Source organism: Akebia trifoliata, chromosome 3 (genome assembly GCF_017979445.1).
Source record: "Akebia trifoliata isolate Shusen 1 chromosome 3, ASM1797944v1, whole genome shotgun sequence".
Classification (NCBI taxonomy): domain Eukaryota; kingdom Viridiplantae; phylum Streptophyta; class Magnoliopsida; order Ranunculales; family Lardizabalaceae; genus Akebia; species Akebia trifoliata.
The window spans coordinates 39,221,635-39,288,069 of record NC_141377.1 but is presented as its reverse complement, the minus strand read 5'-3'; the positions used below and the strand labels follow the sequence as shown (position 1 = coordinate 39,288,069).

General features: G+C 35.6%; 5 protein-coding genes across 7 annotated transcripts; 3 read left to right on the top strand and 2 right to left on the bottom strand.

The window, feature by feature from the left end:
- Window positions 1-4,239: 4,239 nt before the first annotated feature.
- Window positions 4,240-5,710, bottom strand: LOC147406859 (RING-H2 finger protein ATL54-like). Its single transcript, XM_086435160.1, has one exon. It carries the CDS (start codon window positions 5,569-5,571, stop codon window positions 4,447-4,449), a length of 1,125 nt encoding a protein of 374 aa, XP_086291286.1. The 5' UTR covers window positions 5,572-5,710; the 3' UTR covers window positions 4,240-4,446.
- A 10,505-nt stretch (window positions 5,711-16,215) lies between these two features.
- LOC147406858 (uncharacterized) lies at window positions 16,216-19,646 on the top strand. Its single transcript, XM_086435156.1, has 5 exons — window positions 16,216-16,527; window positions 17,886-17,945; window positions 18,066-18,148; window positions 18,538-18,740; window positions 19,156-19,646. The coding sequence occupies exons 1-5, from the start codon at window positions 16,334-16,336 to the stop codon at window positions 19,261-19,263; spliced, it is 648 nt and encodes a 215-aa protein (XP_086291282.1). The 5' UTR covers window positions 16,216-16,333; the 3' UTR covers window positions 19,264-19,646.
- A 3,637-nt stretch (window positions 19,647-23,283) lies between these two features.
- LOC147406857 (uncharacterized) lies at window positions 23,284-34,129 on the top strand. 3 transcript variants are annotated; one of them, XM_086435158.1, is made up of 5 exons: window positions 23,284-23,605; window positions 25,056-25,115; window positions 25,238-25,320; window positions 33,247-33,449; window positions 33,833-34,129. In XM_086435158.1, exons 1-5 carry the CDS (start codon window positions 23,418-23,420, stop codon window positions 33,932-33,934), a joined length of 636 nt encoding a protein of 211 aa, XP_086291284.1. In that variant the 5' UTR covers window positions 23,284-23,417; the 3' UTR covers window positions 33,935-34,129. The 3 variants fall into 3 exon arrangements, with proteins under 3 accessions (XP_086291284.1, XP_086291283.1, XP_086291285.1); XM_086435157.1 differs by lacking the exon at window positions 33,247-33,449 and adding an exon at window positions 26,419-26,621 and having other exon boundaries at window positions 23,285-23,605; XM_086435159.1 differs by lacking the exons at window positions 23,284-23,605; window positions 25,056-25,115; window positions 25,238-25,320 and adding exons at window positions 30,874-31,177; window positions 32,644-32,703; window positions 32,828-32,910.
- Window positions 34,130-37,310: 3,181 nt separating this feature from the next.
- LOC147406856 (RNA-binding (RRM/RBD/RNP motifs) family protein) lies at window positions 37,311-40,083 on the top strand. The gene is made up of 5 exons (XM_086435155.1): window positions 37,311-37,717; window positions 37,802-37,900; window positions 38,002-38,289; window positions 38,392-38,596; window positions 39,719-40,083. Exons 1-4 carry the CDS (start codon window positions 37,355-37,357, stop codon window positions 38,533-38,535), a joined length of 894 nt encoding a protein of 297 aa, XP_086291281.1. The 5' UTR covers window positions 37,311-37,354; the 3' UTR covers window positions 38,536-38,596; window positions 39,719-40,083.
- A 2,360-nt stretch (window positions 40,084-42,443) lies between these two features.
- Window positions 42,444-66,143, bottom strand: LOC147406855 (ATP-dependent RNA helicase DEAH11, chloroplastic-like). Its single transcript, XM_086435154.1, has 5 exons — window positions 65,993-66,143; window positions 65,808-65,895; window positions 64,076-65,316; window positions 60,113-63,266; window positions 42,444-43,880 (listed from the first exon to the last, which is right to left on the bottom strand). Exons 3-5 carry the CDS (start codon window positions 64,964-64,966, stop codon window positions 42,661-42,663), a joined length of 5,265 nt encoding a protein of 1,754 aa, XP_086291280.1. The 5' UTR covers window positions 64,967-65,316; window positions 65,808-65,895; window positions 65,993-66,143; the 3' UTR covers window positions 42,444-42,660.
- Between the last annotated feature and the right edge of the window lie 292 nt (window positions 66,144-66,435).

Sequence of the window (66,435 nt, the reverse complement as noted above, 5' to 3'; positions counted from 1 at the left end):
ATCACGGTTTTTTTCGATGAAACAAAAGGAATTGTTTGGATAAATTGTTGGGAGGTAGCCTTGATTGGAAAGATGAGAAAGGTAAAGGAAAAAAAATGTAGTGGGCTTTACTTCCTATGAAAGAAGGTCCGATACTTCCTCCACCTTTACTTCCCAATTTTTCATCATTAACTCTTTAGTGTGGATCCACTCCCTATTTTTTAAATGCAAATCCTTGCTCAACTTTTAAGTCTTCTTCAAATCAAATGAAAGAGTCTTGCTAGAGTGACACGAAGTAGAGCTATGTTGTGCAAAGAACCATCGATTTTCCTCAAATATCTAACTATCAAATCTCAAGGAAAAACATCAATGATTTTCTGTCCACCACAGTGCTACTGCAGGTATTGTTTCAAATCATTCTAACCTTTTTTTTTCTTTTTTTCTTGTTCTTGTTTTTTGGAAAGTGAGGTATTTCGGACCTCTTAGATTACCCAACTACTAGGGCATGAGCGATACCCTCCCCCACCCACCCAACATGCATTGGGTAATTTCAGAAATAAATCTCCCGGGGTCCTAAGGGGTGATGCAAACTCAAGACCTCTGCTTCCAACGACATATTAAATGAAATGTCAAATCTTTTCATCCATTTGAACTCTTAGAAATAAATTTCAAGTGTTTATTTCTCAGGAAACATATTAAATGATTAACTGCACAATACTTAATGAGACGTGGACATCATATTCAAATCTAGATCCAAAAGAAACTTGAGAATTAAAGCACTTTTGAGAAAGGATTTAGGCATCTAGTAGACCACTTGACTCCATCTCCATGTTGACTCCCTCCCCATATGCCAAGCCACTTACCATATTTGGATTGAAATTCTATCTTTCTGTTTGTAAAAGGATGTATATTCTTCGTAACAGAGTTGTCCAATGATTTGAACATATAAAAGAGGAAAAAAAAATATATTTTCTAGCAAAAAAGTATGTCATAACCAAGGTATTAAATTTCGATTTCGACCAATATTTCGGTCAACTCGAAGATGGAAATACTTCAACCTGTGTGAAAATAATTACGAATCCATGGAAATATTGTGAAAATGATAGAAATGTTAAATAATTTCTTTTTTTTTTTTTTTATAACTTCATAAGATGATAAATCATAAATGAGAGGTAGAGGTAAATAAAATTTTATAAAAGATTTTTTATTACAAGTTGAAGATGAGGGCATTTATGTTATTTCATACTAATCTATTAGAGAAGGTCCAAGTCAAGAGAGTATCTCAAATATTTAATAAAAGGTGGAGGGCACATTCTTAATAATTTTAAGAAATTTATTTTAACAAATGAGGTAGAAAACATCCACATGTTCTTAAAAGATAAAAGTGGGCACATGACCACTTACTTTAAGAGCATCTACCAACTCTCCATGTGGCATGCTTTTGATCCTATAAAACATAATACCTAACACCACAGATTTTTTACTCTAGGCTTTTGTTCTTTTACCTAATAATACTCAAGGCAACAAATTTTTACTCTAGAAATCTATTCTTCTTCAGTGTTTCTTGATTTCAGGGAATGATGGCAACCTTTTCACATTCCTAAAAATATTTGCATTTTCGTACTATTTTATATTATTATCGTCAAAATTTATTGTTGGCCAAAATTTTGGTTGAAGTAAATAGTAGTTTCTAGGGGTACAACTTGGTTCGAGTTGATTCGATTTAGAGTAAAATCAGAATTGAATTGACTAAGATCGATTATATTATATGAGAACCAGAACGGAATTGAATTGATCTAGAACCGAACCAACCCAAACCGACCTTAATTCGGTTTGGTTTGATGGGTTGTCAAAAAAGATAAAACATTCGAATTCTACACAAAATTGATCCCCAATTCTTCGATTCAAAGTTTGAATTTCAAACCCTATAATCACTAAAGATCAACACAATATAAAGAATGAATAAAAAATAAAAAATAAAAAAAGAGAAAAAAACCCAAACTCAAACCTGTCACAGATCGTATATCACTGGCCGCAGGTTGCAAATCGAAGGTTGCAACCACAGTGAGAGAGAGAGAGAGATGTGCCGATGGCAGTCGATGACAGCCGCAGGTTGCAAGTCGTACCGTCGCAACTGCAGAGACAACGAGAGAGAGAGAGAGAGAGATGATTGTAGCCGGTGGCAGCACAAGTTGTAGTTGCAACCGCAAGTGCGAAGATGAGAAACGAGAGACAAAGAGGGTTTGTATTTAAAAAAAAATTTACATTTTTATTTTTATATATAGTATCGATTTTCAGGTTGGTTCAGTTATTTATCAATCCTGAATCAAAAATCGAATCGAACTCATCGGTTCTTATTTTCTTTAATTCGAAATCGAATCACATTTAATTAAAATCGTTCAACCCAATTTGAAATTCATAGATTGATTCGATTTTTGGTTTGAACCGAATTAAGTTGCACTCCTAATAACATATTTCGATCAAATATACGAACATATGTTGATTTTTAATATAACGGTCATAACCCTACAAATTGCATTTAAGTTTTCCACATACTCCCCGTACGCCCACCTCCTCTACAGCATAAGATGCACTTTACCTAAAGTCAACCTTTATGCTAAGAACAATTGATTACCTCACATTGTTTGGTGAGCTGGAGTCATTACATGCGGACAAAAAGGTCAAGAGAAATATTCCAATTTCTATAATCTTCTCAATTTCTTCAATATTAGAGAGTAAAAAATTATGATTGTTCAATATGAGCTCAATTAACCTTAAAAAGGGAGATTTTATTTGACAATTTATCAATATTAGATATACCAACACTTTCAAAATATAAAAAGTCGCGGAAGAGATGAGGGTAATTGTAAATAAATTCTTTAATGGAAGTAACTAGGTGAGATTTTTATTTTTATTTTTTATTTTGTTTTTAAAAAAGTCTTTTGTTGATTTTTATTTATTGGGGTCTTTAATTCCTTTCCAATGGTACCATATTTATAAAAGATAATTGATATACATTCTCTTCGTTTTGTTACCATAAAGAAAAATTATTGACATTATTGGTTAATTATAATTTGCAACCTTAGAATACAATAATGGCTCACCTACTTTGTAATAAGATTTTATAAGCTTTACAAATTATAGTTAAAATGAACCATCTCTTTCGAACCCACATTATCTTGTCATATGGTATAGGCTTTGGAATCAGTTCTCACCATCCTTTCCACTTTCTTAATTCTTTTAGAACTTTTGACCTATTATCAGTGGGGTCCTAAATAGTTCGTATGGTACATGATCAAACCATCTCATTCCACTCTCACTTGTATTACAACCTATGAGATTCACTCTCATAGAAGCTCCCTAGGATGCACTCTCAAGTCTCAACCATGAAAATTGAATATCAGCTCCACTATAGCCCTAAGTTTTGAGCAAAACAAGGTACATTTGACCTATTTTTCGTACAATTTGCAAAACAAGGTACACATGACCTAACTTTTGTACAATTTGTCAACCTTCTAATATAGAATTTGAAGCATTAGCTGGTATTTTTTATAGCCCATTTGGTTGGAATTGGAGAACATTAGTAGAGCCCAACTCATCAGGATGATCAGCCAGAGAAAAATTTAAATATCTACTCGGCTGGGTTGGCCTGGTTCGGGCATAATGTATATCATCGTGTATAGGCGACAAAGTAGTTAAGCACAAAATATAAATAAACAAGAGAATGTTTCACATAATACAATGCATTCAAAGAATATTTCGAAGGAGGAAAAGTTGAACAAGGAACCAATCTCCATGGATATCCACATACACCCTATCCTATTTAAGTTACCATCATCGCCATGAAAAGTTCGTTGGTTTCATCTTTGGGACCTATCGACGAGGACAAGCAAAGCAAAGCTACTGGTAAGTAATTAAATGGTGAAGGTAGATTTTCAACTGAAGTCGTGGTGTCAACACTCACGGACTTTATGTTATACAAATGGCCTTATGCATTAAGTAACAAAAGTAATATATTCCAATCATAAAACAAAGTTAATAATGAGATCCCAAAAACATTCAGAAAATCAAAGTTATGGGGCACTTGATCGATACTACATAAAGGTTATATGCAACACATGGATTTCTTAGAGGGTATCATCTGAATAAAGAGAAATTAAATGTGTAGGAAATTGCCAGGCACACTTTGATCTGTTTATTTGGCAATAAATGTTTCAAACAAAATCAGCAAAAAAAATAAAATATTACAAAGTTTAACTCTGTAATTTGAACTTTGAATTATTATTTATACAAGACAAGATCACAAGTTCAATTGTAAAACATAGAAACAGTACAAGAATTTAAGGTTTTTAAGTTACTTAGCTCTTGAAGAAGTTGAAACAGCAATTAACAATCCAAAATTATGTCTTCCAAGTTTTGAAAGATATCTCATCGTAGAACAAAGAGAGAAATAACATAGAAACCTCTTCACAAGGGAAGAATTGAGCTCCGGTGGTTTCGACTACATTGGCTTGAGAAAGATCTCTTCAAGGATATAGGCTCCTTCTCGAGCAATCTCCCTTTAGAAGAACTACCAATCAATCTGAAATCGATTGGACTTAAACCGAGATTCTTCGGCATGGTTTCTAAATTGGTTTTCTTCTCTCCTACTACTTGGACAGGTGCATTCTCTTCGGCCACAGAGAAACAAAACATCGAAAAATCCAACGAAACAGACCGTCTCACCGGCACCGATTGTATCCCATTCTCCACCAACCGATGATTATCGCCCAAATCACTCAAAACCCGAATCTCACAATTCATTGGAGAAGAAGACACACCTTCATTTTCGATCTCAGCATCCCTTCTTCCATTCTGTAATTCCCCATCACTTCCCAAGCCACCATCATTCTCAGAATTCTCTACTTGGGTTTCCTCCCCAAGACCCGAATCGTTTAAATTTTGCACCAGTTCATTAGAATTAGAACGAACGTGATTGGATGATATGATAGGGGCACGACATAGAGGGCAATTGGTATGGGATCTTAACCAAGTATCAATACAAGGGATGTGAAAGGCATGGCTACATTTGGGAAGAAAGCGAAGAGATTCGTTTTCTTGAAACTCGTTGAGGCAAACGGAGCATTCGGTCCCTTCAACTAGGCCATCTCCCTTGTTATACTTACAAACAGCAATGGAATTGATGATGGATTGTTCGAGACCAACAGTAGTGATGAACCATATAGGGTGGTCCATCACTGGGCTTTGATCCTCATCAAGAAATTCTTGATGGGTATTTTGAGATTGGGATGCACGTCTTCTTGAATTGTTCCAACTTGAACAATATTTAACAATAATGGCATAATAGCTTACTACAAGAAAACAACTACCAAGTACGGAGACTATTATTATCACAAGGGGTGAGATTTTCTGGATTTGGTTTGATTGATCAATAAAGGGAGGAGGAGGAGGAGGAAGAGGAGGAGGAGGAGGAGGAGAGAAGAGAGGAGGACAGCCAGGAGAACAACTGAAGGGACATTGTGGTGGACAAATTTGACTGATATTTGATTCAGTTGGTGTGGGAACCAATCTTCGATGATTAAAAAAAGCCATTAAAGAAACAAAGAGAAAGAAAGATCAAAGTGAGAATGATGAGATGATGTTTGGGTTTTGAGAAAGAGAGAAGAAAACCAGGTGAGAAGTTGGTTCCATCTCTCACCTTCTCTGGTTGGACCATCTCCTTAAGTGACGATGATGGTGAGAATGTCCTTTTTGGATGATTTACACCTACCCCTCTGTATTTTAAAAATTAAAGATAAACCTTATGTTTTTTATGATTTAGACATAACCCTTGACCTAGTAAATTTAACGTAAAATAACCTAAATACCCTTATCTTCGACGTGTCATCTCAAAGTAAGTTTCAAAGGAATACTATTTTTAACTCATTCCATCTTGCCTTCAATTCAATATGTCTTGTAGAAAATCATTAATTTTCGTACACAAAAATTTCTCTTTGTTTTTTTTTTTTTCTTTTAATTTTGGAGCAGAGGTATTCGGGTTTTTAGAACACTTGACTAATCCTTAAGCTACGTGCAATCCCCTCCCCCAAACGCACCAAATAAATTCTAAGAGAAATCTCAAAGGTTGGCCCTCAAGGTGGGATTCAAATTTGAGACCATCATTTCATGAGACGTGGTCTTGGCCATCTCACAATTCCTTAAGATATAAAAAATCTTTCCTTTTTTTAAGTAGAAGGAGGCTTAAGCGGACTCCCTTATCTTACCTTCTAAATTTGAAGATTGAGAAGGAGATAGAATTTCTAGGTTGAAGAGGAGTTTATCTTAAGAATTCATCATATTCAAATTGTTAGTCTATAGGATAAATTATTTTTAACTTATTCAATCTCCCTTCAATGTCTTGTAAAATTTGTCATTTTTTATTAAAAAAAAACTCATTATTCTATTTATCTAAAAATTGTATCTTGTTCTTGAAATTTAAAGGTTAAAGAAGGTAACATCTTAAGATTCAAAATAAGGAAAAAAAATAAGTTAGAGATTATTAGATTTTCGAAGAAAATCATTGATTTCTTGGCTAAGGGGTCGGAGCCATGTCATCAATGAGTCCAAAATTTTGGAGGAACTCCCCCTATAACATGAAACGTTAGCTTTTATGTTTATATCAGATCCTTACTTTTTCGTTAATATTTGGGATACCTCCTCAACGACATCCCATGTCATCTAAAAGAGGGGTTCCACCGAAATTTTGAAGCAGGGTGAGAAGCATGGTTTTAAAACTCGATTTCGCATCTCATCTCGTCCAAGTCCAATATTGAGTCGTCTCAGACTAGTTTTTCGATACGTTTGAAATGTCTCATTCAAAAAATAAAAAAAAATTGAACGTGGGTCCTAAATCTCGGTCAAAAAAGTGACTTTGTGAGTTGGTCTAGTTCAACTCCAATACCGAGTTAACTCAGACGATACGTCTCGGTCCCGGACGAGTTTTAAAATCATGGTGAGAAGACCTAGGTAAGGGGCCATGTCATCAATTTTAGAACTTAAGGGTATCTCTAATATTTACCAAAAGTAGGAGGTGCATGTCTCAACAGCCGTTGTTTTTTCTAACTTGTTTTTTTTTTGTTTCCATTTCCCTGTCAGCTAAGACTAGGACTACTGGATTGGTTTTATCTTCTTCAAGTCAAAGAACGGTGTAGTACCATACAGACCTTCGTCTGTATAAACTTAATTGATACCGGTGAATCCAAACCGTTTATTTTAGTGTCCATAAGTATGATCCAGATGCTGTGATCATGGAGTTTAGTATCTATATGACTCCCTCCAGCGAATGCGTATGAAACTCCTTGATGGGCCTACAAATCAATTCATCATTGAGTGGATCTCAGTAGGGCTTAAGTAAACCAACTCCCTGAAGTACAAGATCGAACTTAATTGTGTATAGTCGGTGAGTGTGTGCCACCAAACGCACAATATTAAAAGCTTCACCAGCTAGTTATTTGAAAATCTTATCTTGTTAGACCGAGTTCTTATGGTGATTTAAATGTCGCAAGGCTCTTACATTTCATCTATTAAACCTCGTCTTACCTCTCTTCAAAGATCCTAAATTTTTCTATCCAAAATTTTATTATTTGTATTTCTTCAAAAATCTTATATTATTATTATTATTATTATTGAGATTTGAAGACTGAATTAGATAAAACTTAAGATTCAAATAAAAGTTGAAAAAATTTTATAGTCTTTTTTTCATTAGCCTATTAGAATAGACCAAGGTCAAAGGGGTATCTCAATACATTCACCATCGAAACACAATGATATATGTCTAGATTTTATTTATTTTTGTTTAAAGACATGTTTAAATCACCCAAAAAATTATTTAGGCGAAGCCTTCAACGATAAATATTCAAAGGGTATCTTAAATATACACTAAAACGGAGAATGACATGTGTTTACATTTTTTTTTAAGGGTAATTTTTACATAGTCCCCTATGTTTTGGTGAATGTTAGAGACCCTTATGTTTTCGATAAATTGATTTACACCCTTTGACTTCCTTACACGTGTAAAGATAAATGATGGAGTTAACTAGTGATTTAACTTATTTTTAAAATGACAAAAATACCCTCTAATGTTTCTCGCATGTGAATTGATGGCAGAATATCTCTCCAAGATATCAACCTTAAAAAGATGAATTAACCCTTTCTCAATTCAGAAATTACTAAAATGATTATTTATACAAGAAAACTAGTATTGACACCCTAACTTCTAATTATTACACACTAATTTCTAAATTATTTATTACACCCAAATGAAAGATTAAAACACACTCTTCAAACATTACAAAGGTTGAACTCAAATTATAATTTTAATATTACTGTAGACACGTGATTTCGTCATTACGACGGCCACATCTACTATGATTTGGAGTCGCCACCATTCATATTGTAAGTGGGTGTGAATGGTCACCCAATGTGCATTTTTGAAAAAGTGACATTTTGGCATTTTAGTGACTCACGTGGATAAGGTACGGATCAAACCTTAAGATCCGGGGTAAGCGGCTCGGTTGGAGAAAATGGAAGGTGTTAGGCACCCTTTTCTTCCCACTAAATAGCGGTAACCTCAACTCAACTCGGTCATTTAATTAAAAAAATACGAAAAATGATGTGCCACGTGTTGTGCATTTGTACCCTAGATAGGGGTTCATTTTCAGCTTGATCATAGGGTCATTCCATTGATGGAAATAACCCTTATAGACCTTTAGCCTTGGGGTCCATTCATCCTAAAAAATAAAATGAAGGGGAGAGGGGTGATAGAAGAGGGAGGAGGAGAGGATGTAGAAGAGAGGGGGGGTTGCCTTGAACCCACCTTGTATCTTGTTTCTTCTTTTCTTCTTCTTGCTTGAGTCTTCTTGAGTCCTTAGTATTTTAAACAAATACAACTCTTTTTTTTTATTGAAGGAATAGAGAAGAGATGATAATGGAGATGAGTGTAGTGTGTGATTTTTTTTTATGAGACTTGAGGAGGGTTAGTGTGAGGGAATTGATGAGATTTTTCTTAGTGAGAGGGGTGATAGTTGTTAGTAGAGAGAGTTGGAGAGAATTTTGTAGTAAAGGTTGGGGGTCATTTTTGGGAAGAGGATGAGGGTATTTATAGATGTTTAGGAGTTATTTTAGGGATATAATGGGGTGAAGTGAAGAAAATGGGTAGAATGGTTATGAGTTTGAGAGAGAAGTGGGTGTAATTTAGAGGAGATTGGAGGGTATTTAGGGAAGGGGGGTTGAATGGGTGAGTTTTGACTCAAATGGTTTGGATCCTACCCAACCCATTTGGGTGGAGTGTTTGGTGAGGTAAGTTTAAGATGGTGGTTGAGATTAAATGGTGTTTGGTTTAAGAGAATGGAGGATTTAAAGAGGTGGTTGATGATATTTTGGGAGGATGAAGGAGATGATGCCATGTGTTAAAGTGGGTGGAAATGAAGGGTTGGGATAGGTTGATGGGAGAGGTTGAGTGTTTGACTTGAGAGGATGGTGTAGGTTTAGGTTGTAGATGTAGGTTTTGTAGGGAATGATGAGGGTAGATTAGGGGAGGTATAGGTTAGGGGTGTGGGTAGATGTGTTTGATTTGAGAGAAAAGGTGATGGGTTGATGTGTGGGTAGATGGGATTTAAAGCAAATTAATGGGGTAGGTAGTTGGGTGAGGGAGGTGAGATGGGGTGATGACATGTGTCATCTTTTGATGATAAAAGAGTGATTGGTTGATGTGGGTTGTGGTTTATGGGTTAGGGTTGTGGGTTGGATAATGAATTGGATATGGTTAATGATTTGTGGGCTTTGTAGTGTTGGACTTGGGTTTTTACGGATACGGAGGCGGAGCGGTGATAGTAGAGGAGGGGTAGGCATCTCAAGTCTCATTAATTTGATCAAAAATGCCACGTGTTGGCGAATCGGGCTTTTTAGGCCCGTTGGTAAAATTTATCGAAAATTTGACGTTTTTTATTTTGGAAGCGGAGCGGTGAAGGTTGGGAAAGCGTAAGGTTGGCCGAGTCCTTTTGGTGGCCTCCTAAACCATTGAGAGGTCTTAGGGGCCTCGGTTTGGTCAAAATGTTATTTTTCAACGACTTGGGCCCTTAAGGCCCGTTGACACATTTATTTGGAAAATCTGTATTTTTGGGCCTTTTCGAGAAGTGGCCCGTTCAAATTGAGGTGTCTACAATTACAAAAAATTATAACACTCAATTTAAATAGTTCTAATTGCTATCTACAATTATGATTAGGTTCATTTAAAATCCTAGACACAAAAAATCAAAATCTAGGAAAATAATTTTGAGCGCTCCCAATGGCACCCTAACTTTTATTTATTCTCAATCATATATTTAGATTTTTTTTTTTTTTTTTTAATTGGGGTGTAGTAAGTAAATGTTGGGGTGCCAAATTGCCAATCTCTCTTATACAATGTTGTATCATTGTCACCAATGGAATGAATGGTCTAAATATTAAGTAATAGAAAGTGTGTAAATATATAATACCTATAAAAATATATTTAAATTAATAAAATAATAGATATTACATTAGGATTACACGGTCAAGATCTTCTTCTTTTTTTCTTAAAAAGTATGAATTAAATTTTGATTAGTTAGAAATATAAATTGAGTCGACTTGATCAAGCCATATTTCCTTAGACGAGTCAATAAAACATTGTCGAATCAACTGATTTTTTTTTATTTTTTGAAAAAATTGTCAATTTTGAGTAACTTATATATATTTTAAAAAAAAATTGATGTAGTGACTAAATATCTTCTAATCCTCCTATAAAAAAGAAAATTAATTGATAAATTGTTGGTTATAAGAATAAAGAATTATAAACCAAGTTAAATGGATTTTTTAAAATTAACTCGGTTGAATCAACCAATTTTTTGTATTTTTTTATAATTATATATATAAACAAAAGAAATTGATCTCATGACCAAACATCTTCTAATCTACCTATAAAAAATTTATAATTATTTGATAAAATATCGGTTAAAATTTACTCAAAATTATCTATTTTATAAAAAAAAGACACAAAATTGGTTGAATCGACCGAGTTTTATTGACTTGTTGAAGAAAAGATGATTTGATAAGTCAACTCAATTTATGACCATGTAATCCTAATCTAATATCCACTATTTTATTAATTTAAATATGCTTTTATAGGTATAATATATTTATATATTTTCTATAACTTAATGTTTAGACGATTCATTCTATAGGTAATAATGGTACAACATTATATAAGAGAGCTTCTATTGGCACCCCAACATTTACTTTTTACACTCAATTTAAACAAAGAATATTACTGTATGGTTCAAAATAAGTAAAAGTTGGGATGCCAATAGAAGTTCTCACATTTTTTTTTCTTAGATTTCATTTTTTTTGTCTTTAGGAATTTAGATGAACCTAATCATAATTGTAGGCAATGACTAGAATTGTTTGAACGAGTATTATAAATTTTTATAATGTTGAAATTATAATTTGAGTCAAGCCTATCTAATGTTTGAAGAGTGTGTTTTAATTTTGCATTAGAGTATGATAAATAATTTTAAAAATTAATGTGTAATAACTAAAAGTTGGGGTGTCAATAATAATTTTCTTGTATAAATGATCACTTTAATAATTTTGGAGTTAAGAGAGGGTAGTTTCATCATTTTAAGATTAATATAACATAGAGATATTTGTCCATTAAATCACATTCATGGCAATGACGATTAGAGGGTATTTTTGTCACATCCAAAGTATACATTTAAGGAAATCAAAGGGTATATGTCAATTTATTGAAAATATAGGGGGTATCTCTAATATTCATCAAAACATAAAGGGTATGTCAAAATTACCCTTTTTTTCGAAGATAGATGTCTAAATCACCAAAAATATTTTGGGTGAAGCCTTCAACGGTAAATTGTTCTAATTTTGATTGGATGATAAGTCTTCTTAATCCCCTCCTTGGCCTATATTTGTTAGATGTTTCGTGCAAGACTACTACAAGAGTTAGAAGGCTAAAGGAAGACTTTATATGAGATGACCCAGATTTAGACCTTGGTTCCACCTCCAAGGGTCCATTTGGAAGTACTACTTCTCTAACGGGTTATTCTGTTAAAATACGTTAATGAGAAAACCGTTAATCTATAAAAACCTCTGTTGGTTGCAACTTTCAAGAGCATGAAAACAGTGGTGCACATTAATTGCGTTTATTTACTTCGTTCACAGTTACTTTCAAGGTCCGTATCCCAAACGCGAGCCACAAATCATTGCAATTCGTGTCCAAACAGATCCTTATTAATTGGATAAGTAGTGGTATCCAATGTTGACTAACGACATAACGTAAAAGACGATAATTGACAAATAATATTTATTTATTTTTTTCTTAAAACGTGTCAATATTTCATTGGTTAGATTCAAAAGTTAGGCGTAATTAAATAAAGGCCTATCGAAGGTGAGTTAGTTGTATGGTCGTAGCCGCCATAAGTGACGACCAGTTGACAGCTTTGATGACAAATGAAGTGAACATCACTCCTTACGTAATTTAATTTCTTCTAAATCATTTGGGGTACCGTTCGTGAGTTTTCAGTCAACAAAAACTTCGAACGATGTTTTATGGGAGGTAGGTACACCTTTCACAAGAACCATTTAATTTGGGAATCCCAAGGAAACATCTTGTCGTTTAATCCTCAGATTCAGCCACAATTATGTTTTGTCTTATAAAGCAGAACCTTTGATGTTACCCATAAAAATAGTTTTATATTTGTATTATTTAAAGGGTCTTGTTTAAGGCACATGTTAAAGGGTACTAAATACACTTTGAAAATGGGAATCGGAGGGTATTTTGATAAAAAAAATATATTTGTAAGGGTATTTTTGGTATAAAATTCAATTTTCATAGTGTATCACTACCCTTTAATTAACATAATCCTTCATTTAAAAAAAAAGATTTTGTTAATATGTGATTTAGAGGGTATTTTAGTAAAAATTAATTTTTTTAAGGGTATTTTCGATACAAAATTCAATTTTTAAAGTGTATTCATTGCCCTTTAATTAACATAATCCTTGATTAAAAAAAGATTTTGTTAATTAATGCTCTAAGGGCACATAATTAAAGTGCAATAAATACGTTTTGAAAATTGGGATTTGAGAGTAGTTTGGTAAAAATAAAAAATAAAAATTTAAGAGATTTTTTTTAACAAAATCCAATTTTCAATGTGTATTAATTGCACTTTAACGTATGCCCTTGGGCAAAACGTTAACAAGGCCCTTAAAAAAGAGTATTAGTGATAATAGATCTCATTTACACTCCCTAAGGGAAATAATTTTATTTTGATCAACAGATCCAACTTAATGGTAGAGGAAAATATGGATTTATGGATTTTTTTTTCCCTTTCTAGGGTTCACATTACATCAGCTAAGAATAATTTTATTAGAGATTTGTTTGACTTTTCTTCTCTTTGGAATATGTACTTCAAATGAGAATATGATTTTAATTTCTGCGAAGGAGATGTGATTCTTGACCATCCATAAAAATTTTATGCAAATATTATATTTTTTTTCCAACTTCACACTTTATCATTGAAAGGGATTTTTAAGTATTATAAAATGATTTACGATATTTGATTTTCTTTGGAACTTTTCTTTTTCTTAGACTTGTAAGTTTTATTTACTCAAAACGACGCTTTCTTTATTTGGAGAAAAATGATTTGTGATTTTGATCTTCTTTAAAGTTTAAGTTTAAATGTTGTGTTAGGTTTTTTTTTTTTTTTTTGTCCTTTCTTTAATCTAAAAGAGAGTTTTTGAATTTTTTTTTCTCTTTCATAATATCTCAAATTACTTATGTTGAAATTGACTTTCAATTAATTAATCTTTATTTAGATAAAGATATTAATTGAAAAATGTATAGGAAAATGCTTTTATTGTCTGTGTTAAATACTTGGTCCAACACTGAGTTGACCTGACAGAGCACAGAGAATCATTAATTTTCTAACTTGTATCTCGAGAAAATAAATCTATGATTATTTATGCACTGACATGTCAACTCAATGTTGGACCTGGTGCCCAACGCATGTAATGTAGCACAACTTAAATGTATATTTCAACTTCAATTAAATGAAATACGTCAAAGATCCTGAGAATAAATCTCATGTTGAAATAAATTAATAAATCTCCACCATTAGATTTTGTATTTTGATGGTTAGGATTTCATGTTTTTTCACAAGTCAACCGAATCTTTATATCCTTTGTTGCACAGTGAGAACATATTAAATTTTATGAATGATTTTAATAAGAAAGGTGAGGCATTCCTTGATAAACATTTATCACACTTTAGTTGGATTCCATTGAATCATGTTAGATCCCAGGTTGGATTGGGTTTGCGTTAAATCCCAACTTGACCCAATCCGCCCAAGTTACATCTTTCCTATTGTCACATCACAATCTTATACTGTCACACAAATTTAAAGTTTTGTGCAAATTCAGAATATTTAAGTTTTAATAAGGATAACAATAAAATATAAAATGTTTTTAAAATATTTTAAATTATATAAATATATTTCAATCAAGATCATCTTAATTTTTTATCTATAAACACCATATCAAAATCAGATTTTCAAACCAGTTTTAAAAAGAAACGTGTTGTGATCATTCAACCACATGTTTCTCTGAAAAGCTGACTTATCAAGCAAGTTGATGACCTAATAAAAATTATTTAAAGAAGAAAGCAAATATAAATCATGGAGGAGTTACGACTTACGAGGTGTTGGGCTCGACTCAATTCTGATATGTTGCTTCGTGTTCATGCGAAGCAACGGATCATTTCTCACAAATTTAAATAATTCATTAAATCTCATCACATTAACCTAGGCGTCAAAGGATAACAACTACTCTAAAATGAGATTAAAAAATAGGAAAAATTAACTATTGGAGAACAACAGCTTAGTTAGTGACGTCAGAAAAGACTTTGTGGGTTGTTTGGATATAGGAATAGTACTAATCATTCATATATTCCATCCAAATTATTAAAAGAAAATCGCAAAAATATCCTTATAACCTTCTAGAAATTGCTCTTACACCATGACACCTGTTTGCTCAGTTGCCGGGTTTGAAGTCGAGTTTCCTATTCTAGAACAAACCGAATTGGTAAAGGTAGTTCTATAGAGGGCATTTAGGTCATTTAAAGTAGTATTAGGAAAGAAGACCTTGTCAAAGTTCCATGTCATTAATTACTTAAAAAACACAAAATATCCTTAACGTTAACCAAAATGTGGACGTATTAGTTGTTTGAAAGAAGTCTCTGGCATTAACAAAAATGTGGCGAGCATCTAAAATATTGATCAAAATTTAGGTTTCAATGTTTTCCACAAACCCATGTAAACCAAGTCACGAGCTAGTTCGCTTCGAACAATTTTGTGGTTTAGCATAGATGGGAACAACCCTCCTACTACTCTAAAGTAGATTTTAAATAATAAAATCATGGTTCGAATATGTTTTAAGTGATTTATGTTAGGTATAGATACATGCATCAAATAAAATGTGTGATAGTCAATAATTAAGTCTAAAAATCCATTAAAAATAGGTTGGACCAATAATTAAAATAGTTTGGGTACTTATCATGTAGTTGAGGAGACATGTGAGATCTTCCAAAAACCACTAAATTGAAATGGAGCTAATTTTAACTTAAACCAATTAGTAGAGCTCATCAAATAATACAATTGATTCTTTGGGAGAGAAAGAAAACCTCTCCAACAACATTTGGATTCCAATCTTTCGAAGAAGCAACCTTACAAATTGTTTCTTGTCTCCAAAAGAAAATGTAGCTATAAGTCCTCCGTAACAAAAGTATCTTTTTCAGTTGATCAAAGATGAATCAAAGTCAAAATCTTTTGGAAAAGTAAAACCTTTTTTTTTCTCAACTGATCATAAAAGGTGAAGACCTGATTTCTAAGATGATCAAATATCATTTGACCCTGATTCGACTGATATATTATGTTCAAATATCTCATCATCAATTAATTCAAGCATGATTATTTGGTGTTTGGTGCTCAGTGCTCTTGCTACGTAAGGGAGCATTCCTCGAAACCCTCTAATTTCCCCCACCCCCCACATGTTGCATACTTCCATTTTATATATTATTGTCAACACGTTAACACGAACGTCAAAATACAACTACTACAATAAACTAAGGATATAAAAATCAATAGTGGACATAGACTGCTTATATAAACAAATACACTCGCTCCCATCCAAGCATCAATCCTCTAATTAACAAAAACTCATTCAATCTTAGAGAACTTCGCCATCTCCAACACTAAAGAGGATCCCTTCAAGGTGTTTAATCAGCTAAATTATGTCGACGAGCTCCTTCCCTTCTTACAACTTTCATCTTCGTAATCGTCACAGATCTTATGGTCATGATGTTAATGCATCTTGCCTTTCATGGACCTCGATACTTTCGGTGAATCAAGGGTTGTTCTCACTCAATATCAATCAACTTCGAGGAGGAAGAGGAGGAGGAGGACAACGACGACAGACCATAAAGATGTAAGCTTCTTTAATTAAACATGTCTTTTGTTATTGCTTCTATACTTATGGGTCATTAAGTTGTGATCACAGTTTCATTAATATGAGTTTCTTTCATAAGCTTTAATTTCTAAAGTACTTATTTGAGATAAATTTCTTAACTTATATTTGTTTTGAATTTTACTTATAAAACACCAATTATTGTTACAACACATGGATCTCCCTCTCTTCAAAATCCTAATATATAAGCCATCTTCTCTGTACTTCTCCAGCAAGATCCTAAACAAACCAAACCCCAATCCTATTCTTGTCTTTCATCTCTCCTCTAAAATAAATTTTGGTTTTAGAACTTTAGTAGATAGATTTGGATTTAACATGAACCAATGCTTTAAAAACCGGACTGCTCGTTGACCTGTATGACTGACCGGTTCGGTCCAAAGTGGTTCGAACAGTGGGTCAAATCGGTTGGACCCAAAAATAAAATATTAGTAAGTATTTTTCGTTTCTTCCTAAATCACGTAACTTCAACTTCAAAAAAAAAAATTATCAAATGTCATAAGATGTGGATTATAAGATTTTAACTACTTTTACAAAAGAAAAATTGCCATTAGATTTGGATTTGAATTTGAAATTTAAAAGTTTAGTGGTCATTTGTGTTCGAAGCATGGATCAAACCAAAAAAATATTATATTTTTAGTTTATTTTAAATCCAATCTAGGCATGAATCTTAGGGATACATGAAAATCCATTTGGACCCAACAGTTAAAACATTATTAAGTTTGATCATTTTTCATTAATCTATAGGAGGAAGACCTTAGATGAAGGGCATGTCCTAAATTTTAAAACATAGGGCATCTCAAATATTTACCAAATTCTGGAGGGGTGTGTGAAAAATCACCTAAAAGATGGACTGGTCCATTCACAAACCCAGCCGAGTCACTGGTCAAACCGGTTAAATCGAACGGACCCCTTGGATTTTTTTGGGTTGACAAAGCTAATGGGTCTGATCCAACCCGGTCCAGTCCAATTTTTAAGAACACTAATATGAACAAACACACATGTTTTAGGATTATTACTTGGATAGCTTTTCTCTTTCCTATTTCTACTTCCCCTTTTACCATCACCTCTTCTTAACATTGAAATTTAAAAAGGGGGAAAAAAAACTGGTGTGGCACTAGAAGTCTTTTTATTTTTATTTTTTATGGGAATAAATAAAAAATTAAAACTCATGTAAGATAAGATTTAGATCATTATTATTTAATCAGATCATCGATAAAATTAGAATGAGAAGAATACATGATCATTTCATATCTATCAAATTACATTATGAGTGCACTTATAAAATTTGTGACTTATATTTTATTTTATTTTGGATACAGGGATTTAAATGCAGTTCCACCTGGAGCTCCACTCCCTTCAGGATCACCTTTCCCTGGATGGTAATATTGATTTACTGGATTCATGCTTCAATTATTTCTTATTTGCCTTCTTGATTAGTATACTAAAACTATATTTTTTTCATTAATAATTTTTTTTTTCTTTTTTTTGGTATCAAATAGGTCACATTGGTTCTTGTTGACGGTAATACCGATGATTTTACCTTTCTTTAAGAGCAAATGGGGACCGTTGCTCGCACTTAAGCGTAAGAATCTCGTTAAGGCAATCTTGAAACATAGTACACATTATTGGTGCATGCAATATATATTCTGTCGTGCTTTTGATATTTAGAATAAATTCCTTCAATTGATCCCATATATTTTAGAAAAAATTTTGATTATTATAATTTGAAAATTATATATAACTTGATCTAAGGCTTTGAAAATGGATAGCCACCGAACTTCAAATTTTATAATTAGAATTCAACGGTGAAAAATAACTTTCTTTTGTTTTACATTTCAATCATGTTTTTAGATGTCACATGAATGCGGTTAGAAAAGTTACCTTACTAACTTAGTACAGAAAGTGTTTATCATTACATAACCAAATTTTTGACATAAAACTTTGATGATTTATCGTCTGTTGGATATTCAGAACGGGTGGACACAACATTAGAGACAATAGAACATTTAGCAGAGGCTGTGGAAGATGTGGCAGTGAAGATAGACGAAGTAGCTGATGAGATGGTAGAAAAGCTCCCCGAAGGGTCAAAGCTTAAGGAGGCAATTCGTTTGGTTGATAAAGTGGCCGAGGGAGTAATTAAGAGTGCCGATTTAGCAGAAGATCTCATTGACAAGGTTGGTGACACAAATAACACATCCTTATTATTAAGAAAATTCTATTTCAAATTTGGTTAATATATTATTGCATGACCAAGTCTTTAAACCATAGCCTTAAAACTTATCTACTACTCCAATTGACTCGATTAAATTTTCGAGGCAAGGCGAATTATTCTTCAACCGAGAAGTTTTGATCTCTCTAGTTCAACAACCAACAATTATATTTCAACCTTTACAAATTACTGGAAATATTATAGTATTCTTACTATTTTTAATCTAGTTTTCATATGCTTTTTATTAACTTTTAATATATTATTTTGACTTTCGAAATAGACTCATGAATTGTTTAGTTAACTCAACTTCATGGATATCCAAATAAAGTCGAGGTTTAGTCAAACTAGTTATTTAATTAAATTTTCTCATGAAAATGCAGGTGGAGGTGTTAGAGAAAAAGGTGGAGGATTTGATGGAGGAGGAGAAGATGAACAAAGAAGAAGAGGTGGCACCTAAGAGCAACTCCAACCAAGCTGCAAAACTCTGATGTTTAGAGATGAAGCCCCCGAAGCAAGTTCCAATCGGGTTTATTTTTGAAGCCTTGGGGCTTCAAATCACTATTCACAGCTTTATATTTAGAGCCCTCTAGATTTTTGAAGCCTCGGACTCCATCATTGTTCATCCTTTATTTAAATACCACTTGCATTCTTTTTTTTTTTTAAACAAATATCATTTTTATCTTTATTTTTTCATGTAATATATTTTAAATACAACTTCTGTCCTTTAGTAATTTTAAATTCTTCTCCTTCATTATTTTAACAATCAAACACCTTAAAAAATCAGCAAAACAATATGCTTTTTATTTCAATTGGACTGTAAAATAAGTAAAACTTGGAGTGCCAATAACAACTCTCTTTCCTTTTTTTTTTCTTTATTTATATATATATATATATATATAGGGTCGGGTTCCGTAGACCCCCATTACGACCCCCATTGCGACACACCATTTTGTCTTATATGGGCAAAAATGTTTGGAATGGGCTGATTTTTTGTGAGGATGATCACTATGGTGAGGAGATCATCTTTGCCAAAAATCAGCTCATTATGAAACTTCTAGCCCCATGTTTACAAGTTGAAAATTTTTAAACTGTCCAATTTTTGTAAATCAATTTTGATGGGGTTAGAAGTTTTGGAATGGGATGATTTTTTGCCAGGATGATCCCCTCACCACAGAGATCATCCTCATAAAAAATCAGCCCATTCCAAACATTTTTGCCCATATAAGACAAACGGTGAGTCATAATGGGGGTCGTAATAACGCCATCCATATATATATATATATATATATATATATAGTGAATAGTGTTGTAAAGCCTTGACTAGTGATTTGAAGCCCAGGATGGTTAGAGTTCAATAGGGCCCATGGAAAAAACGAACCTAGGTGTTGGGTCAACAAAAGACGTGACTAATAATCGTACCCACATAAGATAGTCTAAATTCTTTGTATAATTAATTGTACCCACGTATGATGGTCCAGATTCTTTGTAAAGAGATCAACATGATTACTCATGATTTAAGCAATTATTATTATTATTATTTTTTATCTAGAAGAGAGTTTTTGAATTTTTTTCTTCTCATTCATAATCTCTCAAATTACTTACGATGGGGGTGACTTACAATTATACGCTTGACTCGATGAGTTTTTGTTAAGATCTACATATTAGTTGAAAATGTATAGGAAATTGCTTTACTCCTTGCGTTGGACACAGGGTCCAATACTGAATTGACATGGCATTGCATGAGAATCGTTGATTTCTAAGTTGTATCTCATGCGTGCATTGTCAAGTCAATTCAATGTTGGATCTAGTGGACCACAACTCAAATGTATATTTCAACTTCAATTAAATGAAATATGTCATAGATCTAAAGGATAAATCTCATTTTGAAATATATTAAAATAATCTCCACTGTTAGGTTTCGTATTTTAATGGTTGGAATTTCGAATATGTTTAATTGCATGGAAAGTGACTTTCCATGAAATTTGAAATCCATAAAAAAATAATGGTGGAAAATAGGTAGGGTTGGAAAATCAAATTATATTATTTGATTTTACTTGGATAAATCATGAAAAAAATAAGAGAAAAAAGAAGAGGAGGAAGGAGAGGAGGAGAAGAAGGAGGAAGAAGATGAGAGGAGGGAGAAAGGAAGAAGAAGATGAGGAGGAAGAGGGAGGGGGGAGGATGTGGCGGTGGTGACTGTGGCGGCAACAATAACGACGGAGGTAAGTGAGGAAGTATAAGGGGGAACATGGTGACGACGGCGACGACAAAGGTAAATGAGGAAGATGAGGAGAAAACGTTGTGGTGGTGGCGACGAAGGTAAGGGATGGAGAAGGAGAAGAAGAAGAAGAGAGAGAGAGAGAGAGAGAGAGAGAAAAGGTGATAGAAGATGGTGATGACGGAGACAGCAACGACAATAGACGACGGCAATGGCGATGGCGATGGCGATGGCGATGGTGATGACGACGATGTTAGTGTGATGATGGTAATGGTGGTGGTGGTAGGGAAGAAGAAGATATGAGTGAGAAAGAATTGGGTGGAAAAGTGAAATCCATGTTTTGGTAGAATTTTTAATTGGGGTAGAAAATGAATTTTCATTTTCATGTGCAATCAAACACTTGAAAAATGTCATTTTCTATGAAAATTGATTTTTTATCATATTTTTCATTTTTTCAGGAGTCAATCAAAATTCTTATCCTTTTAATAAATCATGAAAACATATTAAATTTATGAATAATTTTAATAAGAGGGGTGAGGGCATTCCTTTATAAACAATTATCATACTAACCTCTCTTTGGCTTGGGTTGACTTGTGAGTATCTTTAGTTGGATTCCTTTGACCCAATTGGCCCAAGTTACATTTTTCCCATTGTCACGTCACAATCTTATACTTTCACATACAACTTAAAGTTTCGTGCTACTTTAGAATATTTAAGTGAATATTTTTTTTTTGATAACGAAGGGTATCTAGGCCAGCTTGCGCGCACCAGACTAGTCCCTACACCCCGCAATCAGGCTATACCCCACTACGTGGAGCGGTGCGTGACCACCAAGGTTTTTTATGGGTAGTGGGATTTGAACTTGAAACCATAGAAAGAGTAAATTCCTTGATCCCAAGTTACTACCATTCAGCCACCCCCTTGGTAGATATTTAAGTGAATATTTCAATTTCAATAAAGACAAGAATGAAATATTAAATGTTTTTAAAATATTTTAATTTATATAAATACATTTTGATCAGGATCTTCTTAATTTTTTCTATAAACACCGTATCAAAATCAGATTTTAAACCTGTCTCAAAAAGAAACGTGTTGTGTTAATTCAACCACATGTTTCAATGAAAATCTGACTTATCAATGCCCAAAAATTATTTAAAGAAGACTATGTGGGTTGTTTGGATATGAGTATATTACTAATCATACATATCCAAATTATAATATAAAAAAACTCACAAAAATATCATTATAACCTTCTAGAAACGGCTCTTACACCATGGTACCTGCGTACCCAATTGCTAGGTTTGAATTCAAGTTTCCTATTTTAGAATGAACCCAATTCGTAAATGTAGCTAGCTTCATAGAAGACAAGTATTAGAAAAAAATACCGAGGTGAAAGGGTCATGTCATTAGTTTAAAAACACAGAATATCCATAATATTGACTAAAACATGGAGGTATGGTTGTTTGAACCAAATCATGAACTAGGTCGTTTCGAACAATTTTGTGGTTCAGCATAAACAAGAACAACCCTCTTACTACTTTAAAGTAGGTTTTAACAAATAAAATCATGATTTGAATATGTTTAAGTGATTTAGGCTAGATATTAATACATGCATCAAATAGAATGTGTGATAGCCAATAATTAAGCCCCACAAATCCATTAAAATTTGGTTGGATCAATAACAAAATAGTCTGGCTATGGCTATGTGTCACATAGTCGAGGAGACATGTGAGATCCACCAAAATTCCAAAAATCACTAAACTGAAATGGAGCCAATTTTAACCTAAGCCAATTAGTAGAACTCAGCAAATAATACAATCCACTCTTTGAGGAAGAAAAAAAGCCTCTTCAACATCATTTGGATTCCAATCTTTCGAAGAAGCAACCTCACAAATTGTTTCTTGTCTGGTAAGGAAAATGTAGTTACAAGTCCCCAATAACAAAAGTATCATTTTCAGTCGGTCAAAGTTGATATCCCAACGAAGAAAAATCAAACAAAACTTCCGTTGAAAAATCAAACTCAAAATCTGTTAAAAGTAAAACATTTTTTCTCAATTGCTCATAAAATGTGAAGACCTTACTTGGATGATATACAAGCATGATTATTTGGTGTTTGGTGCTCGGTGCTCTTGCTAAATAAGGGATCATTCCTCGAAACCCTCTAGTTTTTTCCCCCACATGTTACGCACTTCCATCTTATATTATATTGTCAAACACGTTAACACGAATGTCAAAATACAACTGCTACCTTAAACTAAGGATATAAAAATCAATAGTGGACATAGACAGCTTATATAAACAAATACACTCCTTCACATCCAAGCATCAAAATCCCCTAGTTAACAAAAACGCATTTAATCCTAGAGAACTTCTCCATCTCCAACACTACATAGGATCCCTTCAAGGTGTTTTATCAGCTAAATTATGTCGACGAGTTCCTTCACTTTTTACCACTTTCATCTTCCTAGTCGCCCCAGATCTTATGGTCGTGATGTTAGTCCGTCTTGCTTGTCATGGGCCTCAATAGTTTCCGTGAATCCAGGGTTGTTCTCGCTCAATAGCAATCGACTTCGAGGAGGAGGAGGAGGACAACGACGACAGACCATAAAGATGTAAGCTTCTTTAACTAAACATATCTTTTGACATTTCTTCTTTACTTATGGGTCATTTAGTTGTGATCACAGTTTCAATAATATGAGTTCCTTTCATAAGTTTCAATTTTTTTTAGACCTAAATCATACCTCTAAAGTACCTATTTTTCTGTTTTTATTAGAGATAAATTTCTTGACTTATATTTGTTTTTTTTGTTTTTTTTGTTTTTTTGAGAATTTCTATTAATAGTCCAAATTTTACTTATAAGACACCAATTATTATTACCACACATAGACATAGTTGTCCCTCGCTCCTTCTCTTCACAATCCTAATAAGCTATCTTCTCTGTACTTCTCCAGCAAGATTCTAAACTAACCAAACCAAACCCCAATCCTATTCTTGTCTTTCAATTCATCTCTCCTGTAAAATTAATTTTGATCTGTAAGACTTCAGTGGATAGATTTTGATTTACCATGAACCAAGGCTTTAAAAACCAGACAACTCAATGACGACTGATCGGGTTGGTCCAAAGTGGTCCGACCGGTGTGTCAAATCGGTTGAACCTAAAAATAAAATATTAGCAATTATTTTTTGGTTTCTTCGCAAAATCAAGGAACTTCAACTTTAAAAAAAATGATCAAATGTCCTGTGATGTAGATTACAAGATTTTAAGAACTTTTACGACAAAAACAATAGCCATAAGATTCGGATTTGAAATTGAAATTTAAAAGTTTAGTGGTTGTTGATATTCAAAGCATGGATCAAGCCAAAATAAATATTATTTTTTTTAAATCCAGTCTAGGTATCAAACAATTAAAATATTATTAAATCATTTTTCATTAATATATAAAAGAAGACCTCAGATCAAAAGGGCTTGTCATTAATTTCAAAACATAGAGCATCTCAAATATTTACCAATTGTGGAGGGATGTGTGAAAAATCACCCAAAAGACGGATCGGTCCATTCACAAACCCAGCCGAGTCACTGGTCAAACCGCTTAAATCAAGTGGGCCCATTGGATTTTTTTTTCGTTTTGACAAATTAGCGGATCTGATCCAACCCGGTCCGGTCCAATTTTGAAAAACACTGCTATGAACGGAGAGAGAAGATTAGAACAACAAGCACACATGTTTAAGGATTATTACTTGGATGGCCTTTCTCTTTCCTATCTCCATTTCCCCCTTTATCTCCACCTCTTCTTAACTTTGAAATTTAAAAAAGAAAAAAAAAGTTGGTGTGGCACTAGAATTCTTTTTTTTTTCCATGGGAATAAATAAAAAATTAAAACTCATGTAAGATAAGATTTAGATCATTATTGTGTAATTGGATATCGATAAAATTAGAATGAGAAGAATACATGATCATTTCATATCTATCAATTGGAAAAAAACAATTGCCATTGACATCTAATTACATTATGAGTGCACACTTATAAAATATGTGACTTATATTTATTTTTTTGGATACAGGGATTTAAACGCAGTTCCACCCGGAGCTCCACCCCCTTCAGGATCACTTTTCCCTGGATGGTAATATTGATTTACTGGATTCATACTTCAATTATTTCTTATTGCCTTCTTGTTTAGTATACTAAAATTATATTTTTTTCATTAATAATTTTTTTTCTTCTTTTTTTTTTGGTATCAAATAGGTCAAATTGGTTCTTGTTGACGATAATACCGATGATTTTACCTTTCTTTAAAAGCAAATGGGGACCGTTGCTCGCACTTAAACGTAAGAATCTCGTTGAGGCAATTAGTGCATACAATATATCTTTTGTAGTGCTTTTGATATTTAGAACAAATTCGTTCAATTCACCCCAAATATTTTAGATAAAATATTGATTATGATCATTTTTTGTAAGGGGCGGTTCATGGGACATATGTAAAAAATAATGATTTTTCAAAATATATGTTTAGAGGTTTCGGATTGAGCTGATTTTTTTGCAAGGGTGGTCACTATGATGAGAAGATCATCCTCACAAAAAATCAGCTCAATCTGAAACTTCTAAATCCATCAAAAGTTATTTACAAATTATTGACAAAAAATCAACGATCCACATTCTAAATCATTTTTAATGGGGTTACAAGTTTCAGATTGGACTGATTTTTTTTTTCTTTTCTTTTCTTTCGGATGATCTTCCCATCATAGAGATCATCCTCACGAAAAATCAGCTCAATCCAAAACTTCTAACTCATATTTTGAAAATTTATTAATGTTACATTGTTTTTACATATGTCCCTTGATTCGTTCCCTTTTTTGTATCTATACATAGATATATCTTATTTATAAGAAAAATCAAGAAAACTATATATAGCTTGATCTAATTTATAATTTTCTTGTGCCCTATATCCATGTGCCTCTACCTTACTAACTCAGTATGGGAAAGTGTTTATGATTATAGGGAAATGTTCAGCAACAAACATTTTGGCAAATATTTTGACAAAACATTTTTCAAAACATGGGTTAGAGGTTTTAGAATGGACTGATTTTTGGTGAGGATGATCTCTACGGTGAGGAGATCATCATCACCAAAATTCAGCCCATTCCAAAACTTCTAACCCCGTCAAAAATGATTTACAAAAAATGGACGGTCCACCATTTTTCAACTTGTAAATCGGGGTTAGAAGTTTTGGAATTGGCTGATTTTTGGTGAGGATGATCTCCTCACCGTAGAGATCATCCTCACTAAAAATCAGCCCATTCCAAAACCTCTAACCTATGTTTTGAAAAATGTTTTACCAAAATGTTTGTTGCTGAACGGGACCCATGATTATATAACCAACTTTTTGACATAAAAATTTGATCATTTGTCGTATGTTGGATATTCAGAACGGTTGGACACAACATTAGGGACAATAGAACATATAGCTGAGGCAGCGGAAGATGTGGCGGAGAAGATTGACGAAGTAGCCGATGAGATAGTAGAAAAGCTTCCCGAAGGATCAAAGCTTAAGGAGGCGATTCGTTTCGTTGATAAAGCGGCCGAGGGAGTAATTAAGAGTGCCGATTTAGCAGAAGATCTCATTGACAAGGTTAGTCATACACATAACATCTCCTAATCTGGGGATTTCTTATTATCAAGAAATTTTTATTTCAAATTGGTTAGTGCATTATTGCATGACCAAGTCTTTAAACCATAGCCTTAAAACTTGTCCAATACTCTAGTTGACTCAATTGAATTTTTGAGGCGGATTATTCTTCAACCGATGATAAGTTTTGATCTCTCTTATTCAACAATCAACAATTCTATTTCATTATAGTATTCTAATTTTCATATGCTTTTAATTTACTTTTAATATATTATTTTGACTTCTGAAAATGGACTCGTGAGTCGTTGAGTTAACTCAACTCAATGGATATCCAAATAAAGTCAAGGTTTAGTCAAACTAGCGATTTAATTAAATTTTTCTCATGAAAATGCAGGTGGAGGTGTTAGAGAAACAGGTGGAGGATTTGATAGAGGAGGAAAAGGAGACTAAGAAAGAAGAGTTGGCACCTAAGACTAATAGCCCATGAAGAAAAATGAACCTAGTTGTTGACTAATAATCGTACTAACCCACATAAGGTGGTCTAAATTCTTTGTATAATTAATCGTACCCATATGTTATGGCCTAGATTCTTTGTAAGGAGATAAACTAGTTAGATATATTTGTTTCTATGATTTTCACTTCATATTCATATTCATTTTCATAATTAAATTGGTTTCTTGTGTTTGTGAGTCTACCACTAAGCATCGATGTTGAAAAATAAACTAGAGAAGCAATAATAACAAAATAGCGTGAACGTTAAATAGTTGATTGAATCACATAGGTACTCCTCTAAATTAAATCTCACAAAACAGTGCAATTAATTACACATATTTTTAAGAATTTTAATGTTGATGGGTGCTTGATTGGAAAGTTTGTATAAGGGTTGATTGGTCCAATGTAAATCATAGTAAAGTTTGTATAAGGGCAGGGAAAATGTACAATTTTTTGCTGGCAAAAAAGTCTTCAGTAGAAGTTGTCAAATGATTCTATTAATAATATTTAAAAAAATGTAATCTTTGTCGATTTCAATAATTGAAACATTGATGTCAAAGTTTGGATAATCAAGGTAGGGGTACGAATCGTCAATCCAAGACTACAAATCTTCAAGGTCGATTCATTTCTAATCCAAAATGACTAGATATTGCTCTTTTAGGCTAACCTCATCGTTGAATCATTATCTTAAAGAAAAATTCACAAAAAATATCATAAAATAAAGATACCTGAAATTGTAGAAGAATCAGTTGGATCATGGAGAGATTAGATAGAGAGAGAGTGGTCAGTGCTTGAAAAATCTGCTGAGCAAATTTCAATCTTAAAAGTTGGGAGTAAATGAATCCTAAACTTTTGACCTTGATTTGACATACCAATAATGGTATTTTATATATTTAAAAATATATTATAAGGTGGAAATGAGGGTGTGGGGGCATTAAGAAAGAAAAAATTTACTTATTGGACTATTAAGTTACTATCCAAAAATTAACCATAGGGTGCTTCCAAAAAAATTTCTTAAATATTTGATCAAATCGCGAAGGCAAGTTCGTTTAATTTTTCTTAAAGACTTCTCTCTTTTTTTTTTCTTCTAAATGGAAAGCTCCATGAGTACCTGGTAGCTGTATTGTATTAAACGATCGGAACTTTTATTTTTTCTCAATATTGGTTCTAGTTCTCAAATCAATGGAAGTAGTATTAAAAAGTTATAGAAATCACAAAAGATATTGATAATAGAAGCAATTATAAATAAATAACAAATAAAGTTTAAAAAACAATTAAAAAGAAATGAAGAATGAGAATTGGTATGAATTTTAAAGAGAACTTCAATAGCCACATCAACTTTTGCTATAGCCACCCCAACATGTGTGTTAATTCTTTTGATTTAAATATGAATTGATGTGGCATTAGCAAAAGTAGGTGTGGCAATATAATATCTCATTTAAAACTTAGTAATTTTGAGAAAATACTATATGTATTCAGTTTGAACCATGAACCATATACCAAAGGGTATCCGACTTGTAGAATGATCAATTTTGATTTTCGATCAGTTCAATTTTTTTGTGGATTTGACACTAATTATTCCAATAAAAAGAAATACAAAATTGAGATTTTCTTTCCAATTAAATGGTTTACCATTGAAACCCTTATGAAATTCACTCGTTTGACGTGGCATGTGCACACAACCATAGATAGCACGTCATGCAAGTAAAGTTGGAGTGGCTATTTACGAGTCAAGTTTATCATTAATAAATGGGACCAAAACCCTCATTTACGATTTTGAGGAAGGCAAAACACTAATTAGCACATGTAATTGATACTTTAGAATCGGCCAATGCAAGCCTTCTATTGACTATTGATCATGTTAGACACGAATGATTTGACTTGAGTTCAGACCATCCTTCTCTATCTAATTAAAATAGTTGAGATCAAGATTGAAAAAATTATTGATTATCCAAGACATTCCTTCAGTCATCTCAATTGAATTTTCAATCATATTTATAGAAAATTAATTTTATTGATAATTCTTGAATGTTGATTACATATCTCATTGAATTTATATAAATTTAAAATATTCATGAATATGAAAAGATAATCAATCAATCTAATAGAATATATATATATCTAATTAATCTTAATTAATGCAAATTTAAGATTTATAAGATATGTAATGAGATACACCATGTATCTCGTGAGCTCATCCCGTAAGTCAAAAATCTTAACTGAATTTATGAATACTCGTAGAGTAAACTAAGTTTTATATTTTGTAATAAATATTAATATTTTATAATATAATGTTTGTGATAGGCATAAAATAAAACTTTTTGACTGAACGTCTATTAGTCCATTTCTTTCATGATAGAAAAAAGAAGTGTGGGGCCAGAAAATTCACCAGATAGCGAGCGCCATGAGTTTGAGCAAGAGAGACAGTTAGGCACAACTCCAGCAAGGCATGATTGTTCATTTGGCCACACATGTATACGGAAAAAGATGGTAGACCTAACAAGCTAACACCACTCAACTAAAATGATTACACTGACAAGTAAATAACATAGGGAGTGGATCCTCAGTAACTTTTCGTACAGCTAACACTTTTTGAAAAGTTCACATTGAAAAGATGGTTAGTGTGACGAAGAACCACGCGAAACTAGTGCTACAGAGGATCTATTCCCAACAACCTAAGCCAGACGAGTAAATCAACAAGAATGTGTTCACATACATCATGAATGTGGGGGATGGACAAACTCAGTGGGATGCTAACACGAGTCTATCCAGCCAATTGTTGGCTCCCAAGAAAAAGATATGACAGGAAATTAACGATACACTCAAGCATGCGAAACTCTGAAAGGGATCATGGAAAGAATAAGGTATGCAACTTCTACATCTTGAACTTGAAACAAAAAATTTGCCCAAATCAAAGTACTTTTGCAAATCCTAATCAATAAGACAAGTCATAGGAGTCAAATTTAAGTGAGCTTCCATTCACACCCCGACCTAGATGTAGACAACCACATAATTTCAAAAGAATTAATGTGTTGCAAGTAAAAGTTTGTGTGTAAATAGAAACTCTCAAATTTAATCAGATTTCCCATTTAAGTGAACTTTACAAAGATTAAAGGCATGATTGAATTTTGAGTTCACAATAATAATTATTCAAGAGATCTGTTATTGGCACCCCAACGTTTACTTATTACATCCAAATTTCTTCAATTATTTATCACATCTAAATCAAATATTAAAACACACAATTTAATGGGACAAAGATTTAGATTCAAACATAATGAAGGTTTGGCCTAGTGGCAAGCCAAGTGTTGATAAGCTCCCCAAAAAGAGTAGATCAAGCGTTTGAAACTCCACAAAGCATTGAATTCCTTGGGGCAACCCTCCAAATTTGGTTGACCCTCGACTCAATCAGATGCACGTAAGACTTTTCAAGAGGGTAATGCATTTGACCAAGGATTAATCTCACTCGAAGGCTGGCGATACCCATAATTAACTTATATAAAGAGAATTGCTATTGCCACACCAATTTTTGCTAATTCCACCCTAACTATGTGCTATTCTTTAGTGATTTACATGATTATTTGGTGTTTGGTGCTCAATGCTCTTGCTCAATAAGGGATCATTTCTCCAAACCCTCTAGTTTTTTCCCCCACATGTCAAATACTTCCATTTTATATTATATTGTCAAACACGTTAAAAACGAACGTCAACTACCACAATAAGCTTAGGACATAAAAGTCATTGGTGGACAAATACACTCGCTCCCAAGTCCCATCCAAGCATCAATCCCCTAATTAACAAAAACTCATTTAATCCTTGAGAACTTCTCCATCTCCAACACTAAAGAGGATCCCTTCAAGGTGTTTTATCAGCTAAATTATGTCGACGAGTTCCTTCACTTCTTACCACTTTCATCTTCCTAGTCGCCCCAGATCTTATGGTCGTGATGTTAGTCCGTCTTGCCTTTCATGGGCCTCCATAGTTTCCGAGAATCAAGGGTTGTTCTCGCTCAATAGCAATCGACTTCGAGGAGGAGGAGGAGGACAACGACAACAGACCATAAAGATGTAATCTTCTTTAATTAAACATATCTTTTGACATTGCTTCTATACTTATGGGTCATTAAGTTGTGATCACAGTTTCATTAATATGAGTTCCTTTCATAAGCTTTAATTTCTTTTAGAGATAAATCTTACCTCCGAAGTACCTATTTTTCTGTTTTTATTTGAGATATATGTCTTTGACTTATATTTGTTTTGAATTTAATTTTTTTTTTGTTTGTTTGTTGAGAATTTCTATTAATAGTCCAAATTTTACTTATAAAACACCAATTATTATTTAAACACATAGTTGTCCCTCTCTCCCTCTCGTCACAATCCTTATAAGCTATTTTCTCTGTACTTCTCCAGCAAGATCTTAAACAAACCAAACCAAACCCCAATCCTATTCTTGTCCTTCAATTCATCTCTCCGCTAAAATAAATTTTGATTTGTAGGACTTCAGTAGATAGATTTTGATTTACTATGAACCAATGCTTTAAAAACCAGACCGCTCAATAACGACTGACCGGATCGGTACAAAGTGATCCGACCGGTGGGTCAAACCCGTTGAACCTGAAAATAAAATATTAGTAATTATTTTTTGTTTCTTCCCAAAATGAAAAAACTTCAAATTTTTAAAAAAAATTATCAAATGTCATATGATGTAAATTTCAAGATTTTAAGAACTTTTACAACAAAAACAATCGCCATAAGATTTGGATTTGAAATTGAAATTTAGAAGTTTAGTGGTTGATCATGTTCAAAGCATGGATCAACCCAAAATAAATATTATTTATTTTAAATCCAGTCTAGGTATCCAACAACTAAAATATTATTAAATCATTTTTCCTTAATATATAAAAGAAGACCTCAGATCAAAGGGCTTTGTCATTAATTTTAAAATATAGGGCATCTCAAATATTTATCAAATTGTGGAGGGGTATGTGAAAATCACCCAAAAGATGGATGGGTCCATTTACAAACCCAGCCGAATCACTGGTCAAACCGGTTAAATCAAGTGGGCCCATTGGATTTTTTTTTTCGTTTTGACGAAGCTAGCCGATCCGATCCAACCCGGTCCAGTCCAATTTTTGAAAACACTGCTATCAACGGAGAGAGAAGATTAGAACAACAAACACACATGTTTAGGGATTACTACTTTGATGGCCTACCTCTTTAATATGTCCATTTCCCCCTTTGTCTCCACCTCTTTTTAACATTGAAATTTAAAAAGGAAAAAAACAAAAAAAGTTCGGTGTGGCACTAGAAGTCTTTTTTTTTTTCCCCATGGGAATAAATTAAAAATTAAAAATCATATAAGATAAGATTTAGATCATTATTATGTAATCGGATCATCGATAAAATTAGAATGAAAAGAATACGTGATCATTTCATATCTATCAATTGGACAAAACAATTGCCATTTACATCAAATTCCATTATGAGTGCACACTTATAAAATATGTGACTTATATTTATTTTTTTGGAAACAGGGATTTAAATGCAGTTCCACCTGGAGCTCCACTCCATTCAGAATCACCATTCCCTGGATGGTAATATTGATTTACTAGATTTATGCTTCAATTATTTGTTATCGCCTTCTTGATTAGTATACTAAAATTATGTTTTTTTCATTAATATTTTTTTTTTCTTTTTTTCTTTTTTGTTATCAAATAGGTCAAATTGGTTCTTGTTGACGATAATACCGATGGTTTTAACTTTCTTTAAGAGCAAATGGGGACCGTTGCTCGCACTTAAACGTAAGAATCTCATTAAGGCAATTAGTGCATACAATATATCTTGTGTCATGCTTTTGATATTTAGAACAAATTTGTTCAATTGACCCCAAATATGTTGGATAAAATATTGATTTTGATCATTTTTTGTATCTATACATAGATATATCTTATTTATAAGAAAAATCAAGAAAACTATATATAGCTTGATCTAATTTATAATTTTCTTTTGTTCTACATCCATGTGCCATTCAATCATGTACTTACCTTACTAACTCAGTATGAGAAAGTGTTTATGATTATATAGCCAAATTTTTGACATAAAACTTTGATGATTTATCTCGTATGTTGGATATTTAGAGCGGGTGGACACAACATTAGGGACAATAGAACATATAGCGGAGGCAGTGGAAGATGTGGCGGAGAAGATAGACGAAGTAGCCGATGAGATAGTAGAAAAGCTTCCCGAAGGATCAAAGCTTAAGGAGGCGATTAATATGGTTGACAAAGCAGCCGAGGGAGTAATTAAGAGTGCCGATTTAGTAGAAGATCTCATTGACAAGGTTGGTCATACACATAACATCTCCTAATCAAGGGATTTCTTATTATCAAGAAATTTTTATTTCAAATTGGTTAATACATTATTGCATGACCAAGTCTTTAAACCATAGCCTTAAAACTTGTCCAATACTCCAGTTGGCTCAATTGAATTTTCAAGGCGAATTATTCTTCAACCGATGATAAGTTTTGATCTCTCTTGTTCAACAATTATATTTCATTATAGTATTCTAGTTTTCATATGCTTTTAATTAACTTTTAATATATTATTTTGACTTCTGGAAATGTACTCATGAATCGTTGAGTTAACTCAACTCAATGGATATCCAAATAAAGTCAAGGTTTAGTCAAAGTAGTGATTTAATTAAATTTTCTCATGAAAATGCAGGTGGAGGTGTTAGAGAAAAAGGTGGAGGATTTGATAGAGGAGGGGGAGGAGACTAAGAAAGAAGAGATGGCACCTAAGACTAATAAAATGAACCTAAGGTGATTCTTTGGTGATTTAAATATGTATTGGGGTGGCGTTAGCAAAAGTAGGTGCAGCAATAGAATCTCTCATTTAAAACTTAGTAATTTTGAGAAAATACTATATGTATTCAGCTCGAACCATGAACCATATACCAAAGAGTATCCGACTTGTAGAATGATCAATTTCGATTTTCAGTCAATTCAATTTTTTTGTCGATCTGACACTAATCATTCCAATAAAAAGGAATACAAAACTGGGATTTTCTTTCCAATTAAATGGGTAGCCATTGAAACCCTTACAAAATTCACTCGTTTGATGTGACATGTGCACACAAACATATATCTTTTTCTATGGTTGTATGCACATGCCACATCAAACGAGTAAAGTTGGAGTGGCTATTTTTGAGTCAAGTTTATCATTAGTCTTCTAAGAAATGGGACCAAAACCCTCATTTACGATTTTGAGGAAGGCAAAACACTGATTGGCACATGCAGCTGATACTTTAGAATCGGCCAAGGCAAGCCCTAATTTTTTTTTCTATTGACTATTGATCATGTTAGACACGAATGATTTGAATTGATCAGACCATCCTTCGCTATCCGACTAAAATGGTTGAGAGCAAGACTGAGAAAATTATTGATTATCCAAGACATCCCTTCAGTCATCTCAATTGAATTGTTGTCACATTTATTGAAAATTAATTTTATTGATAATTCTTGGATGTTGATTACATGTCTCATTGAATTTATATAAATTCGAAATATTTATAAATATGAAAAGATAATCAATCAATCCAATAAAATATATTTAATTGATTCTAATTGATGCAAATCTAAGATTTGCAAGATATATGATGAGATACACTATGTATCTCATGAACATTATTATACTACATATACCTTAACTCTATCTACATTGACTCATGTGAGATTTGAGATGTCTCATCCTGCAAGTTGGAAATCTTAACTGAATTTATGAATACATGTGGGAGGATGGACAAACTCAGTGGGATGCTGACACGAGTCTATCCAGCCAATTGTTGACTCCCAAGAAAAGGATATAACAGTAAAATTAGCGATCCACTCAAGTATGTGAAACTCTGTAAAGGATTCATGGAAATAATAAAGTATGCCTCTTCAACTTTGAAACATAAAATTTGCAAATCCTAATCAATAGGACAAGTCACAAATTTAAGCGAGCTTCCATTCACACACCAACCTAGATGTAGATAACCACATAATTTCAAAAGGAATAATGTGTTGCAAGTAAAAATTGGTGTGCAAATAGAAACTCCCAAATTTAATCAGATTTCCCATCTAAGTGGAATTTACTAAGATTAAAGGCATGATTGAATTTTGAATCTACAATCATAATTATTTAAGAGATCTGTTATTGGCACCCCAACTTTTACTTATTACAACCCTATTTCTTAAATTATTTATCACATCCAAATCAAAGATTAAAACACACAATTCAAGCATGATAAAGATTTAGATTCAAACATAATGAAGGTTTGGCTAGTGGCAAGCCAAGCCTTTATAAGCTCCCTAAGAAGGGTAGATCAAGTGTTCGAAACCCCACGAAGCAATGGGGCAACACTCCAGGTTTGGTTGACCCTCAACTCAACCTGATGCATGTAGGACTTTCCAAAGGGGCACGTTTGACTCAGGATTAGTCTCACTCGAAGGGTGGGGATACTCACGATAAGCCGAAAATATATATATATATATATATATATATAGAGAGAGAGAGAGAGAGAGAGAGAGAGAGAGAGAGAGAGAGAGAGAGAGAGAGAGAGAGAGAGAGAGAGAGCTGCTATTACCACACCAACTTTTGCTAATGCCACCCTAATTGTGTGCAATTCTTTGTGATTTACATAAGAAATGGTGTGGCATTAGTAAAATTTGGTGTGACAATAGCATCTCTCTAAATAAAATCTCAAACGCAAAACATAGAAATCAAGAAAAAAGGAAGAAAAAAAAAAACATAAAGAAAACGCTTCTATTGGTACTCCCAACTTTTACTTATTCTCACGCATTTACTTATTTCTTTATTTTTAATTGAGGTGTAATAAGAAAAAGTTGGGGTGTTTATAGTAGTTCTTTTATTTAAATATAAAATTTATTTATATATTAAAAAAAGGAAAATTTTATAGACACGCCACAAATCTCCAAGGATGGGCCAAAGTTTTTTTTTTTTTTTTGAAATTTTGTTTTTAAGGGCACCTCTTGTCTTCTCCAATGAACCGACACACCAAAAATCGATAATAGATCTAAATCTTCTTCTGTGATCTCTCTCTCTCTCCTTTGATCTCTATCTCCCTTTCCTTCTTTTTTTCCTCTCCTCCTCTTCTTCCTCCTCCTTTGATCTCTCTCTCTTATCTGCTTTTCTTCTTCTCTTCACACTCTTATTTTTTTTCTTCTTTTTCACGTCTTTCTCCCTTGATATCTCTATCCCCCTCTTTGTTATTCTTCTTCTTCTTCTCCCTCTTTCTATTTTTTTTTTCCTCCTTTTTTTCATCTGAGATGAAATGGGTGCCTTTGACATGGAGCGCCCTAAAAAAATTTGATTTTTAGAGGTGCGCTTAAAATTTTGGGGCCCTTAGAGTTTCTAGGTGTTTGAATAAATTTTCCAAAAAAATAAACCAATTTTAAAGGATTTGACTCATCAAAATGACTCACACGAGTCAACTCGATTTCAATCGAGACGAGACTAGATAGAGGTTTTAAAACTAGATCAAGACGTATCGTTTGAGTTAACTCGGTATCAGAGCTCAACGAGATTAAGTCACTTTTTTGACCGAGATTTAATATCTTACGTTTAATTTTTTTTATTTTTTGAACGAGACATCTCAAACGTATAGGAAAACTTGTTTGAGACAACTTGGTATCAGGCCTGGATGAGACAAGACACGAAACCGAGTTTTAAAACACATACTAGATTTGAAAATCGTACTCCTTACATGATTTTTAAACTCATTCAAGATCGAGTAGTATCGTCCAAGTTAACTTAGTATCTTGCCTGGATGAGAAAAATGCACAAACCCATTTGAGACAGTCATATATCGTGAGATAAACGAGACATCTCGAACGAGATTTTGTAAAATCTCGTTCGAGTTAAATGAGACAGTAAGTTTTCAAGCTTGAAACCCTATGCTCTCATCCCCAAATTGATTTTTCTTTATCTTCTTTTTTTGGTTTCATTTTTTTTAATAGGAATCATTTCTGAATTTTTTTTCAGATTTTTTAAATGGTTAAAAACTATTATCTCAATTCCAAACGAGACAAATCGAACGAGACAAGACGTATCGTCCGAGTTAACTCGGTATCTTGGCTGGACGAGACGTGAAACCGAGTTTCAAAACCATGGCTCCTTATCCAAAATCCAAAACCTTCAAAGAAGTAAGCAGCGTAGACTATACATTGGGGAAGCTCTGTGATAATGGCGCTTCGTTTTCTCTGGGTTCCGACTTTCTCGAGAGAACAAAATTACCCAAATCTCACACTGAAAAACCCTTCTCAAACCTCCCCATCTCCTCTCTTTTTCTCCACCTCGTCTCTCTCTTCTCATGTCTCAGAGATTTCAAGAAGAAGAAGGACAAGCCTTCTCGTCTTTCAGGTCTCCTCCGCAACAGAACAAAACTCTTCTTCTTCTTCAACCACCACAATCGTTGAAACCCCAACAACCGAAGAATCAGAAAACGAACCTCGAACGAGATTAATTGCACAGAACGTTCCTTGGACTTCAACTACCGAAGACATCCGAAATATTTTCGAGAAGTACGGTACCGTTACAGATGTGGAGGTTCGATTCGTTTCTAAATAACTATTTTTGATTGTTTCTCGTTTCACTAAAATGGGTTTCTGAAATTTTGTTGTCTTTGTTAAGCTTTCGATGTACAACAAAACTAAAAATAGAGGATTGGCGTTTATAACAATGGGTTGTGAAGAAGAAGCTCTTGCAGCTCTCACTAATCTCGAATCGTATGTAAGGATATTTTGAGCAAAATAATTTGTGGACATCTATTATTTTTCTGTAATTTTGATGGGTTTTCTCGATTTGAAATGGGTTTCATTGTTGATCTGTAGGAATTAGAGGGTCGTGCTATAAAGGTCAATTTTGCAATATCGAAGCAAAAGAAGGAAAATTCGAATGTACCAATTGTGACAATGCCGACGTATAATGTGTTTGTGGGGAATTTGTCTTGGAAGGTTAAGTCTAGCGATCTGAGAGAGTTCTTTGGTTCTATGAATGGTAAAGTTGTCGGGGCTGAAGTAATATACAAGAGCAACCCAAGAAGGCCTACTGGGTATGGGTTTGTTTCTTTTGGTTCTATGGAAGAAGCAAAGGCAGCTATGTATGCTTTTAAGGGAAAGGTAGTTTTGGATTCTTAAATATGATCAATTACATTTATTGTTGATTTTTTAGAAGATTTGGTTGTTATTGGATTCTCTGTTTTAATCTTTGTGATGTTGCAGACATTAATGGGGAGACCAATTCGGTTGTCATTTGGTAGAACAAATTTGAAAAAAGAATCAAAAGATAGTACCCAATTTAAAGAAATATCGACTGAGATGAATTGTGATGGGGGAGAGCAATCAGGCAAAGCTGATGATATGTAACTCTGCGACTTTACGGGAAGTTTGAGGGTTTTTTCGTTGTCCACGCATCATTATTAAATAGGTGAAGCCACTTTTAAGCTTTATCTTGCTTGTGAAAAAAAAAATATAGATTGTTCTGAATGTCTTCTGTGATAGAATTCAATTAAATGTGCACTTTAGAATGTTTAATGGTAAAAAGTATAATTATTTTGTGAAAGTTTTTATTTTAAAACTTCCATGATTGTTTTTGGGAGGAGCATAGGTATGACTTAATATGGATTTTCTGGTCAAACTATAATTATTTGCTTTCTTGCTTGTTTCTCTTTGTTTGTTTGCGGAAGAAAACCGACATTACAGGAATTGAACCTCCTATATGCAACTAAACAAATCTTTAGCTAGAAGTCTGCTTACAAGAGGGAAGAGTCGTTTACATGTTTTAATTGTTGGTTAAGTTATTTGTGATCAAGTTTAGATACTTAAAGGACTGATTGAGTAGTTTTCACCACTAACAACATCCAAGGCAGTTATGCCTAGCAGCCAATTGAATGTAACTGGTTCTTTCGATTTGGTAACCAGTTCACGAGAACCAGAATACGTTCGACATTGCCATGACGAAAAATGCAGTCCTTTCAAGGTGGATTTTTTTTTTTTTTCATATAGTTATAGTTATCTCAAGAACTTTGCATTTTCATCTCATATTATAATCTTCTAAACATATGCTAACAAGTGGTTATGCATGTTACATAGTAGACAAGTATCTCATGCTGCAATATGTGTGTATCATGCACACTTGGCACTAGTACATGCCATGATATTCTACTGCACATCCTTAATCACATTATAATGGAGAGATGTTCTGCTTTCATTTAGATAGAGAGAAGATACATATTTCAATGTGATTGAAACTTTTTCTTTCTCTAACAGAGGTTTTGGCTTTGATAAATTGTTTTTACGAGATTGAAATCTCGTCCTTGCTTGTTTTGGTAGTTTTATAGATTCCTAGTGCAAGGTTGGGATAAAAGTACCTCAGAACCTGCTAGCTGGAAACTTCCTTGCTGTTTTGATTCAGGGTTGAATGCATACAAATTGAAGTAATAGGAGAGATTCCAGATTGAGCTGGGCTTTTAAACAATGATCTTATACTCTTTAGTTGCATCTTTATTGAAGCTAAATTATAACAAAAATCCAAAATTGATGATGGCAGATGAACGCTTTTAGTGAAGTGGCAGAGAACTATGAGGTATATGGATCTGTCAAGGTTGGGAGATATGTTCAAAGGATCGGATGCATCATGAGGGAGACAACAAATGTGCAAAAGCTCCATTGCCGGTCCATGGCCTGGTTTAAAATTTTACACTGCTTTTGTCATCTCTTAACATGAATTCTGATCCTTTGAGAAGGAGGACATTTATCTATGAGAGCTATGTTTTAGCTGGAGCTATCTGTATTGGATATCCAAGAACTTTTACGTGAAACTAGAGTTACATTGCAGCTTTAATTAACAAAACAAAGCTATGTTACAAGTATCAACTCTACTTTTATTTCATAATTATTGATAACTTTGACTTCCATTTGTTTGCCATTATTACTATACACATGACTTACGAACTTGATGATCCACAGATTAAGACGTTGATGGGCCGGGTGTATTGTATGCCATGGATGAATCTTTAATCATTTCTTTTCAAAGTATAGGAGGTATCATATATGACCTTTGCCAAAATATTTTTTATATAATATTTGGTATTAGGTGGATCAAGACTATTCAAAACCTGTTGATATCTGAAGTATCCAATAAATGTTGTGTGCTTGTTCTCTCTGATTTCATATGAACAGAAATGCTGGGATGTTATGGGAATGGGTGTTACGTATGCAAATATAGCAAAATGTGTGTTACGTATTGAGTTCCAATGTTCCAATCTTTTCTTTCCATTTTATGTTCCTGTAATTAGGGAAGTTTGATTTTATGCATGGATCAGATATATCATGATCAATTCCTCAAGAAAAATTATGATGAAAATGGTAAGTGAGATTTCAAGTTTTTGTTTACATAATCTTCTGTCTTGAGAAATAATTGAGTACATATATCTGCCTTTCAGTGTTTGGATTGAGAGAAATAGAGAGAAGAGAAGAGAAAATAAATGAGTTTTTCTCCTGTTCTCTCGCAGTTTGGATTGTTAAGTGGGGAGAGAAAAGAAAAGAATTCGAGAGGAGAAGAGAAAAAATGGTGAGTTTTCAAGTCTGCCCCCACATCTCTTTAAGACATTTAAAATTTCAAAGTTGTCCCAATCTCTCTCCTATCAATGCAAACATGATGGAGAGAAATTGGGTTTCTCTTTTTTTTACTTAATGGATTTTTCCTCTCTCTACTTCTCTCTACCCAAACAAAGTGCAAGTGCAAGTGCAAGTATCCACTTTAGCTTCTGTCTTGTGATTCACATTACGCTGAAGCAAGCCTTTTTATAGCATTCTGTTATATTACACTACAATCAGCAACGCTTTATTTAACTAAATGGGAATTGGAATCACTCCTACTCGTCATTAAACTCTCATCTTTTCTCACTACTATTTGAATCCGCTTCATTTTCAGCCTTTCCTTATAACTTCCAATTTGCACCAAATTATTTTTCATGAATTTCCCTTGTTTTTCTTTGGTACTTGCATATCAAACCTAAACCAATTCAATTGACTTTCCTCCTTTTTTTTCATTATCTTTGGGATCATTCTTCTCAACAATCCCCAACTTTACTTAGATTCAACTGAGTCCAATTCACGTGAAGTAATTAGACACAAGTTTGATGTTGGCTACTAACTTTTCCTCTATTAGAACTTGGTATGACAGTCAAATTAAGAGAGAGAGAGGGTTCTGCAAGGAAATTTACATAATAGATCATTATTCTTACATGCCTAAATTTTAGATATAATAAAAATTAATAAAAAATAGATAATGATCTCATTAGAATCCTCTATCTTAAAATAATTATAAAACTCCCTACAAAATAAAATAACTCCCTCACAAGCCTACCTAATCAAGAAATCTAACTCCCCCCTAATCTACTCACCGACAAATAACTCCTTCCCATTTTCCACATAAACACAATCAGTAATGATCACGTACATCAAATATACTAAAATTACCTTACTCCCATCCCCACACATATAGGTATGTGTCAACTACTCACCAACATTTGTTCCTTGCTCGCTACAACTTGGATTTTGCCATCGACAGAGATTAAATTAAAGTAGTAATCGATCTAAAACCTCACCAATTTTCTTGGTCCTATTATATTTTTCTTCATTTGTATGGATCCGACACCACCATCTCAGGATGGAGTTTAAATTTCGACAAGAAACTTAACTAAGGAGTTACATCAGAAGAAAATGGTGGTGCATTCAATCAAGGGAGTTTTTCTCTCCCGATAGGATAGATTTGAGATGGTACCATGGTCATAAGCATTTAAGCCATCTGACAGAGGAGAAAGAGGCGGTGATGGGTCCAATGCTCTCTTAGTGTCTTGTATCATCGACCTCATGCAAAACTTTGATTTCCATCCACCGCTCATGGTCTTTGCCAGAGCTAATAAAATCGATCTCATCACCATAAGACCTCCCACTTACATGTATGCATGTGCATGTGTACGCATATATGAATGAGGAATGCTAAAATCCAAAACCTCGCACGGAGACATTAACATTCTCCACAACTTTTGTCCTTATCATCGTCTTTTAATACAAAAAGACTAGGGCATGTTAGTACTGTAACTTGATACTTCTATAAATATAGAGAATCTCAATGATATTTTAATACTTCTGTAAATGCTTTTTCAAGAATGCCATAATGTTTTTCTATATTTGCAAAAGTATCATCTTACAAGGACCAAAATGCCTTTACCCTTCTGAGCGTTGTCCAAGGAGGAAAGCACGTGAAATGCACTAAAATCTCAGAAATTCTTACTAAATATTAACACAAGGATAGTCTGATTGAAACTGAGGCTAACAGTGTTTGATAAGAAGTAAGTATAATGATTTGAAATGGAAGGGGAAGCCTAATAAGACAAACCATATAGCCTGCTCAACTACATATATGCAAACATATTTACATTCATTACTTGCATAAAGAGATACCAGTATGAAATGATTTAGACTTCATATAATTGCTTGGTGTACTGACCTCAAGTGTCCATAGCAGTCATCACTATTGCTGAACCACTCCAAACATACCCAGCAAACATGCCTCCCACATTTGCACTCGATGTGATTGCATCCATCTACCTTCTCTATTGTGTATCCACAGACAGGGCAACTCTTCACGTGCTCCTTTCCCTTGCACCACTCTTTCAATGACAAGTCCGGATCCACCTTGAACTCCTTATACCTCTCACATGACACACAGGGATGGTATTCCAAGTGACACTTGGTGCATGTTTCTACGTTGCAAGCCCCACAGGCAAATGGTTCACCTTCCATCCCAGGGTCTGCAACCCGATAAACTGCCGGACAGTCGGGCGATGGGCAAAACCTGTAAATGCCACCACTTGATGCCACAAATGCCCTCAAGGAGGCCCTGAAGAGCTCCTCCTGCTTCTCACAAGACAACAGAGACCTCAAATCTGTAAGTAAAATGGGGGCACCACACCCTTCATGGGTGCAGGACAATGGGAATCCATCACGGTTTTTGATGGCAGATTCGCACTGCTCCATCAAGCATGATCGGCAGAACCCGTGCGAACAGTCTTCAAGCTGATAACAGTCCTCCACTTCACACAAGCAAATGGAACAGGTGGCTTCACTTTCAAGCCGTTCAGCCATCCCATTACCACTAAGAGACTGTGCAATCTCGTAAATTATCTCTTCCACTTTTTGCTTCAACTCTTTGTTCCCATGGACCAAGAGAACATGGTAGCGAGTGTTAAGTACAAACTCAGTTCCAGGTACCATTTCCTTGAGCCCATGCAGGTCTGGCCCAAATTTCTGAACTACTTCTTTCATCAGGTTGTATGGAAGATCTCTGCCTCGAAGACGGATTTCAAGTTCCTTGCTTTCATGGAGGGTCAGGAGGGACTGCACCAACCGATGCTCAGCCACAAGAAGCTTGTCTTGGGGGCCAAAGACCCTGACATTAAGGTTCTGCCTATCATACAGAATAATTGTCCCCGTCTCTCGCTGCAATGACTTCATGAGTATGATACCATCTCTAGAGAAGAGAAGTTGTAGTATACTTGGAGTGAGACAAGCATGACTTATGGTCTTCCCTTTCATTATCTGCTCCAGTGGCTTCCTTAAGTCCGCGACAATCTTTGTAGCATTTGCAGATATCCTTACTCGATAGGATCCATTATGGTTCCTTTCCACATTGTAGGTTACACCTGCAAATAGACCAAGACATGATTTTGTACAGCACAAAGTAATAATGCTTGAGAAGCTATAAGACATGACGATTTCACAGCATAAACTACAGTCGTAAGGGGTATTTTATGCAACATGCAATGCTTGGAATCATAAAGCGGGAAGTGAAAAAGGTGGGAAGTCATTAGGCTAATGGGCACTTGTCTATACAATAAACATGTGCTTGAGGTGCTGGTGTTTTGTGTTTTGCATGACAAGTCAAACTCAATGGTTTTAAACTAAGTGTTACCTATGATATGATGTGGGGGTATTAGTAAGTGCATGCTCTGTAGTCCCATTCGACCAGCACATAGTTTATGATGACAATCAAACCATAAGAATATTTCAAGAGAAGAAACATGCCATGGTAATGATCTTAGGGAAATGTCATACCACACAATTGGTCCAAGAAGCGGATCAAACCATAAATTACATATGAGAAGGGTCGACATGATGAAGATCAGTCAGTATGCTTAGCTCATGTGAAAATTAGATTATACGGATGGCCCATGATAAAGATCAAATCTTATGCTTATTCCAAAATGAAGGTTGGGCCATATAATTTGTCTGTGATAAAAATCACACAGTAAGGCTAGTCCCAGAAGAAGAAAAAAAAACGAACCACACCGCAAAGATTGTCTATAATGAAGATCAGACCATATGAATAGTTTGAGAAAAGGATCAGACCAAGTGGGTGGTCAATGATAAAGATTGGGTAGTATTCTAGTCTACGGTGATAATTGAACCACACCATTGGTTCGTGAGGAAGATTGGAGTAACCGCCCAAAAGAATAAATGGTTAGGAGTTACAACAGTTTGAAGTAATTTAGGGAGAAAAACATGGTGCAGGTTCAGGTAGAACATAAGATATTCGAGATTAAGGAAGTCTGGATTCTTCGGAGAAGAGGGTTTGTAGTTAAGGAAAAGTCCAAAAGATTCGAATCGAGTCTTCATTTGTTGGAGGATGAAGCAAGATGGGTTTCTAGTCAGTTAGATGCAGCGAGAATATCGTCGAATAGGTTCAGATCGAAGTTCTCAAGGGATGGTCGAATATTTCTGATGCAGGAGGAGCAAAATTCAAATGGTAGATTTCTGAAGTTACAACAGTTTGCGGAGAAAGTCCGATCTCGAGGAGTACTATTTCCAGCAGGGTTAGGCGGTAATGGATGGGGGGCAGTCAGCATCGCCTTTAAAACATGGCTCAATCCAGAGGACAAGATGAAGGCTCCTGTGGATGAGGGAGGGAAGACGTTATCATGGGTTGAAATCCTTAATAAACCCTCTACTCATGTAACAGAGTCAAAGGGCATAGATGCTAGGAATGAAGAGGGGAGAATTAGCTCTACGTCTAAGAGAACTCACATTCCGGTGGGTAAACAAAATTACAATAATGGTTTAGTGTTTGCTAGATGGAGATGGTCGTTTATTTGCAGTGCTAGCTCGGTGGAGGCAGATTGGGAGGGATTGTTGGAGGAAATGAAGCTACGCTACTCACAATACACCACGATTAAAATGTTAGATTGGGACCCAATCACTAAGATGTTGATGGTGGAGAACAGAGCAGCTTTCTTAAAGGTGAACACGACAAGAACAGTGTTAGTAGGGAACAGCACATTCGGTCTGAGTCCATGGTTTGCCGGATGCAATTCTCTCAAACAAGATGTGAAGGAAGGGGGAACCTGGGTAGACGTCAATGGGCTTCCATTCCATCTTTGGACCAATCAGGTTTTCAGGGAGTTAGGAGCCCAGTTAGGAGGGCTTTTGGAGGTGGACTTGGTCACCCAACGTCGAGCGAGACTAGATAGAGCGAGGCTCAGGGTGGGCAGCGCACCATGGAAGATGCCTAGAAGATAGTTCGTTTGGATGGGTGGTTTTCGTTATATGGTAGGGATAGAGGTGGCTGGGGATGTAGACGCAAGGGACGATTCGACAGAGGAGTCGAGGAGGGGAGCCGTTAATGCGAACAGCAACACAGGAAGGAATTGTTCACAGGTGGAGGAGGTTGGTGTTCAGTTGGAGTTACCTGCAGATATCGAGTTGGAGAAGAAGATACCTGCAATTATCGAGTTGGACCGGGTATTATCAAACCCAATGGGGAGAGGCATGTGTAATAAGCCATCGATCAGACGTAGATTCAAATTTCGTGTCAGTAGCAAAACACGTGTCAAGAGGGTCCTGAACATTCAGTCACGTAGATGGGTCTTTAAGAATGACAAGTTGAGAAAGCTGTTAGCTAAAGCAGCTAACAACCTAGAGTTCGCTAGCTGGCTGCGCAAGAATGAGATGGTAGAACGAAGCGGACCCAAATTGATTGGGTTGGGTTGTACTAAAGCAGGGGCCCATAATGTGGGTGGTGGGCCTGTTAGAGAGATAGTAAGTGAAGCCCAACTCGAGGCGTTTGAAGAGAGGGGCTGCAAAGGCCCAAGGGACGAAATGTTGGAACCGGCGTCATTTACAGGCCCAGGTGGGAAAGCGGAGTTGAAAAGCCGGGCTATTAAATGTCGGGCCAGCCCAATTACATTACGGAAAAAAGTGGGGCTGAAGTTTACACAGGCCCGAAGGAGTGCGATGAGGGCTTTAAAAACAGCAAGTTCATCAAGTTTGTCTGAGGTAACAAAAGAAAGAGTATCGATTCTCTCTCAGCTGAAGAAAATAGGGAGGAAAGCTTACAAGGGTGAAGCGAAAATCAGGGACTATAAGAGAGATCTGAAGGTTGTGCCGGGGTTTGAGGATGAAGACAGCAGGGGATATCAGAAACATGTGCACGGAATGGGGGGTGAGTCGCTAAAGTTGAGTGGTCCAGGTATCGGGGTGTTTGATGCTTCTGCAACTAATTTGAACAGATTGACAAGATCTCTTCTGACCGGTAGAACAGAGGAGGTTAGAAGGAAGACACAGGGGGATAGATCAGGGGTCGGTTGGAAGCTTCTGAATTCGCTATCAGAGACGGAAGGAAACTCAAAAGAGAGGATGAAGGAAGGATGCGATGACCTGGAACTGGCGAGGAGGAAGGGAAGTCATTCAGATGGGTCCCTTACAATAGACTTAGAGACTTGGGATAGGGTACGGAGTATTCGCTGGGATTATCTTGGATTGTCGTTAGAAACAGGGAGCTCGAGCACGTTGCGGTTGTGGCAGGATAGTCGAGGAATAATTTCTAGTGAAGGTATTTCAAAATTTTCAACCCTTCCTGTTGATTTTATTCTTCTTCCTTCGTTGAACAACTCTTTGTCGGTATTTTGTTTGGGATCCGGTTGGGCTTCTTGTCGTTTCGTTGTTTCTCCTTGGTATTCTGTTAACAGGCCTCAGACTCCTGAAGACTTGATTGATTCCTCTCAAATCAGCGAGTTCTCTCAAGATGAGGAAAATATGAGGGGGAGTAGTGTAGATGGATCTTGTCGTTCCTCGTCTGGGGTTCCCTTAGCTCAGATTTCAGAGGAGGTGACGGTCATGGATCAGACAGAAGTGTATTTAGATGGGCATTGGGATGACAGAGGTCTCGAGGATTCAAACATGGGGCAGGGGGAGGAAATGCTAGTTCAAACTGAGATGGAAACAGTAGAATGGTTAGTTAGCCAAGCCTTGAGTATAGCGGAAGAATTTGGAATAGTTCATGAGACAGAAGACAAGGATTGTTCGCTTATCTTAAGAGTAGTTATAGGAGATTCAAAGGATAGAGCTCTTTTTGAGACAGAGTTGCAGGAGTTAAGTAAGGATAGTGGAGTAGATGTTGATGAGTTGGGTCTAGATGTGTCGGATAGCCAAGAAATTCAAACATTCAGGGATGGTCAATCGAATGAGGTGGTTGTGGTAGCTCCCATGGAATCGGTGAAGAGGTTATGCAGGCCAAAATTGGCCAAGGTGGCGAAACAACAATAGAGTTGGTTTGCGGTTGAGGCTTGGGCTTTTTGCAGGTTACTATGACGATAAAGATTCTATCTTGGAACGTAAGAGGGTTGGGGGATAGAAGGAAGAGGGCGGCTGTGAAGGCGTTTATTAGATCGAAAAGGCCTACCTTAGTCACTCTTCAAGAATCAAAGCTTTCGGTCTGCGAGGATAGGGTGATAAAGGATCTTTGGAGGGGGAATATTGGTTGGGTTGCTCTTCCTGCTATTGGGAGTGCAGGCGGAATTATTTTGATGTGGAATAAGGAGTTCATTCAAGTGACTGACAACATAGTGGGGGCTTTTTCTATTTCGATCTTGTGTAGGTGCGTGAATGAGGATTTTCAATGGGTTTTTTCAAGGGTTTATCGACCCACTATGTGTAGAGAGAGAAAACAATTTTGGAAAGAGTTAGAGGACACCGCGGGTTATTGGGATAAGCCTTGGGTACTGGGGGGGACTTCAATGTCATCAGATTCACTAACGAAAAGAATGGGGGGCAGAGAATCACTAAGGGGATGAGAGAATTTAACGTTTTTGTGAATTGCTTTGCCTTAATGGATTTACCCTTGCTTGGCAGAAGATTTACTTAGTCTAATAATCAAGTTGAACCCAGAATGTCTAGATTAGATAGATTTTTGGTGAGTGGGGAGTGGGAAGAGAAGTTCCATAATGTGGTTCACACGACAGCCCCGAGTTTGGTCTCGGATCACACTCCTATCGTTATTGAGGCGGGGTCTTGCCGATCCAGACCGATTCCTTTTCGATTTGAGAATATGTGGCTTATTCATCCAAATTTTGTAGACCTAGTCAAAGATTGGTGGAGTGAATGTCCAATGGTGGGGTATCCAGGTGTGGTGTTTAAGAATAAGCTCAAATACTTAAGAGAAAAATTGAAAAGATGGAATAAGGAGGAAGTGGGGAAAGTAGAGTTGAGACGGGGGGAGCTCTTGAAGGAGATTGAGGATTTCGATTATAAGGAGGAACGGGGCGAGCTAGCAATAGATGAGAGAGTGAAAAGGACTGAGCTTAAGGTAGAATATCAAAGAGTGGCGTTGATGGAGGAAATAAGTTGGCGTCAGAAGTCAAGGATCCAATGGCTCAAAGAAGGGGATAATAATACGAAGTTTTTCCATAAGGTGGCCAATTACCATAGAAAGAATAATCAAATGGCCAATTTGATGATTAATGGGTCGATGGTGGAAGGGGAAGAGAGCATTAGAGAGGGAGTAGTGAGTTACTACAAAGAGCTTTATAAGGAAAGAGAGGATAGGAGACCTCGCCCGGACAATCTTGATTTTGAATTGTTGACTGATGAAGAAAGGGGGTGGTTGGAAAGGCAGATTAGGGAGGAGGAAGTGAGATTAGTAGTTGACACCATGGGTGGGAACAAAGCTCCGGGACCAGATGGTTTTACAATGGAATTTTTCAAGTTCTGTTGGGAGATTATATCCGAGGATTTCATGAAGGTGGTTTGGGAGTTACAAGAAAAAGGATGCCTAGATTATGGCCTGAATAGTACCTTTGTGGCGTTGATTCCTAAAAGAGTGGGAGCGGCAGACTTGTGTGATTTCAGGCCTATTAGTTTAGTGGGATCTGTGTACAAAATTATATCCAAGGTGTTGGCCAACAGATTGAAAGAAGTCTTGAAGAAATTAATTGGTTCTGAGCAAGGTGCTTTAATTAGGGGAAGACAAAATCTGGATGGTGTGTTAATGGCGAATGAACGTTTAAACTCTAGAATCAAAGACAAGAAGGCGGGGCTAATAGGAAAAATCGATATGCAAAAGGCTTACGACCATGTGAGTTGGGATTTTTTGGAGTATATGTTGGGTAGGATGGGATTTGGTTCTAGGTGGATTGGGTGGGTTATGAAGTGTGTTACGTCAGTGTCCTTTTCTATTTTAGTCAATGGTAGTCCGGCAGGGTACTTTCGAAGCTCCAAGGGGTTAAGACAAGGGGATCCATTATCCCTATTTTTATTTCTGATTGTGACAGAAGCATTGGGAAAACTGTTTAGGAGGGGGGTGGAGTTAGGGAGGTTGTCCGGTTTTAGAGTGTCCAGTGAGGGCCCGTTGATATCACATTTGCAATTCGCAGACGATACCTTAGTATTCTTAGATCCCTCTAGAGAACAAGTGAGAGTGCTTCGGGTTTTATTATGTTACTTTGAAGCAATTTCAGGTTTACACGTCAATCTGCAGAAAAGCAAGTTGTTTGGTGTTGGTGAGGTGCAGGGTATTCAGGTTTTAGCTATTACTTTGGGGTGCAGGAGTGATATGCTTCCATCATCCTATTTAGGCTTACCTCTAAGGGCTCCGTATTGCAGTAAAAACATTTGGGAGGGAGTTATCGAGAAAATGGAAAAGAAATTGAGTACCTGGAAGGCCAAATACCTCTCAAAAGGGGGTAAGGTAACGTTGATTAAGAGTACTTTAACGAGTATTCCGATTTATTTTTTATCCATGTTTTCGATGCCTCAATCAGTGGAGGTTAGGATTGAAAGACTTGTGAAGAATTTTCTGTGGAATGACAATAACGGTGGTAAAAAGTATCATTTGGTGAATTGGAAGATAGTATGCACTCCAAAGAAGAATGGAGGTCTGGGGATTCGGGGGCTAAGACTAACTAATAAAGCTCTCCTGGGCAAGTAGCTATGAAGATTTGGGGAATAAAGAGATAACTTGTGGAGGAAAGTGATTAAGGCAAAATATGGAGAGAAGAGATTTGGGTGGTATAGTGGAGAGCCCACAGGGACTTATGGCTGTAGTGTGTGGAGAGGTATTATGAAGGTTGCCGAGAAGTTTGAAAGGGGAATCAGATACAAAGTTGGGACGGGGGACAAGGTCAGATTTTGGGAGGATCTATGGTGTGGAACTTCAACTCTGTCTACTCAATTCCCATCCTTGTACGCTTGCTCGTTGAAAAAAAATAGTTCAGTAAGACAATGTCTGATTCAAGATGGGAACACGGACTCTTGGGATCTGGGTTTTAGGAGGTACTTTAACGATTGGGAATTGACAAATGTTACATCTCTTCTAGATCTCCTCAATTCGATTCAATTAAAGAGAGAACGAGCCAGATAGAAGGGAATGGCTCAAGGCTAAGGATAAGAAGTTCTCTGTTAAGTCATTCTATTATTGCTTGTTGCCGGAGGGTGAGATTTCCTTCCCTCCATCCATTGTTTGGTCCGTTCCTGTCCCCTCAAAGTTGTCTTTCTTTCTATAGTTGGTCTCGTTAGGAAGAATCCTCACCTTGGATAATTTGATTTATCGAGGGTGGATTACTCCAAATTTTTGTTTTCTTTGTTCTAGGGATGGGGAGTCTATTAACCACATACTTGTTCATTGTCCTTTTACTCGAGGTATTTAGATGTTTTTCTTATCCCGTTTCCAGGTGGATTAGTTACTTCCTTCATCTTTTTTGGCGCTTCTAGAGGGTTGGAGTTTAAATATATTTGATTCTAGAAAGAAGCTTCTATGGGCTATCCTGCCGTCCGCAATTGCTTGGGGTCTTTCGAGAGAACGCAATAACAGGGTTTTTCATAGCAAGGAGAGCTCGTCTCACACTGTGATATTGGAGATCTTGGGTTTGCTCTTCCTTTGGTCAAAGCTGAATAGAGACTTTGAGGGAGTGTGTTTCCAAGACTTTGTTTTTAATTGGGATAACATGTATGGATTGTAGTCCCAAGTAGGGAGTGTTCTTTTGCTTTCTTTCTCTTTTCTTGTTGTTTTCTTGTCTTGTTGTTTGGGGGCTACCTCAGCCTCCCGTTTGCCTTTCAATTTATATAATTTATATTTATCGAAAAAAAAAAAGAATAAATGGTTAGGATCAACAGATCATACTAGTGAGACAGTGTTGGGCCCATTGTCTTTGTGGGTGTATATGTACAAACAATGGAAGATTGTTTTAATAATCATAATCATCAAAGCCTCATCCCAAAACATGATTGTTGTAAAATATGAGTTACTTGGTCTCTAATGGAACAAAATTGAAGTGGCTTCCTGTCCTTCAAGTTAGTTTTGGTAGGTGTCATTGTTCTCCTCACTGTGACATGTATATTTTCCTATGTGAACTTGATGTACATTTGCTTTATTTGGTCTCAATGGATGCGGTGAGAAGTGGTTCTTGTCCATTGATCTAGTTTTGGTAATTCAAATCTGCTACTTTTGTCTCAAAATAGATGTCTCTAGCTTAAATTTACAAATCCTTAATATCATTTACAGACATAAATAGCCCCACCATGGAAACATAATATCAAGGAAATCATAAAAAGATCAATTTGTCCCTAAGACTACTCAAGTCGGTGTGTAAAATCATCAAAAGATCAATTTGTCCCTAACAACACTCTTCAAGTCAGTGCATAGATATCTAAAATGCCCAACTTATGACGATGTCTTGAAAACGATTGATATTAACATCTTTGATGAAGACATCTGCTAGTTTGTCCATGCATAAATTGACTGATAACACGCAACATACGCAATGTCCAGTCCAGTAAGAGATAAATAATCAATCTCCCAACCAACCTTTGGAACATACATATGTCTTCAAGAGGCACTCCTCCCTCTTCATCTAGCTTATGATTTTTCTCCTCCACCGGACGATACGTGGGCTTGGGACCAAATTTACCAGTATCTTTTAGTAGATCTAGGATTTACTTACTTTGAGATATGAATATACCCTTCGAAACCTGGAACCTTATGTCCCGAAAAGTATTTGAGGGGACCAAGGTTCTTGATCTCAAACTTTTTAACTAAGTACTCAAAACGACTATTACCTATCATAATAATATCAACATACACTATCAACCCAGTGGCCGTGATCCTTGAGTGTTTCGCAAACAAGGTGTGATAAGCATGAGTTTGAATATAACCCAATTTTTTAACCACCCACTGAGCTTCTCAAGCCATGCGTTGGGAGGTGGCTTCAGACCATGCATAACTTCCTTAAATACATACATTTTTTTCGAAACCAGAAGCCTAAAAACCAAGTGGCACCTTCATATACACTTCTTATAAATCTCCATGAAGGAATGCACTCTTTACATCTATTTGATACAGTGGCCACAAGAGTGTTACTTGAATAGAGTTCAACTTGGCTATTGGAGAAAAAATCTCATGATAGTCAATACCACATGTCTGAGTGACCCTTAACCTCTAATTGTGCTTTAAATTTCTCAATTGATCCAAACAGCATTGTGTGTGATAGTAAACGCCCACTTGCACTGTACTGGCCTCTTTCCTTCAGGAAGTATCACCAATTCCCAAGTTCATTTTTTACTAAGAGCACTCATTCTTATGCATAGCTTCATTCGATTTGATATCTTAATAGCTTCAACAAGACTAGATGGAAAAAAAAAAAAAGAGGATGCAAAAACAACAAAAGCTCAAATTGAAGGTGATTAGAAATAGGATGATCAGTACAATTATGTCTTCCCATGCTAAAACTCTGAATCCTATGAATCAACTGACAAAGGAATTGGAACAAAATTAGAAAAGTTACCTGGATTGAAGGAAATTGACTAATGCAAACAATCAACTGGAGTTTTTTTTTTTTACTTTTAAACCCATCAGATGTACACTATCAATTCCTTCTTCTCACTTCAGATGACCTAGAATTAACATAAACAAAGGGTAGGGTACTCGTAGGAGGATTAGAATTAACAAGCATAGAAAGGGGAATAGAATACCTCTCTTCAACTATTGAATGCCCCCCCCCGAAGAGATGCAGGATTAGCAGTAGGAAAGAAACGAACATATTTAAAGAAGGATACATCCATACACACAGATTTCTTAGCCAAAACAGGATTGGAACATTTATACCCTTTTCGAGTGGAGGAATAACCAAGAAAGATTTATTTCAAGGATTTTGGATCTAATTTAGATCAATTTAGACCAAGAATACAAACAAAACAGCTTCAGACCAAAACTTCTTCAAAACATTCTTATATAGTAACAAACCCTGAGTTACCTCCAAAATATGTCTATTCTTTTGTTTAGCCACTCCATTTTGTTGAGGTGTATGCACACAATTGTTCTGATGGATAATACTATGCTCTTCAAAATAGAACTTCAATTTTCCTCTAAATATTCACAACCATTATCTGATCTGATCACTTTGATATTTTTATCAAAATGCATAAGAATCATTTTATGGAACTGTGACAATGTTGGGGAGTCCACACATCAATATGCACAACTTCAAATGAAAAACTACTTCTATTACTTGGAGAATACGAGAAAAAAATGATAATGTTTAAAGAACTCACAAGTTTCACACCAGAACAAGGATAGAGAAACAAAACTAAATAAGTTGAGAAATAACAATTGTAAGGACTGGATACATAAATGATTGACAAAGTTTGAACAACTCACAAGTTTCACACCAGAACAAGGATGGGAAAAAAACTAAATAAGTTGAGAAATAACAATTATAAGGACTGGATACATAAATGATTTACAATATTTGAACAACTCACAAATTTCATACCAGAACAAGGATGAAGAAACAAAACTAAATAAGTCAAGAAATAACAATTATAAGGATTGGATACATAAATGATCAGTCAATAAGGCCATAGAGCAATCCAGCCTTTAGTACTAGAACAACTATTAATCTAAAGGGCACTAGGATATGAAGGAGATGCATCCAGAAGGAAGAGACCCCCCAGCTTCAAGTCCACTCCCAATCATCTTCCCTTCACCAATTCTAAAAACACAATCATTGGGAAAGAAGGTTACACTACAGTTCAGAGTTTCTGTGACATTACTAACATAGAGTAAATTTCTAGGAAATTTTGGAATACAAGAGACAGACGGCAACAAGGAGTTAAGAAAGGAACTGAACAACTCCTTTCCCAAATATAGATGAAAAAGAATCAACAACTATCCAAACCTTATATCTACCGGAACACAAAGTATAAGTGGTGAAAAAATAGGAGTTACCACTTACTGGCAATGTGATCAATTGCTTCTGAATAAATCCAGGAGGGATTAGAAGACAAGGACATCAAAATATGATGAGCAAGGCATGAATACCTGAGTGAGTAAAGGTCATTGAGGATGAAGGTCCATCTAACTGAGTTAGCAAACGCCAAAGGCTCTCCAATTCTACTTGCTTAAAAAAAAAGGCTCTCCAACTCTTCATTTGGAACAGATAACATCTTCCAAGGAGACTGATCAGTCTAAACTGGTGGTCCCATTGTAATAGTAGTTGTCCCAGGTTTAGTAAACTTTGTCAGTCTTCCAACTAAATCCCAACAAATCTACATAGTATAGCGATAATGACCACAATTCTCATACTTGAGCTTATCTTTGTCATCAATGGGACCCCCTCCTTTATTTTTCTTTCAGATCCCCATTACCTCCCTTGAAGGAGGTGTATGATGACATCATAGTGGAAAAATTAGTATTAACTGGTTGAGATTGCACAGTGATCTGTCTACTTTCCCCACTCTGAACATATGAGTAGACTCGACACAATAAAAATAGATCAACAACTCAATATATTTACCACAGAAAGCTGAAACGCGTAGTTGAGTCCAGCAAAGAAATCAAATCGATTATGTTAACTCAAATTTTCAATAGTGTATCCTATCCATAAGGCAAGCTACTATAAACATCAGGTAGTGGTCCCACTCCTCCCACATATCACCCAAAATAGAATAGCACCCTACTAGAGATTTCCCCGTATATCTCAGATGTGATCTCTTGGTGAAGTTGTTACCCTAGCAATATTTCTTATCTGTGAATATGTTTGCGTAGTTGCGCCCTAGATTTCATATTAAGTCTTTATGAATAAGCTCCTACTAATTTGAGGTTGCATCAAATGTAGCAGCCTACGCATAACCATCAAATTTCCAGATTCTCATTTCTCATACAAAGAATCAATCTCTGCAGGTTCATTGACCTTACCATTAACATAAACCCAATTTCCTCGTCCACAAAAGTACATCTTAGCAGACTGAGACAACTCTAAGACGTTACGCCCATCCAACTTTACAGTGGTGATAAGAATCCTGGGACTATCCATAGGAAATGCAGAACTTTCTGAGGTACTCAATGATGTAACCTCAACACTCTTAGTATCAGATATATCCCTTTAATAAACAATATCAACCATAAGTCTCAAGACAAAAAAAATAAAGGATCCACTACTGAAATTTCCACCAACTAGGAATGCTAAGACCAACTTATTCGGAGTCTAGTTTACACAAACCAATCCACCCAACCTACTACTTCACTGAAATAAAAGACAAAATTACTAGAGTCACACTGAAAAGAAGTCCAAACAAGAGCCTGAGAACCATTCAAGTCACAAAAATGACCAATAAGTCGTCAAAAACCACCATAACCATCCAACATAACATTTAAACAAATGGCAACTTGAATCAGGTTAGACCACTAATTGAATGAAAGTTAACAAGAAGGAAAAATACTATAAGCAGTAAATATAGGTTAAAATTTGCCATAGCTCCTACGTTTCTTCTCCAAATTCTGAAAAAAAAAAACAAAAAAAAAACCTTCCCACAAACAATTTCAACACAAAATTGAATTTTTTGAATATTTCAGAAAAAACTCGCATAACAATATTGCTCAAAAAATTCAACATATAATAACCAAAAAAAAAACTATGCCAAAATATATCAATTCTAGTAACGTTTATATGTAAAGGTGTTCATGTTTGTACGGATAGATGGTGTCAAAAAGACAACTCCCCAGTGTACAATCTGTTGAAGATTTGAGTTTATTGAGAATTCTTGGATGAATATTACATGAACCCTGATAGGATATTTATAGGGATTACATCAACCAAGATAAGGAAAAGAGCCTAACATAAATATTCTAATTTATTAGAACTTCCTAATGTAGAATATTCTAATTGATATTGCTACATATATTATTATCCAACACTACCTTACTTTTGAGATGAGATACATTGATATGATATAATGTATCTCATGTATCATAATATTCTCTTACACAATCTTCTTTTCGTTGAACCTCAAGATGATCCCTACTTTTTTTCACTCTAATACCAAGTAGAAATAGTTCACAGATTTGATGTAAAAGAGAAAAAAACTATGAAGAAGAAAGAAGAAGAGAAAATAGAAGATGGAGAAAATAGGGTTTGTGTTATATATATATATATATTTTTTGATAAGTATAAAATTTAATTTATAAAAAGTGGTCGAGGTGGCCCCTAATACAAGAAAAGAAAGAAGTAAGAAACAAAAAACGAAAAAATAAACAAAACAACAACCCAACTTTAGCTACACAAGACACAGAGCATCCCACTTAAAAACAAAATCTTCAAAGAAAACCTCAACAAACTCCTTGCTTAATTTGCTCCAATGGAAGAGCCAACCCAAGATATCCAGAATGACCTCTTGAATAGTCTTATCTTCAAAATGGAACACCCTATTATTCCTCTCCTTCTAAAGACCCCAGCAAACTGCAAAAGGAAGAATAGTCAACTAGTATCTTTTCCTATTGGAGAAAAAGTCATGAGTCCACCCATTGAGCAAAGATAGGACGTCCACAAGAAAAAACCCAATTCAAATGAAAGAGAAACAAGAAATGGGTCTAGATTAAGGCCGAGAACGGGGCAATGAATGAAAATATGAGTCCTCAACTCTCCCTCCCTTTTACAAAGGAAGCAAAAATTCGGAGTTGAAAAGCCTCTCTTAATCATATTATCAAGAGTAAGTATTTTCCCAAGCACAGCTGACCAAATGAAGAAATTTATTTTTGAAGGCACGAGTGAGGACCAAATTGCAGCTTGAGGGAAGACTGAAGAGTGTGAAGGCTAGAGACTTTTAAAGAAAGATTTGAAAAAAAATCTTTTTTCCTTGGACAAACGCCACTCTCTTTGGTCTTCCTCATTTTGAACAAAGGTGTACGAATTTATGAGATCAAGAAGTGGTGCAACTTCGTTGATTTTCAAATCATTCAAATTCCTCCTTAGGCCCAAATCCCAAGAGAGGTAATGCCCAATGCGAGTTAGACAATCAAACATCGTGGTGAATTTCTTCTAAGAAAGAGAATAGATGGAAGGAAACTAAATAGAAAAAGGAACACTGTCAAACACATGTCCTCCTAAAACCCAACTTTATCCCCTTTCCCCACCCTAAAAGTGATCCCCTTGTTGAACTCTTGAGAATTTTTACAGAATCCCCTTCCAAACACTACAACCATAAGATGAACGAGCCTCCCCACTCAACCAGCCCAACTTTTTCTCTCCATATTTTGCACTAGTCACCCTTCTCTACAAAGTTCTCCTTTCCTCCCCAAATCTCCAAAACCATTTGCCCAAAAGGGCATTGTTCATCTTTCTCAAACTTCTAATCCCTAGGCCACCACTCGTCTTTTGGGAACAAATAAATTTCCACTTAACCAAATGAAATTTCTGCTTATGTTCCTTATCATTCCATTAGAAATCCCTCATTAATTTTTCCAATTTGAACTCCACGGACTTTGGAATAGAGAATAATGAAAGGTAGTCAATAGGAATGCTAGTGAGGGTGCTCTTGATTAAAGTCAGTTTTCCCCCTTTCAAAAGGTATCTCACTTTCCAGGCGATCAACCTCTTCTCTAGGCTATTGAACACATGATCCCAAAACCTAAAACTAGTGTAGTGTGCACCTAAAAGAAGACCCAGGTATGAGGAAGGAAGAGTATCAGACTGACAACCCAAGATTACGGCCAAAGTTGGAAGATCTGTGGTTTGCCCCACCCCAAACAACTTACTTTTCTGAAGATTGATGTGCAAACCAATATAGCTTTAACGCAACACAAAAGAGCTCTCAAATATCTCATTTAATCTCTAAACTCTTCGAGAAAGATGATCGTATCATCTGCTAATTGAAGATGCGAGACCAAGGGGGTGTCTTCCCTCACCCTAAAATCCGATAAAACCCCTAGTTGAACTGCTTGATGAAATAGTCTACTCAAAGCCTCCGTGACAATGACAAAAAGAAAGGGGGAAAGTGGATCACCCTGTCTCGATCCTCTAGAGCCCCTAAAATAAACTAGCTAGGGAGCCATTGACCAAAATCAAGCAAGAAGTTGTAGTAACACATTTCATCACCCACCCTATCCACTTCTCCCCAAACCCCATCATTCTCATCATGTACTCTAAAAACTCCCAACTTACATGGTCATACACGTTCTAGATATCAATCTTTTTTCCACAACTCCCAGCTTCTTATTACAAATCCCTAATCTCTCTCTCTCTCTCTTGATAAGTTGAAATTTTATTAGAAACCGCTGGGATGAGAAGTCCCTGAAGACAGAAAAATTAAAGAAAAACAAACACAACCCAAAAAAAAGAGCGATTAATCTCCTAAATTACAAACAAGATCCCATCTAATAACAAAATCCTCAAAGAAGGTACCCTTAAACTCTTTAAAAGCCTTTCCTTAGAAGAATAGTAGCCCCAACACATCAAATTTGAGATCTTCGAAGGATAACTCCTTCCCTTCAAAAGTCCGATGATTCCTTTCCTTCCATAAAATTCCAAAAAATCGCAAACAGCAAAAGACTCCAAAGCATTCGCTTCGAGCAACGAAAAGTGATACCCTAAAACAGCCACAAGTCATAAAGCTCCCATGTTGTTTGTGGTAAGCGACCCATCAAACCAAAGAGACCAAAATAATGGGACCAAAGTCAAGCCGCCATTCCACAGTGTAAAAGGAGATGATCAACAATCTCTTCATTTCTCGTACACAAGACACAACCATTTCCTTCCTAACCTCTTTTCTTTATATAATACAGCTATAAAGAAATAAATATCCCTATTAGAAAGACATAATATCAACTAAACCATAAACAGATAATAAAAGACTAATTTTCCCCTTACAACAATACGAAAACATCAATTTTACAAGATGGAGAATTCTATTATAGTCTCTCCATTGGTGCTAGCTAATAAGAATTGGGCTTAACTCATTATACTAGTAACTATGGGAATAGGTAATCAAACTAGCTATGTCAATACCAATAACTTTTTCTAAGAATTGGAATCAACTTACTATAATAATAACAATAAATATAGGTGATCATAAATAACTGTGAAAATCAAGATAGCTTTATTATTTAAACTAAAACTTTGAGACATGAAACTAACCTTAGAGAGATCAATTGAACACATCAATCTACTACAACAGAAAAAATAGAATGAGCACAAAAGGTATATTCTCCCATAACTTGCATGCCAGAAAATAAGGCATACAATAAGAAAAGAAAAGAAGCATATATAAAAATAAAAAAATTAAAGAGAGAGAGAGAGAGAAAGAATAGCTTTCCCTGCCAAGTTATGGGAAGTACCATTTTGATGCTTGAAGCTTTCAAATAAAGAGTCTAGCTGTGGCTTGATAACATAATAGACAGGAGCTGGACAAGATACAGAACTGTGAAACATCCGCTGGCACTGTATCTTCTGCCACGAGAGACAGACAGTGAGTACTTTTCCTTCAATGTGATCCAAAGCCTTCGCTGCTTCCAAATGCAGCCTCCCATCGAATGTAATCGAAGCTTTCATAAAATAATCTTTTGGTCCAGGCGAAAACACCTGAACCTGGCAACAATTGCTAAGGGGGTTCTCACTAGGCATGAAAGGAGCAATTTCTCTAAGAAGTTCGTCTTCACAAGCAGCATATGGGGGGTCGTTAACAGCATCTCCTCTCAGCAAGAAAATATCCAGAATTCTTCTATTTGTAGCAGTTCTTAAAACATCCCAGATTTCTTGTTCAGAAATTTCTCTATCAATCCCATATATGACCACACAATCACTGTCTCTCTTGCTAATTTCACAACGAACAAACCTATTACCAATCAACAGGTTAGAGAAATCACCGACGAGAAAATCAGTATTCTGCCTTCCACACTTCACAACAGCACAACCCTTGCTATACCTACGTGGCCAAAAGACCTTCGCTTTTACAGCAGGAAATGAGTATGTTCTTTGGTCACTCCCAAAGGTCGTCCGTGAAGGGCATACCTTCAGCAAGGAACCACTTAGTTCAACTTCATTCAGCTCTGTGACAGCTTTTTCAGCAGCATCAGGAGTAAGAAATGTTATCCTGCCCCACTTCTCTGAGTCCTCACCTTCTTGTACATTACATGCATATTTGTGGAAACTACAAATACCGGGGGCACACTTCTCAAACATCATTAGGAGTTCCTTATCATCGAGGGAATTTACCTCTGAATGAGATACTTCCACAGATAAGTATCTCTTTCCCAGATCCAAATGCTTCATTTCAGCACCAGCCCCAAACAGTGCCAGTGAGGGAGAAACACCAGATCTTACACGATACAAGCATTTCTCAATGCATTCATCTCTTAACCACTTCTTTTCATGCTCAAGGGTATTATTTACAAAATCAAACACCTTGTCCATATCTGTTGAGGAGGCAAACAATTGAATTTCCCTTTTATCAACGTCAATTTCAACACTGACTCGTTCGTCCATGCAATCTGTCCGAATACGAGAAACAAGACGAAGCAGACTAGTGTTTGCTTTCCCACATAACCTTTTCAAGAGAGTACTGCCAAATCCAGTTATCACAGTCATCTGCAGTTTTTGACGCTCCATCTCTGAGAAATCCAATATAGAAAGAGAAAGAGTAGACAGGCATTCATAGTCTATAGCAGTGACACAAACCAAATACTGATTAGACATTGATAAAAGTTCACCAAAAACTACCCAACTTGGTTTCTGACCATACATTAACAATGAACACGAAGGATGGAGTTTAACATGTTGTCTGGTTGAAGCCACTTGAAAACCAAGTCGATCGTATCCAGAATACATAGCTACATTTTCCACAAGGCATGAAAGTATAACCTTCTTCAGATTGGTATCATGCTCAGTAGACACATGTGGTTTCCACTGCCAGTAATTTGGAATAATAACACTGACTTCATTTTTAAGGCAATGTTCTAATTCGAGTATTGTCTCTTTACATCTTCGCATAGATTTCGCATTAATGCTGTTGTTCCAACACCACATATTTTTTTTGTCCGGGGGCACATTCTCCCACTCCTTGTAAACAGAAAGCAGAGTGAATAAGTCCCCATCACGATGGCAGAATTGCACCTTAAGACAATCAGATTTTTGTTTATCCTCATCGTTACCAACTCTACAAAATATGGTACTAGCATTTGCCAGAACTGCAGCAAGAACAAGACCTTCTCTACGCAATCGATAACGGAAACTGTCGAGAATAATTTTTCCAAGCCGAGGCTCAATCCCCAATTTAACCAAATACTGACCATTATCATTAAGTTCATAAACACCATTTTGGAATGTAACAGCATCTAATTGAATTAGATTCTTGATGGCCATGTCAACAGCAAGAGGACTAGGTGCATCAACAAAATCAAATTCATGTACATTTTTAATGCCCAATGCAAGGATCCTCAGAACTGCGACACCAAGGTGAACCCTACGAATCTCCGGTTCTTGATGGGAAGGCATGTTCTGAAAATCATACTCAGAGTAGAGCCTGTAACACTTGCCTGGTTCGGTACGACCAGCACGACCAGATCGTTGATTAGCAGAACTCTGGCTGATTCTATGAACTCTAAGGATATTCATACCAGAGTTAGGTTCAAACTTGCTCTCTTTAACCATGCCGGAGTCAACCACGTACTTAACCCCCGGAATAGTCAAGGATGTCTCCGCAAGGTTTGTAGCAAAAATAACTTTTCTCTTTCCTGGGAAGCTGTTGAAAACCCGTCCTTGTTCTTCTGGAGAAAGTTTTCCATGCAAAGCGAGTGCAACTGCAGAGGGGGCTTGAAATTTTTCACAAGCCCATTCGACTTCCATTTGAGAAGTCAAAAAAGCAAGAATCGCACCCACTTCCTCTCTCTCGTGGATCTCGGTCACAATCTTAACAACATCAGCAACATATGAAGCAGAATTACCAGAATTTGGATTCAAAATGTCAGAAGTCTCTCCATACGCACACGGAACGTATTTGATGTCGACTGGGAAGTTTCTTCCCACCACGTGATAGGTTCCGCAACCAAAGAAATAGTCTGAAAGTTTGCTTGCATCGGCTGTTGCAGACATAATAATAAGCCTTAGATCAACCCTATTAAGCAGTAAGCCTTTAACCAATGCCAATAGGAGATCAGTGTTCAAACTTCTTTCATGAGCCTCATCTATAATGATGTATGAAACCCTAGACAATTTATTTTCGTTCATGTAGTGCTGAAGTAGGCAGTGATCCGTCATAAAAATTACCTTAGAATTGAATCCCTGAGCAGATGAATAATATGGATAACAGATAACAGAATTATCTTCATAACACCCATTACTTTCTTCTCCGACCCTTTGTGCCAAAGAAATGGCAGCAATTTTTCGCGGCTGAGTGCATATAATGGATGCATTAGCCACTACTCCTGAGTCAGCAAGAAACTGAACTAACTGCGTACTCTTCCCCGAACCCGTCTCTCCGATCAAGACCATTGCCTGTGTGCATGGAAGTGAGAACAAGAAAATTGACTAAGACGGCAAACCTTCCCATAAATTATAGAGAAAATTCCCAAAACATGCACAAGTTTTGTTAATTCCCATTTCAGTAAACTGCTCATTTTAATGGGTAAATTACCATTTCGTGAGCTGAATATGACGAAATTCTGATTCCGGCTGACTGTTCATTTTAATTCCCAAAACATGAAAAACAGACTGTAGGTTTTACAAAGTGACAATGTCACTGGTTTAAAGTAGCAAGATCGCTGCAAACCTAAGAGATTGCACTTTTATAACCAGCGAGATTGTCACTTCGAAAAACCTGTGATCTTGCTCTTCATGTTTTGGGACCTAAAAAGAACAGTTAGCCGGGATGGGAATTTCATCAAAAGTAGATCACATTTTGGGAATTTTCTCCATTTTAATTCCCAAAACATGCATGAACATGAGTTAACAAGATCACAGGTATTAATTATAATTTTAAAGTAACAATCTCACTAATAAAATTAAAACATGAGGTAGCAATATCATGACTTAAATAAATTAGACATATCGTAACGTAATTAACAGCAAGATCAGAGGTATTTATTCTAAAAGTGGCAATCACGATGATTATAAAAGTGACGATCTTGCTGAAAAATAATTCCCAAAACATGCTCCATCACATGAAATGGTAATTTACCCTATATTATATCATGCAGACAGCAACGTTGAAAGTAAACCCATAATGAAAATGATTTCAACTGTAAAATACCAACTCAAATCAAACTCCATTGCTTATAAAACAACAAATTTAACACATATTATACCTGCTGGCGATGTACCTCGCGAATAATCTCCCGTCTAAAAGCATATATGGGTAAACCATCTTCAAGCCGCCGACACTCCCGCATCATCAAATGATGAATCCGACTCCAATCAAACTCACTAGAGAACTTAAAGAGTTCCACCTCCATCTCTACTTCCTCAACAAGACACTCCTCGGTCTTTAATCCATCAAGATGAGCAAGAATACAGTACATAGCAGCCTTAAATTCTCCCAATCTCTTCGATATGAGCTTCCGTTCCGCTATAAACCCATCTTTCTTTGAATGAAGCCTATTAAATTCTTCAACTCTATTATACTTCCGCCGAAGTAAATTTTGAACTTTTGCAATCTCATCTGAAGTAGTGTCCATCTTCTTTCTCCATCGTTGCACTACATCACCTTCTAGAAGACTCCGAACATGATCTGCGAAGAGGGCTTTGAGCCGATCCCTCATCTCGTCCTGATCCGAAGGTACCGAAACATTCGATTCTAAGTGAGGGTTTAGAAGGTGAGCACCAACAAGTCTTCGTTCCCAGAAGAAAACCACAGCTTCAAGGGCCTCACTCCATTGTAGGAAATGTAGCTTCGCAGCAACAAAACCCGAAGAACAAAAGAAGTATCTTTCTGGTTTCGAACAACAATCAGAGATTAAACCCTCTACATCTTTCCTGTTAAACCCACGACGGCCATGTCGAAGCTCAACTATGAAATTAGGTTTTTGTTGCTGAAAATACGAATGATTCATTCCTTCTTTACGGAAATTTGCAGAAAAATTGCTACTTTCTTCCTTCGTTGTCCGTACTGATCGGAACTTTACCGGAAAACCGCCTCTCCAAGAACTATTTGCCTGTCCTTCTCTCCGTAAATTGGTCGAATTTCCGATTCCTCTCATCTTCTATTCTTCCTCTCAGATGAAGAATCGATGAAAAAACTGGAAAATTTTGAAGCTTTTTTTTTTAAAAAGCAGAAACAGCGAAAAGGGATGAGAAACCCAAGAGTCGATTTGGAGAAAACGACTTGATCAGTTGATCCCGCTTTTTTTCTTTCTTGTTTTGTAAGTTACTAACTACAAACAGCGTTTGACGCTGAATATCACACCAACAATATTTCTAGAGGCACCCAGGATTACGACTCTCTATTAATTTTGTAGATTTATATTTGATCTCGACGGCAAGTCTGATTCTCCGAGTGCGGGCCATCTATCATGTGATGTGAGAGTTTTCGCATGGTATGTACGGAAGCCTAAAGGAAAGCATGAATGCAAGTGAGAAATCGTTCAGAGATCTTATTTGATGAACTTTAAACCCTAAATCCCAAATAGTTGATTTAGGGTAACTAAGCATTCGTAAATATTTTTGAAACCTTTGTTTTTTAACTACATAAACCCTAAGTTCCAAATAATTTAGGGCAAAAAAGCATTCATGGACATTTAAAATCATATGTAAAAAAGAATGCTTTTTGTAAATCACATGCATATCTTGACAATTTTATATGAAATTTACATAAATAAATTTATACTAAAAATGTATTGGGAATTTGCAAGTAGCATGGCCACATCGATCTCAAACATTCCCAACCCCCACGGCGATCACATCTATCTCTCTTCTCCCCTCTCCCCTCTCCCCATCATCTTAGCATCCTTGTCGATTGGTAAGTGTTACATGTGATTAATCTAAACTTCAATTTCATTTGTGAAACTTGAGCAAAATTAGAGTTGTGGGAGTCGATTTTACCTCAATCAAGATGGATGTGCATAATAAATGTTTTCCAAACTATCCACTAATGGTGACCAAATGCTCCATTATCAGTTGAGCGTAAAATCTGCACACACACACAAAAATAACAAAAGAACTTATTAATTAAAACTTTGATGGATCGAAGTACAAACTTGTTGTGTTGTACTAAATGTGATAATCACCTCCCAATACTTCGAAAATAGATGGCGATAGCTTTCAAAAATCATATCTTAGGACTTAACAATCAAACTTTCTTGACCAACATTGTTGAAGGAGATTTTGACGAACTCTATTACAGTGTGAACTCAACAAATATTAAATAAAAAAAACCTCAGCAAATAAAAGAAGGCGATAAAGACGAAGAGATGAGAGAATATGCGAATCTTAAGAGTTAAGAAAGAAAATATTAACTTTCTTGTAAAAATTAAATAAACTTTAATCCCATTTAAGAATATCAAAATTTGTTAAACATTTGTCACTACATATCGATACTAACGAGAAATGCCATAACGCCTCTTATCAGAGGGCATTTTTATAGGTGTTGACCCTATTGACTCAAGAAATAACGTCTTGACTATGTAAGTACAAAATCCAACGGTTAGGATATCTTCTCGAGATAAGCATC

Excerpts from the sequence above, each read along its gene's own strand:
- LOC147406859 (XM_086435160.1), bottom strand. The coding sequence starts at position 5,571 with ATGGCTTTTTTTAATCATCGAAGATTGGTTCCCACACCAACTGAATCA.
- LOC147406858 (XM_086435156.1), top strand. The coding sequence starts at position 16,334 with ATGTCGACGAGCTCCTTCCCTTCTTACAACTTTCATCTTCGTAATCGT. Across the intron at positions 16,528-17,885 it reads CGACGACAGACCATAAAGAT|GGATTTAAATGCAGTTCCAC; the intron begins GTAAGCTTCTTT and ends TTTTGGATACAG. Across the intron at positions 17,946-18,065 it reads GGATCACCTTTCCCTGGATG|GTCACATTGGTTCTTGTTGA; the intron begins GTAATATTGATT and ends GGTATCAAATAG.
- LOC147406857 (XM_086435158.1), top strand. The coding sequence starts at position 23,418 with ATGTCGACGAGTTCCTTCACTTTTTACCACTTTCATCTTCCTAGTCGC. Across the intron at positions 23,606-25,055 it reads CGACGACAGACCATAAAGAT|GGATTTAAACGCAGTTCCAC; the intron begins GTAAGCTTCTTT and ends TTTTGGATACAG. Across the intron at positions 25,116-25,237 it reads GGATCACTTTTCCCTGGATG|GTCAAATTGGTTCTTGTTGA; the intron begins GTAATATTGATT and ends GGTATCAAATAG.
- LOC147406856 (XM_086435155.1), top strand. The coding sequence starts at position 37,355 with ATGGCGCTTCGTTTTCTCTGGGTTCCGACTTTCTCGAGAGAACAAAAT. Across the intron at positions 37,718-37,801 it reads GTACCGTTACAGATGTGGAG|CTTTCGATGTACAACAAAAC; the intron begins GTTCGATTCGTT and ends GTCTTTGTTAAG. Across the intron at positions 38,290-38,391 it reads TGTATGCTTTTAAGGGAAAG|ACATTAATGGGGAGACCAAT; the intron begins GTAGTTTTGGAT and ends GTGATGTTGCAG.
- LOC147406855 (XM_086435154.1), bottom strand. The coding sequence starts at position 64,966 with ATGAGAGGAATCGGAAATTCGACCAATTTACGGAGAGAAGGACAGGCA. Across the intron at positions 63,267-64,075 it reads GCGAGGTACATCGCCAGCAG|GCAATGGTCTTGATCGGAGA; the intron begins GTATAATATGTG and ends CCATGCACACAG. Across the intron at positions 43,881-60,112 it reads AAGCTTCAAGCATCAAAATG|GTGTAACCTACAATGTGGAA; the intron begins GTACTTCCCATA and ends GTCTATTTGCAG.